General features: G+C 39.4%; 2 protein-coding genes across 3 annotated transcripts in view; both read right to left on the bottom strand.

Annotated features, from left to right (window-relative positions):
• Positions 1–11117, bottom strand: part of LOC134568654 (holocytochrome c-type synthase) — a 14253-nt gene extending 3136 nt beyond the window's left edge. The window contains exons 1-4 of one of the 2 annotated variants that reach the window (XM_063427303.1): positions 11015–11117; positions 9954–10077; positions 1974–2119; positions 265–413 (exon numbers count right to left, since the gene is read on the bottom strand). In XM_063427303.1, coding sequence (XP_063283373.1) covers positions 265–413; positions 1974–2119; positions 9954–10068 — 410 coding nt within the window. In that variant the 5' untranslated portion in view covers positions 10069–10077; positions 11015–11117. The remainder of the gene's footprint in view (positions 1–264; positions 414–1973; positions 2120–9953; positions 10078–11014) is intronic. The other variant, XM_063427304.1, reaches the window with a different exon arrangement.
• A 7336-nt stretch (positions 11118–18453) lies between these two features.
• TLCD4 (TLC domain containing 4) lies at positions 18454–63168 on the bottom strand. Its single transcript, XM_063428336.1, has 7 exons — positions 62798–63168; positions 55313–55473; positions 37377–37466; positions 34826–34884; positions 31867–31961; positions 22229–22302; positions 18454–20768 (listed from the first exon to the last, which is right to left on the bottom strand). Exons 2-7 carry the CDS (start codon positions 55465–55467, stop codon positions 20453–20455), a joined length of 789 nt encoding a protein of 262 aa, XP_063284406.1. The 5' UTR covers positions 55468–55473; positions 62798–63168; the 3' UTR covers positions 18454–20452.
• Positions 63169–72089: the final 8921 nt, after the last annotated feature.

Genomic DNA, 72089 nt, shown 5'->3' with positions numbered 1-72089 from the left:
TTTAGAAGGGTTTTCCCCAATCAATCAGAATAAGCATTACACTATACTTACAATGCTAGTGTTATGCCCTCTCTCCTTGTAGGAAGAATTAATCATATAATAAATTGGAATGATTTGAGTATCCTGACATCCACCAATAGAACATCTGACGAATAGCCTTACATACAATATGCCAGTATAGTCAATTCACTAACAAAGCAGATTATAGATCAGGATGCAGACACACAAGCCCACATACTGGTTTTACAGAACTATGGCACTTACCCCTTCCTTAGCATTGCATTCCAGAACATTTGTTCAGAAGGATAAACCCATTTTTTATCAGCGTCAGCACGCGGAATGGTGGATTCTTCACGGTTCAAACCAAGAGGGAATGGTTGATCTGGAGCTGGACACTGATTCGGAGGAGGCATCTAAAATGGAAAACATTATACAAATTGAACAAAATTCTCAGAGGAAAAAATAAATAAATGACACAGTCCAAGCACCATGACCACTTCAAGTCACTAAATGTGGTCATTGGGCTTGGAGTAGGCCTTTAATTAACCAGTAGCACACCATACCTGAAGTTTGTCGATAGCAATTCTGTTATATTTCTTTAACACTACAGCAGGCCTGCCCGACTCCCAAGTATATGCTACCAGTTGAGGACCACAGAAGGAAAATGGATATTGTGCCCCAAGTGCAGTATATTCTCCCGTGGGTAGCCAAGATGCTATCAGGATGATAAACAAGGCCCCAAGTAGGACCTCGCAATGATCTATTCTCACAGGCCTACACCCACTCTATCCACCTTCTAAATATGCTGGCCAGAATGTGGGTCTATTACAGTGTCACACAAATATCTGCTCCCTTTATGTGACTTTTTTGGCAAAATTATCAATTCTGCCTTTTTCTACTGCTACATTTACATGTTTTCCATCTTCTTTTTCTGGTGTATTATGGTTTAGATACCATTTTCCATTAATTAACATTTAACACTATTCTTGTTCACATAGAAAGTGTTCTGTTTTCTGGAGCGCTCTGATTCGACCTTTTTTTAGGTTTTAAAATAATACAAAATATTTGAATAGTGTTTGATAAAGTGGAACAGATTCTTAACGACTTCCCCAAAACTTTGATAAATGTCCCACACTGTATATTTGTGAACAGGTATGCACCAATACTTTGTTTAAACTCCTAGACTCCAAGTATACTTGTTACTAATCAATGTACTAATAATGTGAAAAATCTGCTTGGAACAGTTGTTTACACATTTACAGAGTTCATATGCAAACAATTAACCCATAGACATGAAATGTTTGTGGCATCATCTACTGCAAAACGGAAAGATAATTTAATTATAGTAAGATACGCTCTCAAAAATGTTTTATTAATTTGTATGCCCTACTGATTAGTAAAGACTTTATCATACTGCAGCAGTAGCTCATAAAATTATTAAAAAAAAAAAAAAAAAAATCTTTCATTATTAGTGATGGGAATAATCAAGTGTAATATGCAAAATTCCAAAATACTTTACAGACAAAAATTTCATTTCTACTAAAAGCATATTGTTTTTTAGAGACCAGTGTACAAATTTAAAGTAGAACGGGCACGTGTCAGATTTTTGCCAAACTGAATAGCCAAGAAAAAGCTAGCCATTTATTGTGCTACTAAGCTACCCCATTTATAAAAATAAAAGAGGTTTCTATTTTACCACTTTAAATACTGTGCCAGACACATTGGACACGATATGTAAATGTGGTAATCCCCGCTAAACCATATATATCACATGTACATGAGTTGCATCACATGTAAGTAAGCTAACCAAAAAATATACATTTGCAAGCAACTTTCACTAGTACAATTTACATTTTATTCACTGTGAAGCAATAGCAAAACATTCTAGCATCTTCCTTATTTGCTACAAATTAGTAACAAACAATAACTGTTTATGATACAAGGGAAATTATTTCACAAGGCTAACACCTTACCATATTTCTGGGATCAATGTCATCTTTGTTTTGCACTTTCATTGGACACCCGACAAATTCATACGCCCTTTCCTGATGTGCTGGACCAGAGCAGCTGGCATTGGCAACGGCAGTTTCTGGGGTTTCTTTATTCATTGGGCATCCTGCTACAATTAGGAACAGGAAAAGATATAATGGCAACGACTTGATACGTAAAACATGAACATTACAAATTCCAAAGAAAATAGTAACAGTAAGCAAAAAGACCTCGTAAGAAAAAAAATGGCTGAGAGTAATGATGAATATGCTCTTATAACTAATTTAATGCACGGTGACCCAGTTAAAATGTAAATTTGCAGCAAGTAAACGTAGAGTTTAAGAAAACTACGTTAACCCCTTCCCGCCGTTACGACGTGCTATGCCGTCACGGATTAAGTGGGCTTTAAAGCCGTTGTGACGGCATAGCACGCCGTAACGGCTTTAAGCCCTGGAGCGCCCGGGTTACTTACCTTCCCGGCGCTCCGCTTCGGGAGGACTGCCTCACAGCCCAGGCAGCCCTCCCACTGCAAATCAGGCCCCCAGGGGCCATGTGATCCCTCTCAAAGAGCGATCACATGGCCCCCTATAGCTGGCTGTGGATCTGCCAGCAGGGGGACTTTCTAAAATATTAGACAGTCCCCCTGCTGGTGGGAAGTATAAAAAAATATATATTAAACATGTTTAAAAATAAATCAAATGTATTTTTATATATATATATATATATATATATATATATATATATTATATGTATAATATATATGTATATTATATATATTTAACGTCATACATAGTGTATTTTAATACTAATATAAGTACATATATTAGTATTAAAATACACTTAGAATGACGTTACATATATATAATATACATATATATATATATATATATATATAATAGATATATACACACATATATATATATATATATATATATATATATATATATATATATAAATACGTATAATTACAATAATAAATAAATAAAATTAATAAATAAAATATTCAAACAAAATGTAATATAAATTATATATACATATGTAATTTCATTCTAACTGTATTTTGTTATTAATATATATATAGGTAACAAAATACACTTAGAATGACATTCTATATATATCTATCTATATATAAAATGCAAATATATATATATATATATATATATATATATATATATATATATATATATATATATATATATATATATATAGATAAATACATATAAATTACATAAAATATTACATTAGTATACACGTAGAATTTAAATACCTATAAATGCATATGTATTAAAATTCTACGAGTATATTTAAGTAATCTTTTAACATAATTAGGTGATTTGATTAATTAAAATTTGATTGACATGCCTGACAACACAGGGAGAAAGTGCAGAGAATTTAATTCGCAAGCACTATATTTGACCCTGTAACTCTCCAAAACAACATAAAACCTGTACATGGGGGGTACTGTTTTACTCGGGAGACTTCGCTGAACTCAAATATTAGTGTTTCAAATTGGTAAATTGTATTACAACGATGATATTTTAAGTAAAAGTGACGTTTTTTGCATTTTTTAGAAACGAACGGCACTTTTATGGACTATATTATTGTTTTAATATGTTTTACTGTTTTAAAACACTAATATTTGTGTTTAGTGAAGTCTCCCGAGAATAACAGTACCCCCCATGTACAGGTTTCATGGTGTTTTGGAAAGTTAGAGAGTCACATATATGGCTTGCATTTCATTTTTTTAACATTGAAATTTGCCAGATTGGTTATGTTGCCTTTGAGAGCGTATGGTAGCCCAGGAATGAGAATTACCCCCATGATGGCATACCATTTGCAAAAGTAGACAACCCAAGGTATTGCAAGTGGGGTATGTCCAGTCTTTCTTAGTAGCCACTTAGTCACAAACACTGGCCAAATATTAGTTTTTTGCCTTTTTAACACAAAAACAAATATGAACGCTAACTTTGGCCAGTGTTTGTGGCTAAGTGGCTACTAAAAAAGACTAAACATACCCCACTTTCAATACCTTTGGTTGTCTACTTTTTAAAATGGTATGCCATTATGGGGGTAATTCTCATTGCTGGGCTACCACACCGTCTCAAAGGTAACCAATCTGGCAAATTTCTATTTGAAAATGGAACGTTCTATATTTGACCCTGTAACTTTCCAAAACGCCCTAGAACCTGTTAATGGGGGATACTGTTGTACTCGTGAGACAGCGCTGATTAAAAATATGTGCATTTTTGTGCAGTAAAACCTAACAGTATTATGGCATTCACAGCTAAAATGTCAGACGGAAATACAAATTGTTAAAAAAATAAAATCTTATTTTCTCACATTTTTTTTAAATTTTATTCATAATGAATTATGTTCCATATATGAATAGTTAATGGTAAATTAAAGCCCTGTTTCTCCTGAACAAAATGATATATAATAAGTGTGGGTGCATATAATTTGAAAGAGGGGAACTACGGTTGAACAGACATATAGCGCAAATTCTAGTTTTTGTTTACGTTTTGTTTTGATCAGAACGTGCACTATTGACTCCGTCCTGAAGGGGTTAATTTCTTTCAGAGATTTTTGTTTCTTCTAGGAAACAAACATCGATATACTTAATCACTAAAATTATGCTATTCTACTCAGAGAATTTCTTCATTTATTTAACCTAATCAAAAAATAAAAAATGTTAAAAAACAATCACTTGTGAGTATTTAGAGGAAACACACACACACACACTCAGTCGATGGAACTTGGTATGCAAAATTAAAAGGGATACTCCAGGTACCATAACAACTTAATTGCAATTAAGTTGCTATAGTGCAAGGGGGTATCAGACATAGTCTTCTCTCCAGAAATGAACGGTTTAACCTCAAAGTCTGGACGATGGCGCCCAGTCACTCTCCCCTGAACATCCTCTCAATGCCTGAGGCTTCAATGGGGAAGCACCGGATCAAGTGCCGCTGATAAGCTAAAAGCAGTATCTCCCCAAAACAAAGTTAAAAAATGTATATATCTCATTCATTCACGGGAGGTGCAAGGGCAGACTGGGTCCTCTTCACACCATGACAACTTGCTTCTTACTTTGTGTGTTTTTGTTTCTTAATGTGTGTGTAGAGAGGGAGGGGGTGAGAGGAAAGAGGGGAGGGGAACAAACTTTTTTTCCTTTCAAATTAATATGGGCGGTGATGTGGTTTTATCCCTACTTGACTCAGTTCAAGTTGTGGCCATTTATTTTCCATGATCCCTTGTGCAGGTTTGCAGTTGGCAAGCTCTGTGTAAGGAATCACTTCTCATTTGTAATTACCATTGAAGGCCAATACAGTCTTGCCTTTGATAAATGGGGTGGGAGGAGAAGAGAGAAGAAGAAAAACCAAAAAGATAGGTATTGGGGAAATAGTTGTTAGTCATTAAGTTTTTTTTTTTTTTTCTATTATACGATTGCAATATAACATGCATGCTGAGAAAATAGTGACATCTACTGGCAAATTACATAAATACCGTATTTTTCGCTCCATAAGACGCACTTTTTCCCCCTCAAAAGTGAGGGGAAATGTCTGTGCGTCTTATGGAGCGAATGTGAAGCTTTACTTACTTGTCTTGAAGCGTGGGCCGGCTTCACAGCACGCACCGCGGTACTGGAACTTCAATTTCAGGTTCCGGTTTCCGGCGGGACTGAAAGGAAGTGCGCACTCAGTGTGCACACTTCCTTTCAGTCCCGCCGGAAACCGGAACCTGAAATTGAAGTTCCAGTACCGCGGTGCGCGCTGTGAAGCCGGCCCACGCTACAAGACAAGTAAGTAATTGGGGGACACTATGAGGGGAGGGGGCACTATGGGACGAGGGGAGGGGACACTATGGGAGGGAAAGTGCATTATGGGACACGGGGAGGGGGGGAGAACACTATGGGAAAGGGGGGAGAACACTATGGGATGAGGGGAGGGGGGAACACTATGGGATGAGAACACTATTGGACAAGGGGAGGAGGGGGTTAAAGAACACTATGGGACAGGGGAGGAGGGGTTAAAAATCACTATGAGACAGGGGAGGGGGGTTTAAAGATCACTATAGGACAGGGGAGGGGGGTTTAACCCCTTAAGGACCAAACTTCTGGAATAAAATGGAATCATGACATGTCACGTGTCCTTAAGGGGTTAAAGATCACTATGGGACAGGGGAGGGGGGTTTAAAGATCACTATGGGACAGGGGAGGGGGGTTTAAAGATCACTATGGGACAGGGGAGGGGGGTTTAAAGATCACTATGGGACAGGGGAGGGGGGTTTAAAGATCACTATGGGACAGGGGAGGGGGGTTTAAAGATCACTATGGGGACAGGGGAGGGGGGTGGGTGGTAAGGAACATTATGGGACAGGGGAGAAAAATATTCTGAACAAACTTTCCCATAGTAAGAAACACTATGGGACCGTTTGTTCAGAATATTTTTTTTTCTGGGTTTCCTCCTCTAAAAACTAGGTGCGTCTTATGGTGTGGTGTGTCTTATGGAGCGAAAACTACAGTACATCACATTTACTGCAGCCTTCTGATTATTGTAGTGTAGTACCGAATTTGCTTGAATAGTCTGCTTAGCGTGCATCTAGATGCCATTTTTAGACATTGAAATAAGCAAACTGCCCTTGCTATGCAGCATATTGCAGCAATTGCTCTACACTTACTACCTTGTTTGGGGTTGAGACAGAAATACCAAACGCGAGAACCTACTTGCTAAATGAACTATGATACGGGGTAGGGTATATCCGGGCTGTTCACGTTTTCCTATCATGGAGACTTACAAGTCTCACGGTCACACCCAGATAATTCTTGCATACATCGAACCCAATTCTGATGCTGATAATACTGTACGCAACTCCTGTGCTCATCCACACAAGGCCACTGATTGGTAAGGCCGTATAACAGAAAATGCACATTCATGCCTCCTAAAGCTGTTTACTATACACCCATGCTTGCAGACGCAATACTTAGCACACGGTGCGCAAATAGTGTTCTTAGTATAATGGCATACATGTTAGGAAGTGAAAACACTGTTTCATCACGTAATGATGTGGGTACACGCTTATGCTGTTGACTCTGGGGTAGATGGACACGTTTCTCCCCCCATGACTAATCTACTGTATGTTCTCATGCTTGTTTATGTTACTATGCGCACATCATAGAGACCTGCGCGTCTCCTCTCCTTGACAAAAGCCGTTTCAGGTCCTGCGTGACCTATACTGTCGTTATCTTGCATTGTTGAAAGGTTTCTTCAATAAAAATATATTTACAAAAAAAAAACTATGATACGGGGCACTTCATAGGAAAATTACTTTTTGGCTTTAACATCTGACACTCTCAGCCCATGAGCTTTTGTGAGCTATTTTAAAGATATACATTCTAAGGAAAAAAAAAACGAAAACAGTGATTATTTTTTCTTCCCCCCCTCCACAAATTTTAGTGTGGAGTGTTCCTTTAACCCCTTAAGGACCAAACTTCTGGAATAAAAGGGAATTTTGACATGTCACGTGTCCTTAAGGGGTTAAAGATTTAGCAAATTACATCATGACCTAGTTCAGACAAGGCAAAGCCAGGGCACACATTGCAAATCAAAAGGGGAAATAAAACCATTGCTTAATTTCTAATTTTCTCTGTATGCTTTCTCCACGTGGACTGCCAGGTGCAAAGATGAAGACAATAAAGGTGCCCAGGTGCAGGATGAAGAGGTGCAAATATTTATTTGTGAATTCTATTTTTCAATAACTCACAAATACATATACAAAAACAAAACCTGGGAACCTACAGTTCCCATTTAATACGGTCAGCTGTATTTCTCTAAAAAGGATCATTCTAATCTAAACACGTTAAAATAAATTATGCTATAATCGAAAAAAGAGCTGAATAGATGAGAGGAAATTATGCGTAGAAAACTGTGGAGAAAAAAGGGGGGGGGCGCGCGGCATTTGTACTGATACAATTTATTTTGAGTGGTTTTACATACAATGTTTTTATCTTAAATCACCATGCATTTAGATGTATAGGATTTTAACAACATGGTATATAGAAAAATGACCAAAATAAAGTTACAGAGTAAAGAATATGACCTAATAAGCCTAAAACCTGTGCTTTAACACCAACATTGGTCGCCATTTAATATTTTTGGACAATTGTTTCAAATGATTTAATATTTAGATAGTGTTTTTAACACTATAGGATCAGGAAAATATGTTTGTGTTCCTGGCCGTATAGTGTTCCTTTAAATCAGCTCGACAAATCCCAAGCGCCAGGTTGGCTAAAATGTTCGCCCTGGCGCCTGGGATTTATCAGCCCTTTAGCTAAGCCGTGCAGGAAACACTGAAGCTGGCTGGCTGCCGAGGGGAGCTTGGAGGTGCTGTTTAGTGATGCTGGGAGCCGGAATCATTACAGAGAGCATGCAGGAGAGCAGAGAGGAACTGCAGAAAGATTAGAGAGCAGCACTCTGGACCCCAGGGAAAGATCCACTCTGTTTTCCCAAAGGTAGGGAGGCTGGGTGAATTTAAATTAAAGTGTGTGTGTGTGTCTCTGTCTGTCTGTCTGTCTAGGTATCTGCCCCCTCCGATCGAATAGGAAAGGTGTTTTTACTCACTTTTTTTCCCACACCGTGACAGTTTTGCCACCTCCATGGCTGATGTAATCAATAATCTCAGTTAAAGGACCACTATAGTGCCAGGAAAACAAACTTGTTTTCCTGGCACTATAGGGTCTTTAGGACCCCCCACCCTCAGGGTCCCACTCCCGCTCCCGCTGGGCTGAATGGATTAAAACCCCTTCAGCCACTTACCTTTCTCCAGCGTCTCCAATGCATCTCTATGAGGAACATTCAGCACCTCGATGTCGAGCTTGGAGACGCTGAACGTGGGTACTGCACACTGTGCAGCTCTGACCTAGAATTTCAGTGGTCAACTAAGTGGCACTCACTAGAGAAGAGTGTTGGAGACATAACATTTATCCCAGTGCCATGCTGGTCCGCCACAGCTGGATCCATTCACCTTGGTGGAGACCAAATTTGATGATCTCCTAAAAGAAAGAATTGGGAAGCTAATGCGCATGCACGGCAAAACACTGCAGTGCACCCAATCAGCATCTCCTCATAGAGATTTATTGACCAAGGAAGTGCTGCATACTGTGCAGCACTGACCCAGGAAGCACCTCTAGTGGGCATCCGAATGACTGCCAGTAGAGGTATCCCTAGGCAGCCTAGGTGTAAACACTGCCTTTTCTCTTAACTGTACTTAAGGGACATACTATAAAAAAAACAGAATAACTACATAAAGATGTAGTTGTTCTGGTGACTATAGTGTCCCTTACAAAAAAAAAAAAAAAATTACAAATAAAAAAAGATCTTTTAACAATATTAATGGAAGAAACACTTAATTGTATAAAATTAGTCAAGCCAGATGGTTAGAAATCGGCAAAGCTCTATTTTCTTCCAAGGCAAGTTCACTTTAATGCCTTGTAATTAGATGACTCATGCAACCTAGTGTTAATTTTGTCGACTAACAATTCTAGTCAAATTTTAGTTGACTTAAATTTTTTTAATTTAGTCAACTAAAACAATACAGATGACTAAATTACGACAAACTAAAATGGCTTTTTAGTCAAAAGACTGACTAAAACTAAATTGAAATTTGCCACCAAAATTTACACTGCTAGTCAGATGTACACTAAAATTAAGATGCCCACTGATGTACAAGCAATATTAAACAAATAATTATCATTGCTGTAAAAATAAAAAATAAACAACAATTTGCATATACATTTGCATACAACACATCAAACAAAGCATTCACTCATCGCATGGTACAAGATTATTATTATTATACATATTATGTATGACTCTTTACAACAATCTGTAGTGCAGATAGAAACTAAATGATCAACCAAAACACTGAGGCTAAGGCAAATAATTTTTTATAGTTTCCAAATTAATCAGTACCTGACATATCCTTTTGATGCATGGGGCATCCTGGTGGTGGAGATAATGAAGTTTTTGTTTGTTCTGGTACTGTTGAGATCTGCGGAGTTGTTGAAGCCGATGTTGACGCACCCATATCTGTTTACTATCAAATAATAATTAAATGACAGTTATGCAACACACTTCCCTCAAAGGTCTGAAATAACTTAATACAGGAATACTAATTATATGGCTTTTAAATTGGAAATACATAAATCATTTTAAACAAAGCGCAAAGTAATGATCTTAACTTTCCTTAACAAGTCACAATTCAGACACTCTTCTTTTTGAACAACGCTTATGTTTGCTTACACTAGCACTTTCCTTTCGAGTCTTTTTTGTGTATTTGAAGTGGCCCAATAGAGTAGACCAACAAACCCACATGATTTATCAAAAGTAGCCAATAAGTAGACGCACATCTGCGGAGCCATAACTCTCACTATGTATGTAACCCGACTAGGGACCTGACGTTTGCCCAGCTCAGTTATAAATTGGTGAAAGAGTTTCAATTTCTTCACCTCCAATCATATTCACCAAGTTCAGCGTGTGTGCGTGTGTTTTAAATAAACACACATTTAATGGACTTTATATAAATTCCTGAGTCTAAGAAAGTAAATATATACATACACGAGATGTCTTAAACATAATCCACATTTCCACAACAACAAAAACAACAAGCCAAGGTCAGACAGGAAACCTACAGTTTAATTAACCATAATATAAACAAACAATGTGCAATATAACATACATGGCTGAATAATAAACATTTAATACTCAGGCTTAATGTAAAAATTATATGAAGCAGCACCTGTCACAGCAGATGAAGAGATTAATCTTGGTGACTGACAGTTAAGTGTAACTAACTTTGAGTCTATTAAATTAGTCCCTACAGTAAAAGCCATGGCCAATTCTCCCAGAGGTCACTGGCAGGGAGGTGGTTATCATACTCTCTACAATACGAAAGCTAATATCCAAACAAGATACCCCCAACACCAATACACTACCAAAAATAAAACATGTCTCCTTCACAGCCATCTACTTACATGGGACAAATCCCGACTGCCACAGGCTTCAAACCCGGCAACCTCTAAACTGGCACGAGGAGTCGCGCATCTCTGACGCCGCAAACCAGGCATGGGGGACGAGCTGCGTGTCAAGCCTCGTTCTGGACGGCAAGCCGCGCACGGTGGTGACATCACAGAGAGCAATCTGCTAGAGACACAAGTTCATTAGGTTTAGGTTCTAAACACTGGCCTCGCCAATGCGGTGTGTTTTAATAAACAGTTGCTTTTTCTAGTAGATAACAGTAAAAGCTCATGAACCAAAACATGGATTGGACCTCATGGTTTATGTGGCTGTGTAACTTATTGTTCTCATAACCAAGGTTAGGGTGATTATATCTCTATTGTTTAGCACGTTCCAAGCCTCACTTTAATGTAGGAGGTTTTTGGTTTCTTTTTTTTAACCTAAGGGTTATTCACGGAAATATGCATTGATAGGAATGCAGAGTGAATTTACACATTTATACCTATATACATATCTGAATTGGAAAACTGTGTTTCCAGTGTGGATATTTTGATCTAATATTGAAAAAAATATAAAAATTTAATTCTTGACAATTGTTATTTTATAATGACATTTACTAAACTTTGAATTAAAAATTTGAATTGCAAAGTTGAGGAAATAGAACTGATCTTGAAAATGTCTCCAACTCAGCTGTTATCATATATGGCTCAGTTTTATAATTCTGAAGTTAAATCACTACAATTTCCAACTTAATGAATAAAGCAGAGCATTTCTTTTTAGTTATTTATAAAATATATTTTACCAGGACGGATACATGGCGATTTCTTGTTTTCAATTATGTCCTGGGTTCACTAATTCTGTATAATTCTAGATCAGGGGTTCCCAAACTGTGGTATGCTTACCCCCAGGGGTACAATACAGTTTCCCTGGTGGTACGCGAAAATGTGTATCTGCGTGTGTGTCAGTGCAACTATATGTGTCAGTATTTGCATCTATGTCTGTGTATCTTCATGTGTGGCAGTGTTTGATACACATAATGACACACATGCAGTTGCACATACACACTAACACACAGGCAGGCACACAGATACACACACTGACACACAGGCACACACACATATGCACAGACACACAGATACAAACATTGCCACACATGCAGTTACATTTACACAGATGCAATCACTGAAATAAATACAGATACAGGCACACATACACTGACACACATGCAGATACATACACGGACACATGCAGATACACAGACATATTGATACACAGATACAGTGTGTCTGTGTATTTCTGTCTATGTATCTGCATGTGTGTCAGTGTGTGTATCTATGTGTCTGTGAATCTGCATGTGTGGCAGTGTTTGTATCTGTGTGTCTGTATTTGTATCAGTGATTGCATCTGTGTATATGTATCTGCATGCGTGTCAGTGTGTGTGTGTGTCTGTATCTGTGTATCTGCATGTGTTGCAATGTTTGTATATGTGTGTCTGTACATCTGTATGGGTCAGTCTGTGCATCTGTATGTCTGTACATCTGCATATGTGTCAGTGTTTGTTTCTGTGTCAGTGTTTGTATCTGTATGTCTTTGTGAGTTTGTGTCTATATATTTATTTATTTATTATTGCCATTTATATAGCGCCAACAGATTCCGTAGCGCTTTACAATATTATGAGAGGGGGATTTAACTATAAATAGGACAATTACAAATAAACTTACAGGAACAATAGGTTGAAGAGGACCCTGCTCAAACGAGCTTACATTCTATAGAAGGTGGGGTGTAAAACATTAGGACAGGAATTTACAATCAAATAAGGTGGGCTGCCCTTTAGGAGAGGGCAAGAGACAGGTATGTGAGGTAAGGGTTAGTCTTGGAGGCCATAAGCTTTCCTAAAGAGATGGGTTTTAAGGCACTTCTTAAAAGATGCAAGACTAGGGGAGAGTCTGATGGCGGTAGGCAGGCTATTCCATAGGAAGGGAGCCGCCCGTGAGAAGTCCTGCAAGCGCGAGTTGGCCGTACGAGTGCGGACAACGGACAGGAGGTGGTCATGGGCAGAACGGAGAGACCGAGAAGGGACATACCTGTGGATCTGTGAGGAGATATAAGAGGGGCTAGAGTTGTTCAGTGCTTTATAGGTGTGAGTTAGTACCTTGAATTGACTCCTATAACATACAGGAAGCCAATGTAAGGACTGGCAGAGGGGTGAGGTGTGAGAGAAACGACTAGAGAGGAAAATCAATCTAGCAGCAGCATTCATTACGGACTGTAAAGGTGCAGTACGGCTATTGGGAAGACCAATCAGGAGAGGGTTACAATAATCCATGCGGGAAATTACTAGAGCATGGACAAGCTCCTTGGTAGTATCTGGTGCAAGAAAGGGGCGGATGCGGGCTATGTTTTTAAGATGGAATCTACAGGATTTGGCAACATGCTGGATGTGAGGCTCAAAGGTGAGACCAGAGTCAAGTATGACGCCAAGACAGCGCGCTTGCAAGGATGGACTGATGTTGGTACCACAAACTTGGAGGGAGAGCGAAAGAGGAGGATCAGTATTAGGAGGAGGAAAGACAAGGAGCTCAGTTTTTGAAAGATTGAGTTTCAGAAAGCGGGATGACATCCAGTCAGAGATGGAAGAAAGGCAAGCAGTGACACGTTGCAGGACGGCAGGGGAGAGGTCCGGGGAGGAGAGATATAGCTGGGTGTCATCAGCGTACAGGTGGTAGTGAAATCCAAAAGAGGTAATAAGTTTGCCAAGAGAGGCAGTATAAAGAGAAAATAGAAGGGGACCAAGGACGGAGCCTTGGGGAACTCCAACCGAGACAGGGCAAGGGGAGGCGGTATTATTAGAAAAGGAGACACTGAATGAGCGTTGGGAGAGATAAGAGGAAAACCATGAGAGGACAGAGTCACAGAGACCAAGTGATTGAAGAGTTTGAAGAAGGAGAGCATGATCAACGGTGTCAAAGGCCGCTGAGAGGTCAAGAAGAATTAGTATGGAGTAGTGGCCTTTGTATTTAGCTGTGATTAGGTCGTTAGTAACTTTGATAAGGGCAGTCTCTGTAGAGTGGAGAGGGCGGAAGCCAGATTGAAGGGGGTCAAGGAGAGAGTTGGAATTGAGGAAATGAGACACACGGGTAAAGACAAGTCTTTCCAGAAGCTTTGAGGAAAAAGGGAGCAGGGATATGGGACGGTAGTTAGAGGGGGTGGATGGGTCGAGGGATGTTTTTTTTAGTATAGGTACTACAGTGGCATGTTTAAGGTCAGCAGGGACGATGCCAGAAGAGAGCGAGCAGTTGAAGATGTGTGTTAGAGAAGGCACGAGACAAGTGGAGAGAGATCTAATAAGGTGAGATGGGACAGGATCGAGCGGGCAAGTGGTGGGGCGAGAGGAGCAAAGAAGAGCAGCCACCTCTTGGTCAGTAGCTGGGGAGAATGTCTGAAGGGTAGGAAAGGCATGATCTATGTGTGATTGAGAAACAGAAAGGCAAGGAGGGGAGAATTCTTTCCTTAGCTGTTCAATCTTGTCAGTGAAGTAACATGCAAAGTTATCAGCAGTAAGGTTAGTTTTGGGGGTGGCCACAGCAGGGCGAAGAAGAGAATTAAAGGTGTGAAAGAGACGCCTGGGGTTGCGGGAACATGAACTAATGAGAGCGGAAAAATAGGACTGTTTGGCAAGGGCAAGGGCTTCACTGTATGAACACAATATGAATCTATAATGGAGAAAGTCTGATTGTGTACGAGACTTCCTCCAGGAGCGTTCAGCACAACGGGAGCATCTTTGCAGGTAGCGCGTTGATTTAGTATGCCATGGTTGGGGGCGGGTCCTCCTCGAGGTGCTTGCTTGGAGTGGCGCTGTAGTGTTCAAGGCAAATGTAAGAGTAGAGTTATATATGGAGATGGCCTGTGAAGGACAGGAGAGGGAAGGGATGGACAGCAGTTGTGAATCAATGTCAGCTGACAACTGTTGGAGATCAAGAGAATTAAGGTCCCTCCTGAGTTGAGGGGGGTTAGGCTGAGGTTTTTGGGTGAGGGGGTATGTGAGAGCAAATGATAAGAGGTGGTGATCAGAGAGTGGATATGGAGTGTTGCAGATATTAGATACTGTACATGCATAAGTGAAGATTAGGTCAAGGGTATTGCCAGCTACATGGGTGGGAGAATTTGCCCACTGCGATAGCCCGAGGGAGGAAGTAATTGAAAGTAGTTTAGTGGCTGCAGAGGTCAAAGGTGGGTTCATAGGAATATTGAAGTCCCCGAGAATTAGGGATGGAATGTTAGAAGAGAGGAAATAGCGTAGCCAGGCAGCAAAGTTGTCAAGGAAGAGAAGAGGGGAACCAGGGGGATGGTAAATAACAGCAATGTTAGCAGAGAAGGGTTTGAAAAGGCGAATTGAGTGTATTTCAAATGATGGGAAAGAGAGAGAAGGGGGGGTGGGAAGAGGTTTAAAAGAGCAGTGAGGGGAGAGGAGAAACCCAACACCACCACCTTTACATTCAGAGTTTCTTGGGTTGTGGGTAAGTTGGAGACCACCGAAGGACAAAGATGCAGGGGTGGCAGTGTCAGAGGGGGAGAGCCAGGTTTCTGTTATGGCTAGTAAATCTATAGAACGATAAACATAAATATATGTATTTATGTCAGTGTTTGTATCTGTCCATGTTTGTATCTGCGTGTCTGTATCTGGGTCAGTGTTTGTATCTGTCTCTGCATGTGTATATATGTACGTGTTTGTATATGCACTGAACAAAATTATAAACGCAACACTTTTGTATTTGCCCCCATTTTTCATGAGCTGAACTCAAAGATCTAAGACTTTTTCTCTCAAATATTGTTCACAAATCTGTCTAAATCTGTGTTAGTGAGCACTTCTCCTTTGCCGAGATAATCCATCCACCTCATAGGTGTGGCATATCAAGATGCTGATTAGACAGCATGATTATTGCACAGGTGTGCCTTGGGCTGGCCACAATAAAAGGCCACTCTAAAATGTGCAGTTTTAGTGTATTGGTGAGTTCGGGGGTGGGGGGAGAGGTCAGAAAACTAGTCAGTATCTGGTGAGACCACCATTTGCCTTACGCGGTACAACATATGTCACTTCTATGCATATTCTAAGCACAGTTGCATTAACTGGCTGTGATTTCTTAGCTGATGCTCTTAGCCAATGAAAGGCTGGTAGGATCAGTATCCGGCCACAGAGGGCTCTCAGTTCCTGGCAGAGTCCCAGGTAAGAGGGCACACGGTTTGCCCCATTACCAGGAGGTGAGCTTGGGCATTCCTGGCATCATAACAACAACACACGGTAATTTGAAGGGCACTGCTTTGCATGCTGGTGATACCAGCATGGTGTTTTAAAATCATTTTTTAATATAGCGTAAAAGACTAATCATTATCCTTCCATATTCAAGACTGCGGTATACCAATCTACAAACTTAAAAATAATTAGAAGCATAGTCTTAAACTCTGATTAAATTATTTGGATTTTAGTCAATTTTTCACTTTCTTCCTCTGCAGATTTCTACAGTTTTCTTTTGAAAAGGCTTGTTTTTGTTTAACAGCTTTAATTCAAACAAAGGGGACACAATCATAATTTGAACCTTTTGATCTATTTCCAATAATTGTTTAACAATACTTTTAATAAGTGCTAAAATAATGAATTTCAAAGTGAAAACACTGCACATACATACTCTAGGCATGACAAACCACTTCAAATCACTGAAGTGGTCACAGTGCTTAGAGAAACTCTTTAATTTGAAATTCACTTTGGTTCACTTTGAATTCTCACTTTAATAAATAAGTATGACTAATTGTATATTGGATTTATGTTGGCAAAGGCATAATAGTAAAAATAGAAATCCAGCGCACTCACTTATCAACTAAACAGCTACTTTAATTCTGACAGATTTGACTAATTTTACACTATATGATCATACATTGCATAAGCCTGCCACAAACGTTAATGTACCCCATCTTTGGCAGGTCCTACTCTCACTGCCAACTGTCTACTAAATGAGCTACTCACTTGGGGAAATCCTTCCATCTCGAGTTCTCTGCAGTACAAGGCTTAAATAGGGTCCTGAGATGAGACACCTGTGACAGGGGGCGGTGCAAAACCAAGGAGCTGGCTAGACTCCTAAATATATATGGGAAAACAAGGGGCTGGCTGCACTCACCTAAACATGCTTAAATGCAAAGGCATAATAAACACTATATCCATTAGTCACATGGCTGCAAAAGACAGTCGACCTAAAAATAAACCCAAACACAACTTAAAGGAATACATTTGCCCAATATAGGCGTTTGGCTTTGAATACATACTGCACTTTTTAATTTCCCTACATATATTAAAGTTTAATAATTCTTATCCAACATCCATATTAGAAACAGTTCAAAACTTAGCATACATAAGGGGTACTTTAGGTTTTGTATTATAGACTGTATACCACTAGGTGTCACTCTAACAATGAAAAAAAGCATTAGGAAGTATGGTATATGGAACTCTCAATAAGAAATCCACAGATGTTTAAGATTTAGGAATGTAATCTTCACTTGCTTCATACTTTTTTCTTTCATATTTTTTAAAAACTTGTGCTACAAAAAAAATATATATATAATCAAAGTTATGTTTTACTAGAGAACTAAAACCCTGCAGCATTGCTAGGGAGTTTCCTAAGCAACTACAGCGCACATGCTGTGGTTGCAATACATGGAGTGCAGAAGGACCACTTGTGGGAGGTCTCTTTTGTTATCCCTGTCAATCAATTATTCGACATTGAGTTTTTGCCCAAGAATTCATTGAAAGGAGAAAGACCAGTTTTTAAATATATATTTTTTTCTCCAAATCTATACATTTCCTATCAAAACAGATGGGGATGAAATATGATGGGATTTTTAAAAAAAATTAGTAAAACTAGTTTGAGCCATGACAGGTGCCCTTTAAAAAAATTAGTAAAACTAGTTTGAGCCATGACAGGTGCCTTTTAAATGTTTCCTCTTGTGATAATATCACAAGGAGATATATTTGTACATCAAATGACAAGAAAAAAAGATTATCATGGATTTATTTTTTTCACCTGTAAACCTATATTTGTTTTATATCTCCTTAGATATTATTGTGCGAAGATGCATGTTGGATAGACAATAGAGAAATAGAGAAAGTCAGGTACCATTTCTCTGTACACAAGTCCATAATCCAAAGGATATATACGCATTCCTCATAGCTCTTACACATTTGCAGCAATGAAGGATTTGTTACGGACATGTCCGAATTTTGGGTCTGCTCCCTCTTGTGCCATGCCTTGCAAATCCAGGAGCAATTGATCTTGAAATCAAGTGAGAGTAGACCTGTTATACATATCGCAGAGTCAATATTTTAGAGCTAATCACATACCGTAATTACCTGGAAATAAATAAAAGCTCAGGATATTACAATTTCAGCAGAATACAAGTGAGGCCAGTCAAGAGTTCAACTTTTATTGCATTTCTTATTCAAAATAGCATAGTAAACTTGTAATGGGCGAAACTCAAATACAGACCTTGGAGCTGCCCAGATGTGGTACACCAACACACAGATAAAAAAAATAACAATTAATCCTTTAAATGCCATGTTGCATTTCCTTCAATAAACGGTTATTGGACATTAAGAGATTTACGAAAATAAAACTTTTTTTTTTAGTTAGTTATTGCCCTCCTATAGTAAGGAAACAAATCATGAATAACTCCATTTTTGTTTACAAACATTTCTGTTTTTGTCAAAGTGCAACGCAATGGAAAAAAAATACAATATAGAGGTTTATTCACCCAACACGCAGCTGTGGTAGTTCTTCAAAAGAGTTGTATGCTTGTGATCCAAATATTTGTGTTGGACATAAATCTCAGGCTCATTTATTTTTACCTACGTATTAGTTCCACATTGGTCAAGTCACATCACATCCCAGTTGGATGTATCCACCTAATTAATGGTGAAATGCAAATTTTAGGCTGAACTGGAAAAAAAACAGTTGCAACGGACACTTTTCCTAATCTATTTTTGTCTACATTTTGCAATGCCTTTGCCAATTCTCCACAATTCCTACCTAAGGGAATAAACCTCAAAGTTTACGGAATGTCATTTGATGACATAATAAAACTAAATTCCTAAAGTACTTGGCTCATGCATGAAGAAATTTAAATACTACAAATAAAGTAACGAAAAAAATATATGACTCACTCACATAATCGAACTAAAAGTTCAATTGAAAAAGTAAACCAATATTTTTTTAGTTGATCGAAATAATGACTAAGCATGCCAAGATTGGTTGTTTTTTTTTGTTTTTTTTTAACACCAACAAAACATTTTAAACAATACAGATTCCCAAAGCATACATAGATTTATAAAATTAGCACTATAAAAAAATCCTGAGTGAAGAATATACTATCTACCTGCTAGTAACACACAGGTATGGAACTTGCTCATTGAAGGTGCCTTTTTTATTCATTTATTTCCATTTATTCCCAGAGAATGTAATAGTGACAAATGAATTCATAACAATTAGTAATTAACGTTGCTTCCTAGCAGTTTACCACCAACTTCCCTTCCCTTGCAACTTTAAATATTCAGGAGTAACAAAATCCCCTTGGAGGTATATGTACTTTGATGCGAAGGTATATACGCGGAGATTTATAGGATTCTCTAAAATAAAAGATCCATCATTGCTAATTTCCTTTGGAGTGGATCATGCATTTTTGGCGATGAGAATAGTATTTTTACTGGCCCACGTTGACAGTCATCGGCGATTTTTCCAGTCTCATGTTTCGTCTACAGATCAATTCAAGGCAATATAAATTTGTTATCCAAGAAGACATGGAAATGTAAAGGTTTCTTATCGAACCTAAGTGTATGACAACAAAAAAACAAAACCACAATATATCACAGTTAAATACCTGCAGTTATTGCCCGTCACATCCTGAAGCTGAACAGTGATTGACCTATTTCACATATAACCTGAATAAAGTGATCATTGATAACAGCCCTCCTCCTTTAAAACCAGGCCCTTAAAACGGTCATCAGAAGGACCTCACCATTTATCATATGTGTCTATGACAGGGGTAATCAACAGGCATCAGCTGCTGGATTCACACTTCCAGACTCTTTACACCTCTCTTATACAATGGGAATATTGCTTTCATCATGCCTTATATAGACCGTTTTATTAAAACCCCAATTATAATTTATTTGTGAGAAAAATGATAATTAGGTCTTTGGAATTTAGTGCATCTGTGGTTAGTGTGCAGGCGGTTATAAACATACAAACATATTATAATGGACATATTTTATTCTTTGAGAACCATACCAATTGTTTGCCCCCGCTATTCAAATCTCTAAGAATGCATCTGATGGAAGGTGGAAAATAAGACATGCAGATTACGGGTCAGTCCCCAACAGTTGCTGGTTGGAAGACATTATAAATATGTTCCTTCTATTCAAGTTTTCCATTTTTCTGAGTTTTGTTCAATATCCCATCACTGTGGTAGAGAACTTTGATGCACCCCTTGGTAATTCTGATCATCCACATGACATTCATAATGTCCAGAGAAACACTTGAAATGATCCAGGCGCACTGTGCCCCAAGTCCTAGTCTGTGAAAAGCTTCCGTGCCAAAAGTGGAAAAGACGCGGCTGTAGTAGATGGGTATAACGGCTATTCTTACTATAAAGAAGACGATTGTCATCATGATACCATTAAGCATGTTAGGTAGCGTGTGCTTGGGGTATCCTAGAACCTCTAAGAACCACCTGAAAATTTCAAAATACATTGAGTTTAAACGATAAACTTTAATAATAATGGAAATCAACTTCACATAAAAGGTAGAGGGCACCTAGACATGTGTCAAGATTTGTCAAGACTGGGTTCCTGACCTGTAATGAATAAGCTTTGGCACATAATTTTTTGTAGATTACTTTACCGCATGTATACATTTTAAAATACCATTCTCAACCTACAATATATACATAACATACCCACATAGCACTGTATTTTCAGACTTATTTAATAGGTAACTTCAAAATTTAGAACCCTTGCTTAATTCCTTTTTTTGACCGTTCTATCCTATGGAATTCATTGTACATAATCCAAAAGCAATTAGTAGTACTCTGTATCTTTAGATCTATGTGAAACATAAGGTGTTAGGGAGCCATGTCTTAAGCGGTATAGCTACTAGATTCTTACATCACAGAAAGTGTATTGAACACCAGAAATTACCATCCAGTTTAATTATAAAGGCTTAACACAGTAAAGCTATTCAAGAAAGCTAGAGATGCATACTTGCTGGACAGAAAGACGGTCTGAAATTCCCTAACAGACATACTAGATTGGACAAACCACCATTCATATAATGAAAAGAAAATGGAATCATAAACTCTAACACATTACTAAACACATTACTTTAATAATTCTGCCATTTAGAAATGTCTACTTACATAAAAAGATCAGGAGAAGTATTCATATTAATTTAGTTATGAGTTATATGGGGTCGGTCCATGGCTCCAAACTCCAATCAAGCAGTAAAAGCACGTGCAAAGACTAAAAGGGATCTTGCAAATCCACAAAGCTCACCATCAAGGTGCTAATAAATTAACATGTCTAAAAGAACCACTGATATAACTATATGACAGACATAATAAACACAGGGCTAAATAGCAGACCAGCAGAAAAAAATTAAGCCATGCTTTACGTAAGTAACCAACACAGTGCTTATCGATATGGATGCTTTCAAATATTAGCTGCTTCCATGTGAATCTGCGTGCTTTATCTTCCTCTTTACTTCATATGTCTTTTACCAGATTTATATACATATTTTAAGTTACTGTATACATGATCTTGATAGAAATACCAGTTAAGGATTCAAAGGCTGTTCAAACCAAGAGAGAACTGGCTAACTCAATAAGACCTCTGGGTGTCCCATCATTATTTTAACTGTGGTTTGCCAAGAAAGCACACAGGAGGGCTCAGGACCACTGACAGCAAGGTTTGAAACCACTGTAACAAATATATATTTCACTTATTCCTTGTATTCTTAGCATACATTTTGTTAAACAATTTTCCTACATGATACATACAATAAAATCGTGCATTTATCTTATGAATTTGTGTAATTACCTTTCATTCACAAAGACAATGGACAATTTAGCAAGAACACATTTACTACACATGCACAACAAAATCATGCATTTGTCTTATGAATACGTATAACTACCTTTGATTAACAAAAGGAGTGGAGAATTCAGCAAGAAGTCGAAAATTACCAAAATATGGTAACATTCCTTCACCCTGTGACGAGAAGCAAGGATTGCAAGAAACATCACTTATGAATATAAATATAAAACACAGAGTTAAGTGCATTTTTCTCAACAGTCTAAAATGATAAAGTATAAATTAAAGTTAAACGTTTAAAGATGCCTAGACATCAACAAATGTTCCAAGATAAAATGAGCATTAAAGTGCAAATCTAATTAAAAGAAAGTTAGTTAGTTTATCTACTAAAAAGAAAATGTTATGCTACTTAGTTTGCATATCATGTGTGTGCCATCTTTGTTCACCTTCTAAGTAGAGTTTTTTTTTTCTTTTCTTCTTTTAAAAGCCTCCTCCTAACCTTGTGATATCACTCATTTGGCTTCAACAATGGCTCAGCTTTTTTTTTTTTCTTTCTATTTTTCACCTAAACAGTGCGGCTTGTATTAAGCAACATTTCAAAGTGATCTAAAATAGAAGGTTGTCTCCATCCTTTCAATTTAAAGGGGACCTGCCATGTCCATTAGATTAAACCTAGGGTTTTATCTATACATTTTGCCAACAGTTTAGAAAATGTATAGATTAGGATAAATTTTTTTTTTTTAAATTTGGATTTTCTCCGAGCTGTCAGTCAATGTCTCAGGCATCGAGGCAATGACTAAGAAGGTAGAAAAGAAAAGACCTCCCACAGGAGGTGCCTCTGCTCTCCACCCATAGCAACCCTAGCACATGCCCTAGCCAGCGCTTTTATTGCTGGCAATGGAGTATAGGAACAGAGTGATGTGACGTCACTCTGGTCTGACACCAGCACACTGGCAACAAAGCCGGCTTGCCGACATCATTGACGAGATTTGCCCTGTTTGGGGATGTGTCCCAAGCAGGACAAATTAAAGAAGAGTCCTGGAGTGGTGGAGGACAGCCCAGAAGTGAGTAAATCTTTATATTTTTCATTGAATACACGATGTATCTTTAAGATATATGGGGTTTTAAATATATATATTGGAATTATTTAGGGTAAGTTAAATTTTTCACTACAGGTTCACTTTAAGGATGATGATGTGGGCACAAATGTAAAACAATGTAAAAGTGGGCAGGAGGGAAATTTAATAAACAGATTAAAAAAAATGTAATTAAAGGGACTCTCCAGTGCCAGGAAAACAATCCGTTTTCCTGGCACTGCAGGTCCCCTCTCCCTCCCCCCTCCCAATCCCCAGTTGCTGAAGGGGTGAAAACCCCTTCAGTGACTTACCTGAGACCCCCGCCGATGTCCCTCCGCAGTGGTTTCGGGTCGCCGCCGCCGCTCCTCCTCTTCATTACGTCGGCCGGTGGGCGAGACTGATCCCGCCCACCGGCCGAAGAGACCTAATGCGCGTGCGCGGAAATGGCGCGCATGCGCATTAGAGCTCTCCATAGGAAAGCATTTAAAATGCTTTTCAATGCTTTCCTATGGGGAATTGAGCGACGCTGGAGGTCCTCACGTGGCGTGAGGACGTCCAGCGACGCTCTAGCACAGAAAATCTGTGCTATAGACACGAAAGTGCTCTCTAGTGGCTGTCTAGTAGACAGCCACTAGAGGTGGAGTTAACCCTGCAAGGCAATTATTGCATAACCCTGCAAGGCAATTATTATGAAAAACTGCAATAATTACACTTGCAGGGTTAAAGGTAGTGAGAGTTGGCACCCAGACCACTCCAATGGGCAGAAGTGGTCTGGATGCCTGGAGTGTCCCTTTAATAATAAAATACAAAAATTAAAAAAAAACTTTGTTTCCCCCCCACTTATCCTTGAATGAGCTCGTTGGGAAATTAGTACGATAATGATAAACGATATAATGAAGCATGGAATGATGTCTGCTGTGGTGTACACATAATATTAATTGAAATAAACAAGTTCAATGAATACGATGCAATATTAAATATTAATTCACAGTGATTCTCTGTTTAAACCTTTTTTTTAACAATCAAATTACAAAGGTATTCTTGCCTAAATTTTGTAACTTGGTTATCATTTTACTACAAGTGTAAAGCTTTGCAGTTTATTTAAAGGAACCCTGTGAGATTCACAAGTTTTTCACAGAACAGCAGTTTGACATTGGAACTGCTTAGTTGGCTTCACATCAGTTGACCTCCAGGATGTACGTCTCACTATCTCTTTTTTTGACCTGGGAAAACAAATATTTTGTCTCTGATATATCTGTCAATAGTATTGGGTATATATTTGATAAATGTTATTGGAGAACAAAACAAAAATCTAAGAACATTGTGTTCAGCCATTGAAAGCATTGTAAAATCTGTGTTTTTTTTTTTACTCAATTTGGGAAATTCATGGACATAATAAAATAATAATTATAGTGGTTGTAATCATTTCAACAAGTCAAGAATATATACCGTTAGTAATATTTACTAGCTTTTTTTTGTCTTATCCATAACTATACACATTGCGTTTAATTGGTATTCTCCGTCTTACCCTTTCATTTTTCCCCCAAACAAAAGACGAGCCACTTCCTATACAATATAATAAATATTACCCATCCAAACCACGTCCTAGTGTATTAGGTGAAACCACAACAGACTCCCAAACAATGATTTAGGCGCATTCACAGCTGAATAAAGCTTTTCAATTCTAGAAGGGACAACAATACATTATTAGACAACTGATCTTCCATTTTCTACACTTAGAAGGACATTCACGACCATTGTTATTACTAGAACCCCTTTGTGTCAGAAGGTTCTGCTGGAAAGATGACCCTTGGCATGCTTTAGATCACATGAATGGTTCATGAAACTCCTGAAAGAACCAACTACGAAAACATGCAGAACTGTAACCCATGTTGGAATTAAAACCTAAGAAATATGGCTCCCTCATCAAAGATGATCGAAGATCAAAACTACAGGATGAAGGGAGCAGAGAATAAAAGAACTGGAGCATATATAAATAGACAACAGGAGGGCAACGAGAAAGGAGCCAGAGATAGAAAGCTGAACAGCTTATCATCAACTTGAAAAGGACAAACCTTGAAAAAGTTTATAAGTAAAGAAAAGAAGATCAGAAATTAGGGAGGTATATGTAGAGACAGAAGGTCTGCTACAGACCAATAAATGGTTTAATATAACAAGCTCATCATGTTATAAGTTAATCCTATGGTAATACATACTTACAGCTCCAAGAATGAACAAATACCTAAAATGTAAGGGGTAACTACAACTTAACAATTAATAGTCCTTTATACTCATACTCTTACATACTGGTAAATCCATAGGTACAAGCAAGGTAACTGCTTAAATTACATATTTAGTATTACACACAGACAAAACAACAATTGGCTTGTTTAATGTTTGTGGAAGCTGAACAAAAGATTAAAAGACAACTGTTTGGTTTTTAGTATATTAGTTGAAATGACACACAAAAATAAATATCATGCTTGCAAAACAATTGGGGCTATATTCTAATATCAAACTGCATTGTAGATATAGAGGTTGAGTTTGTTCCCACTATGAAATCTTCAATGGGATGTGACAACCTGTTAATTAACAGCATTATATAAAGGGTGAGATATCATCTAATGGAAATAGAGGGAAGGAGATTTAACCAAAAGAAGCTAAATTAGTGGGAATATAAAATTATTCTACATCACAGACTTTTTGTACAACTTAAATTACTATGTTATTATGTATTATCATCATCAGTGGAAGTCACTGGATTTTAGAAGGCGAACTAGAGACTTGAAAAAGCAACCATGGGAAATTGAGAGGAGTGCCTGCAAGTTCTACCAAGTCATCAGTGAAATAGCAACTGCCTGGTGATAGTTGGTAGGTGAGACAGGAAGTGTTATTCCCAGCTCTCTGACTGATAGTGCTTGTAGGCGGAGCTACAAGCTCTGCTTCAAAACACTGCTGTGAAGGGATTTACAGTAAATTAAAGGGTTATTCACTGCACTCCGAATTTTAACAAATAATGGCCTAGATTTAACATTTTTAAATAGCCTTTTCAACTGACTTACTATTTTGAAAAATATTTGTATTAGTTCGATATATTTATATATAGTTTTGATGTTTTAATGTTTAAAAAAGAAAAAAAGCAGAAGAATTTTAAGTTTATTCAAAAATATCAAATCATTTTAAAATCTTATTCAACAACATTAAAGGACCACTATAGGCACCCAGACCACTTCAGCTCAATGAAGTGGTCTGGGTGCCAGGTCCCCCTAGTTTTATTCCTGCAGCTGTAAACATTTCAGAGAAACTGCTATGTTTACATTGAGGGTTAATCCAGCCTCTAGTGGCTGTCTCCCTGACAGCCACTAGAGGCAGCTTCCGCAATCCTTAATGCGAAAATCGTATTGAGGAAACGCTGGACGTCCATAAGAAAGCATTGAGTAGTGCTTTCCTATTGGCGGTTGAATGCAAGTGTAGCTCTGGCCGCACATGCGCATTCGGAGCTGACATCGGCAGGGGGAGGCAAGGTCACCAGCGCCGAGGGAGCCCGGCGCTGGATTAAGGTAAGTGGTGCTGGATTAAGGGAGGGGGGGACCTAATAACCCTATAGTGCCTAATAACCCTATAGTGCCAGGAAAATTAGTTTGTTTTCGTGGCACTATAGTGCTCCTTTAACCCCTTAAGGACCAAACTTCTGGAATAAAAGGGAATCATGACATGTCACACATGTCATGTGTCCTTAAGTGGTTAAATAAAGGCCTATGTGTGAAATATACAGTTTAAAATAGTAGATGACTGACTCCTTATTGAGCAGCATTTGGACGTCTGTGATTGGACAGACACAGAAGGTCTGTGTTGGATTAGAAGGGGAAGGCTTGCAAGTTTTGCAATCTGTTTTTAGATATACCCCTATCAAAAAAAGTAATTGTTTTCATAGATGGTATATCTACTAAACATTTGTTTTTATTTACGCAGTGTCCCTCTAATAACAGTAAAACAACTTCTTGTTGACATTAGCACCTAAGCATGTCTGATTTTTACATACACATTTTAAGTGGTGTTACATGCAATGGGTTAGATAAGGGAACCAACTGAATTTATACGGAACCAATCTATCACAGGAAGCATGGATAGATCAAAAAGATAAGTGCAAATGGAAACATGGAAATGTTGCCTAAAATATCTAGTTAGTGAAGCAAATCAGAGTATATGCAAACACATAACAAATATATCTATCAAATAATAAACCATTACAGTAGAGAACTGTTGATTGGCACAAGAGCTATTTCACATCTAATCTGTTTCTAAATAAATGTTTATTTTGCTCCAACTCTGTTGCATGTTTATTTGCTTATCGTCAGCTAGAAATTGTAGAAGCCTATGATTATAATATGTTTGGGAATCTTTGGAAGCTTTTCAAAAACCTACTTGTACTACCAGTTAATTTAGGAAAAACTATTTCAAACGAATATTTATATATAAAATACCATTTCTATTTCTTTCTATTTGACTCCAGAAACAAACACCAAAACACAATCATAAAATATACTATATTCTATTCAAATGTAGCACAATCCAAATTATTTTTAAAAGAGTTTAATACCCTTTATCCTTTTAACATATATAAACATGTATATTACCATTTGCTGTAACCTCTGTTTAAACTAACAATTCTGTATACAATATAGTATACAATATTATAAAATGATCACATTGTTTATTTGTACTGCAAAAACTAAACTATACAACTTCAACAAATCCTGCCTGGCTTTAAAATACAGCCAGGGAAGCCATCAGGGCATGATAACCATGACGGTTCTGGGGGCCCCGAACTGCCCTGGGAGTTCTGGGCCCCACATTACCTATGTACGTATATATATATATATATATATAGCGGTTTTCGGTATATATGTGTACCTGTGTAAAATAGAGGGGGGGGAGGATTTTTTTTTTTTTTTTTTTTTTAAATATTGAATTTTTTTACATTTTATTTTACTTCCCCCTCCCTGCTTCCTACCTGGCCAGGGAAGAGGGGAGATCACATTCCCTGGTGGTCTGGTGACCTGGTGCTCTGAGCCAGCGGCTCTGCAGTGGTGGCCCGCAGCACACTCACTTCACTTCCCAGCAGCTCCCCTGTCTAAATCTTGCGAGTCCCACGGCCGTCAGAGCATTGCCACGGGTAACCATGGCAACAATTCACGTGGCACGCAGGCCACAAGAGTGCAGGGGAGGGAGGGGGATAGAGGATCTGTGCAGGGGGAGGGAGAGGATCTGTGCAGGGGAGGCATGGGGAGAAGAGTGTGTACAGTGGAGAGAGGGGGACTGTCAGGTCGCAGGGGAGGCAGGGAGAGAGGGGATCTGTGCAGGAGAGAGATAGAGGGGATCTGTGCAGGGGAGGGAGTGGGAGAGGGGATCTGTGCAGGGGAGGGAGATAGAGAGGGGATCTGTGCAGACGAGGGAGGTAGAGAGGGGATTTGTGCAGGGAAGGGAGGTATAGAGGGGATCTGTGCAGGGGAGGTAGGTGGAGTGGGGAAGCAGGGGGACTGTCAGGGAGGGAGGGGGAGAGGGCATGTATGCAGGGAGAGGGACTGTCATGGAGGCAGGGGGAGAGGGGATCTGTCATGGAGGCAGGGGGAGAGGGGATCTGTGCAGAAGGGGAGGGAGGGGGACTGTCAGGGAGGCACGGGAAGAGTGAATCTATGCAGGAAGAGGGACTGTCAGGGAGGGGGAGAGGGAATCTGTGCAGAGGAGGCAGGAGGAGAGGGGATATGTGCAGGGAAGGAGGTGGACTGTCAGAGAGGCAGGGGGAGAGGGGATCTATGCAGGGGAGGGAGGTGGACTGTCAGGGTGGCAGAGGGAGAGGGGATCTATGCAGGGGAGGGAGGTGGACTGTCAGGGAGGCAGGAGGAGAGGGGATCTGTGCAAGGGGAGAGGGACTGTCAGGGATGGCAAGGGGAGAGGGGATCTGTGCAAGGGAGGGAGGGGGACTGTCAGGAAGCCAGGGGGAGAGTTGATCTATGCAGGGGAGGCAAGGGGACTGTCAGGGAGGGAGGGGGCTGTGCAGGGAGGGGTACTGTGCAGGGGAGGCAGGGGGAGAGGGGATCTGTGAGGGTGCAGGGAGGAGGGGGCTGTACAGGGAAGAGCCTACCTAGTGTTTCTGTCAAGCTGCTCTCCTCCTCACATGCAGGACAGGAGGCACAGGAAGTGACCTCTTTGGCGCTCTTTGGACTGTGGATAGCTGAAGGATTGAGCTACTTGAGGGTTGTGGGGGTCCTCTGTTGGGAAATGGGGTTTTAGGGCTCTGTTTCCTGGCACCCTGGCTGGATGTGGCTCAGCAAGTGGGAGACTATGAGCCTCAGACTTGGTGGCACTTGGGAGGGAACTTTCTAGTTTCATGCTGATCACCGCCTGGAGGTACACATTTGTAAATGCATTAATACTGTGTGTTGGTGCTAACAAAGAATACATGGTTCTCAGCCTTCATCAAGCCTAGCTGATGTTTGGGAAAACTGCAATGTGTGCCATGATCAATCTGGAAGTCTATTCTATATGAGGGAAAGAGACTAACGGATATACTCTGGCTGAATACTCTGGCTCAATTACACCCTGCTCCTTTTTCCCACATTTTATCTATGTTTTTACTGAAAGAGAATTACAAAATCTAAATTAATAATGGTATTTACTAACGTAAGAATTCAGAGTGAAATCAAAATAAATTTCAAGTTTTAGGCCGAACTCAAAGCAAAGCTGACTTAGAGAACATTTTGGCTCAGTTATTCTAAACCTTACATTTAAAATTCACTTGAATTCTCACATTAGTTAAGAACACATCCATTTTCCATATATTACCTGTAGCAAATGCTTACAGTAAGTGTACATTACAATATCAATAGAGGTCCATCAGAAAGAAAAATATATATATATATATATTTTTATCATATATGTATGTTTTCTAACTTATCCTTAAAATAGCACCGGAAGCTAAATCAAAGATGTTTTCAACAAAAACATAATTGGCCTGTTCGCCATCTAGTTTCTAATAAGTAATTCATTTCATAGCAGGGAGGCTGGCATTTAGAATTAACAATATTTCAACACTGCGATTCTTTAACACATAAAGAATACAGTAGGGCGCACATGTATAAACAGAAAAAATAAATTGTATTTTAATGCACAGTCAATGATGGTGTTCCATTTTATTTTAAATTCTAGCAGGGGGATGTGTATATTTATGTTATCAAATACATTGGGAAGAAAAATGTAAGGTAAGCAGCGAACAAAGACAAATTTTGTGCTGTAATTGGCATTTACTTTGTAATGGTGTTTGTTGGCTTTTTTATATTGTATTGTTTGTGTCTGATTTTTTTTTTGTTTTTGCTAGAACAACCAAGGAAAATAGCAGATTTAATGTTTTACTGGTTAATGCAAAAATTGGCTATAGTTCACACTTTTTTTTTTTTATGTATTCTATATTGTATAGCATGCTGCTCTAGAACAGGAATGGCTAAACTTTAGCACTCCAGCAGTCGTGCGTTCTAGTTTCATTATGCTTACCAAACATCACACTGGAAACATAGCTAACGAATAGCTGAGCTACATTTAGCCATCACTGTTCTTGATATACACTGAGATTAATCACGTTAAGATGCATCTTTTTTTAAAGATAAACCATCCACAAGGGCACAATGCATTCCAAAGAACACAGCATGCAACCTTTAGAATCTCTATATTGTTATAATGATGAAAAGTAACATAGCAACGTGCATCATCCGATCTACACTACTAAGACAGAAACAGAAATTCAGCATTCCATGCAAACACAATTAACTACTTTGATGTCACTGGAACTCACACAGTCATACAACGTATAACAGGTTTGTGACAACAAACTAGCTAAAACAACTAAAGCCACTTAATATGAATCACCATGTATGAACTTCTGTATTTAAATGAAGACGATCATAATATTAAAACTTAATTCTGTATAGACTATAAACTTGATGGCTTTTATAAACAAGGGTCCATAAAAAAGAACTGATTATTATGGGGGGAAAAGTTTGTAACTTTTATATTACATGATATATTTACGTGCGTATTAGGGTAATGTCAAAGTTTGCGTGTATTGTAAAGTGCCAGGGCACTATAGGAGTTAAGGACGGACTTTCCTGGGAGATAAGTGTTCTAGCGCTACTTGTGATTAGCAGGACAACAGCCCTGGGCAACAGTTATGTCAGCTGCTGTTACTAAAATGGAAGCAGGTACTGCTGTAACCCCCACTTTTTTTCCGGCAGACCAGGTATGTACCCTAGACTTCTCAATCCATGCATTTATTATCTGTTAGTCACTGGGAATAATTGTATGGATGATGTCACAATCTGTGCAGTAGAGGGTTCTAAAACATGATCTGCATGTTAAAATAACAGGCAGATTATACACACACATTAAGCAATCAATAAGCAATCAAGTAGTAAAACCAGCCAAACAAGGCTTATTAGACTGAATCTTCTAAATCTCATTACGATTTAAGGTATTAGCAGGGGTAATACGTCTCTAAGAAGTCTTTATCTCACGTAATGCTGGACTGAAATGTCTACGAAGTTCATTCATGGCCATTCACTTTAATCTTATCTGTCTGTATTACTAATATGTAAATTATTATGGCACTCACCAGTACATAGTAGTAAGCATACAGGGCTGCTACGTGGTGTGTCACAAAATATTTGTCACCAATCGCCTTCCAGTAATAAATAATTAGCATCAAGTCTGTAAAAAATTAAATAAAAATAAAAATTAATTAAAAAAGCATTATGCATTTTAATATATATATATATATATATATATAAAGAGAATGAAAGTGGTGGTGGTGGTTATGTTAAATTTGTAAAAAGTTCAGTAAGGAAAATGTAAACATTCTAAGAATGTAATTTTACTTCATGTACAAGTTGTTCTGCCTAGTTGAACTGTATACTAATTAATTCCACTCATCTTGAAACATTCCCAGCTAAGGTGGAATACGGACATTATTTCTATACATACTGTAACTATTCATGTTTTATATTAGTTTGAAACAGAACTGCTAACAGCTTTAAACCAAAATGCTGTAGTGGTTATAGTGCCAGGAGTGCCCTGGCGTCTTCCCACTGTGAGGAGTCAAACCAATTTTAGAACAGTTTGACTTAACCAAAACATCTTTAGCTTAATGACGTTTTGGTGTATAGTGCATGCCCCTGCAGTCTCACTTTCAAATCTCTGCCATTTAGGAGTTAAATTACTTTGTTTATTGCAGCCCTAGTCACACCTCCCTGCATGTGAATTGTGACTCCCTGCATGAGACTTAACACTTCCTGTAAAGTGAGATCTAATGTTTAGACTTCCCTTCAGTCTGTTTAATTTAGAATTTCTTATCTTCTGCACTGTTAATATCCTGCTACACCTTGCAGGAGCCTCTTGTGTATAAGTAAAGTTCAATTTGCAGAGCAGGAGATAAAATCTTCTAAAGTAAGTTACATGTGATTGAAAATTAAACCATTTTTTTCTTGCAGGCTGTGTGAGTCACAGCCAGGGAAGATGTGGCTAAGGCTGCATAATCTGAAATAAAAGTGATTTAACTCCTAAATGGTAGATAATTGAGAAGTGAGGCATAACCTATACACCAAAACTGCTTTATTAAGCTAAAGTTGCTTTGGTGATTATAGTATCCCTTTAAATTGCACACACATCAAAGTACAGCAGCACACGCACACACTGACATTGCCCATATACATTAACACGGCACACAAACAAATATACATTGGCATCATACCCATTATTATACTGAGAGATATTCACATATACTCACAATAGTTGTACAAAGAAACCCGCTCATGCACACATTTTACATGTTTACGCTTTTAAAAAGAAAGTTATGACATTAACAGTCACACACAGATAGGTATTATTATATGTGTGTATCTGGAAGAGTGACTTTTTAATGTATAATCAGTAAAAAAAAATAAAAAAATAATCCACTTCCAGGCATGGGCAGTGCCCCTTTAATGTTTGGATGGTACCACAAGATGAAAATCTAAAACCAACTCTGGGCCAAGTGAATATGCTATGTAAACAAAAAGTAGTCAGAAAAACATACAGATTGACTTTATAATGTATATTGTACAGACTCCAATCATGATACTGCTTGAACTGAATTTAGGAAGAATGGGAAAATGAATTAAAATAAGGCAGCAGCAGATGCTTTAAATGTCTGTTGAAAAATGTAAACGTGAGCTGTTGTGGCTACGTTTACGACGATGTTAACTATTTGCACACAAAAATAAAGAATAAAAAAAAAAATAAGGCAGCAGTGACAGGAAAATAAATCGAAACTAAAGACAAAGAATTAAAGCTATAGAACTAGCATAAAATTCTGCAACAGGTAAAATCTAAATATAAAATGCTTTTTTTTTTTTTTTTATGCACCATTTAGAATAAACAATCTGTTAATTTGAATATAATGCTATGCAAACAGTCACAAATAGTTCCATTGTGTAACCAAGGCCATTTTCACTAAAGCTGTCTTCTTTGATTTGTCCATCTTGGGGATGAATCCCGAAGCAGGGCAAACTTCCTCAGTGACGTCGGCAAGCTTGCTTATTTGCCAACATTCTAGCGTCAGGATAGAGTGACGTCACATCACTCTGTTTCCATACTCCCGAGCCAGTGCAAGAAGCGTCGGCTAAGGAGTTTCCATATCAACCACATGCTCATGTGCTGTGGTTGCTATGCTTAAGAAGGCTGTAGGACCTTCTGTGGGAGGTCTATTCTGTCCTCCCTTGTCAGTCAATGGTGGGAGAAAAGCTTATTTTTAAATATATATTTTTTCCTCCTAATCTATACATTTGCTAGCAAAACTGCAAGCACAATGTATAATAATTTTTATTCTAATCAATTGATGGGGATTTTGTCCCTGGTTTGAAGATAATTATTTTATCCAAACTATGATGAAACAGGTTAATTCCTTGATGCAAGGAGAAACATAATTTTACAGGTTTAACCCCTTAAGGAGGTCTATATACTTTACATGATAAGTATCCTAACAGAAAGGAATTGGCATCAGTAATTTGTCAGTAACTAGTGCTACCCTTATTTGGTCATCGGGTAATCATTGTGTATGTGGATCTGTTCTGGAGGGGATGAAGAGCGCTGGTCTGAATTTTTTGAAGAGGAATATGAAGATGTAGACGCTCAACTAGAGCACTTTCGTTAGCTCAGGGGAGCTAGCAAAAGGAGGAAGGAAAGCTCCCTGGCTGATTAAGAGTCAGGAGCCAGGAAGATGTTATATAAGTTTATAAATGGGCATTTAAAAAAACAACAACATACTCCTCACCCATAAAGCACTGCAGCAAGCTGAGCCGCTTTGTAGGTGTGGAGTGGTCCTTTAACCTGTCTCCATTCCTTCAGCTTAATCTGATCTATGTAATGCCTATAATTTATCACACTTCTTAATTCCATTCTCCCAATATTGTATAATTTTCTTGTCATTCCATGACTCCCATTTAAGCCATCTTCACTGGACTCGACAGTAAGGACAGTAACATTGACTTATTGGCACATAAGTGGTTAATGACTATGGAAGCACGAAGAATGATCACCTGAGATGAGGTATCCTGAGGTTATTGCAACATTCAGCTTGACCATGTAGGCATCACCCCTGCAAACAGATATTAGGAGGACAACATTACACATTTGAACTTGTTTTTCTTTCAAATTATTTGCCCAATACAATATTTCAAAATTGCAGAAATCTGATCATTTATAGGACATTACAATGATTTATATGCCAATATACAAATCACTGGGATATTTCTTTGTGACCGTTGAGTGATTCTATACTTTATAATTTGTAGTTTATTAGGTTTTGTACACATAGCATGCAACTGTGCCATTATATATCATAAAGGAATAAACAGGTCAAGATTATTTCAAGACTTTAAGCAATGCAACAATTTCAACTCCAATCAAATAATATAAGATAAACCATATTATAAGTATAATGAAATCTCAAGGAATATTTGCAATTTAAACTTTAGCCCATAAACCAGGCAGCATGATTATGTGACAAAAGGGACTGGATAGGGTTTCAGAGCATTGGTATATCACCATATAAGCCAGTGCGTCCATATGTTATGAGTGAAAATACTTTTATGAGTTAGTTGAACCACAGATCTCAACATCACACATTTATTTTAGGGTGGCCAGTCAGACTTTTGTTTAAAAAGGGATTTTAATGCATATAATACATTTATCACCATGCACAAATAATTTAAAAAATAAGTTTCTGTTCCTACTGCAAATATAATATTCATAGTTTTCATATCTTCATGTTTTGGAGGCTTTTTGTTTTCATAGGGAAACTGAAAACTTGTAATATTTTAATACATTTTTCGTATATAGGTTATTGTTGTTGTAGTTTATTTCTTTAACTTATTTTCTTCTGATTCTCCCCCAAAAATGTGAATAGATCTAGATTTCAGAAAAGAGATAAACATTGTATGCCATTAAAGGGACGCCACACATATGAAGCACTGCCTGGGGAATGTCACATTTGTGAAAGTTTTTAAAAGTGTCAAGTTCAATAGAAATTATTTGGGGTCAGTGACACCTCCCTAGGTTTTCTTCCTCTTCAGTTATATCCATGGAAGTAACGGATGTAACAAACATGCACGCCTGTATTCCCCATCCTGTATTACAGATCATTGAGAAGCATTAGCAAGCCTTGCTCCAGCACAGAGGCTTCTCAATTGAGTATTGCCAAACAGACTGAAAGTTCCTTTGATTACGCTTGCAGAGTGTTTGTGAGTTAGATAAAAAACATTGTGTAGTTCACGTTCACTCAACATCCATCCATTAACCACCTACACTCAGGTTCTTAAAGGAACTCCTCAAAACTCACTACTATCAGGGTTTGTCACTTAAGTGAGAATGGTTAGGAATTCAAAGTGACTTTCTAAATGTATGGTCAAAGTAGCTGAATTGGAACCATAGCTGACTTGGAGAATTGTTCCTGCTTGTGCATATGTGCCTTAAATTTGAAATGCAATTTGAATTCCAGACAATTCTCAATTTAGTGAAAAAAAATAATGTAGGAGGTTTTTGTTTGTTCATACACACAGTAATACATTTACACAACTCAGAAAACACAGGTAGCATGCAGTTTTAAAATTTTTACCACTCAAAAGGGAAAAAAAAATGTCCCAAATTAACACTCAGTAATGATATAAATGATGAATAAGGGATGATCATGAACTTGACAAAGACCTCTGTGAAGGTCGAAACGTTGCTGCTTTCCTTGTTCCATTAAAATCTGCCTGTGGCTTTAACACTTGAGATCCAGGATATTTCCTTTTTGGCTTTACGTGTTGGGATTGCTGGTCCTGTTCCAGAGCACCGCTGGCTGCTGGGATTGAGTGCGGTTCCTACAATAATCTTTGGTACCAGTGTTATGACCAATTGTATATGAAGTTCATGATCATCCCTTATTCATTATTTATATCATTACTGAGTGTTAATTTGGGATATTATTTTTTTCCTTTTGAGTGGTAAAGCTTGACAAAGACCTCTGTGAAGGTCGAAACGTTGCTGCTTTCCTTGTTCCATTAAAATCTGCCTGCGGCTTTAACACTTGAGTGCCTGGATATTTCCCTTTTGGCATAACACTGGTACCAACTTTATTACTATTTCTTTTTTTGGGGGGAGGGGGTTTGCAGCAATTTATTCATATTAAATATAGATACCATGGCTAGGCTATTAGTCTCAAATATAGATACCATGGCTAGGTTATTAGTCTCAAATATAGATACCATGGCTTTTAAAAGCACTAAGTTTTATATTAAAACTCTATTCAATTCATATATATTGAGCCAACATAATTAAAAGAAAACCAATTCTCAATGCCATGTCTAATATTATTTCTAGAAAAGACAAGATATATTAAAGATTTACTTATGGTTCAATATGTCACAAGTGTTGATAAAGCATTTTTAAGCCAGACGACTTGATTTATTTTGGGAAGCCTGCTGCTGCCAATATTATTTGCTGATGAATAAGAGTTATAACATCATATTCCTTGTGAGAAGGTTAAATAGAACATACCTCCTGTATCTTGTTCTACAATGAAGGTGACAGGGAGACAGCACCACTTACCAAACAGGGTCAGCATTAACTGCATCATCATACACTAAAATATAGAGGCAGAAGCATCCAACCAGCAAGGCATGGAAAGTGGACACGGTCCTAAGGAAGTAAAGGTAATATCGGTTAAACTTGTAGTCAACATTTCACACTATATGGGTAACAGCTGCTAATACAAGAGTAGCCACAAATCGTGAAAGGTTCAATGTAACAAAGTGCTCATGATGTGTTTGGCATACTTGCGAACTGTCCTGGGTTTAAAGGGAGTGCCCTGAAATCACAATCCTATCTCATCATTCAGAGTTAGTTCTCTGGTATACTGAATCTGAGGATACCAAGGATTTTTTCCCAATCAGCAAAGTGCCGGCTATTGAGCTGTTAGGTGCCGCTGCACCAGGGCCCAGAGGTTCGGGATCTCAAGAATTTCATGGGGCCTTCCTGCCTCATTAGTACCTCCGGTAGTTGAAACACCGAAAAATAGCGTGGGAGATAGGGCTGCAGCCTGCACAGACACTCATTAGCCAAGCTCACCATGACCCAGGGGAGACAAGTGTGTACCGAAGGATGGAAAACTGGACTCAGAGAGAGTGTGTGTGTCTGTGTGCGTAGGTCTGTGCATGTGTGTCAATCTCTCTGTGTGTGGATCTGTGCATGTGTGTCAGTGTGAGTGTGGTTCTGGCTGTGGGTCTTCAATACACTGCATTTCACTCCTGAATTTGCTAACAGTTTAAAGGAACACTCTAATGTTAGTAACATAAAACACATATTTCTAATGTTAGAATAAATTAGGAGACATTTGGATGTACCACCCCAAAAGGAATTTAAAAACTGGCTCTACTTACATTTATTATCCCAGCACGCCAGTTTCGCTGCTGCTGCCACTACTTTTCGGTTGAGATCATCAATACAGATGATCTCAGCCAATCAAAACCTTTCCCATAGGGAAGCATTAGAGAGCTAATGCGCATGCATGGCAATCACCACAATGTACCAATCAGCATCTCTTCATAGAGATGCACTAACTCAAGGCATCTCTATAGGAAGTGTTAAACATCTCCATGCTGAGTGTGGAGACGTCAAATGGCCAATCTGCAAAGACTGCCTCTAGTGGTTGTCCGAATGACAACTAATAGAGGTGACATTAGGGATAAGTGTAAAGAGCCATTTCTCATAAACACTTTATTTGCTTCAGAACCACTAGATTAATTAAGTTGATGTGGTTTTGATGTATAGAGTGTCCCTCTAAATGTTTAACGCAAACCCTGCAATTGTTTCAGGACCCAGGGGGGTGAGGGGGTAGGAGAAGTAAGAAATAAAAGCAAGCTGACTACTAAATAATTTTGCCAAGCACCTAAAAAGCTTTTACAAATACTTGTTAACCTCTGCTGCATTCTTCCTACCAAGACATGACTACAGTTCTGTTTTTGGTGATAAAGTCAGTGTTTACAAGGCAGTCAAATAAATAAGAAGCCAGATCCATCTTGAATTGGTAGGAAATGGTTAGACAGTCTCCAAGAGTACTTCATCCCCTAAGGAATAAAAGGCAGAAATATAGCAATTCCCAATATGGGAAACATGAATGTTTTAACGCAGCCACGCACTGTGTTTTATTTTTAGACCATGAAGTATAACAGACAATCAGTTTTCACCACAATCAAAGTTATTATGACAAAACAAAAAACAAAAGCTAAGTGAGAATTCAACCAATAGTTATTTATAAAGCGACTCAAATTGGAGCTGATCTAATTCTCCTGAATATTTTTTTTATTTTTTTTAGATTTACCCATAAAATGTGACTCTTAGCTATAAAATTCCAGTGTGTACAGGAAGTGTTTAGGGAACACTTCCTGTACACACAGAGGTGTGGGTTCTGCTCCTCTCCTCTGTGGAATATGGGGCTCAGCAATTGTCAGTACTTTCAATCACAAAATAATAAGAATGAATGAATGAATGAATGAAACTAGTCACTTTTGAAGCTGGACATGTTATGGGATTTATGGGACATCTTATGGGAGGTTCTGTATCCTAATGCAGGTAGTTTAAGCCATGATTCAATGTTTAGCAAGAAAGCCTGCCAGTTGTTGTAGTACAAAAATGGCAATATTGATGGTTACAGTTTTAATATTGAATGAGCAATTAGTCCAAACTAATTTTTCATTATTTGCAGAAAAATCAGCAGACATTGAAGAAGGTCTGTTTTAAGACTGTTTATATAAACAAATGTTTTTTTTTTTTCAATTTTGAAGTCTTATTGTTGAGTAACACACTCAAAATAAAATTGTTCGTCGTGGATGACAGAACACAATCCAAACTTGCTTAGTTACAGAGAGCGGGGTAAATGCAACTTCAAATTCCCAAAAGGATGTATCAGATTTCACCAAGAAACACCAGTCAGTGAAATTGAAAGCTTAAAAAGCATTTAAGTGCTGGAGAGAAGCTTGGCCAAGAAATGTCTAATTACAAAGATCAGGAAGCCCAAAGATAAGTCACCATCCCCGCCTGTTTAGAAAACAGTGATATTACCTCAATTTCTATAAAATCTCTAACCTCGGCCACATCTGTGGGTTGCAGCATAAGCTCCAAGCAGGGCCGGCCTTAGGGGTGTGCGAGCTGTGCGGCCGCACAGGGCGCCATGGCAACAGGGGCGCCGGGCGGCCGACACAGCTCGCACTCAGTCACTCACAGGCCGGCCCGAGTCATGTGAGCAAGTCAAGTGCATTGTGCTGTGCACTTGACTTGCAAATTATGAAGAGAACAGCGGCCGGGAGAGAGAGAGGAGGTCAGGAGCATGGAGGAAGAGCATGCTCCGCCTCCACAGTCATTCGCGGAAGGATCCGCACAGTGTGAGGGAGGAGGTCAGTGCTGGTATCAAGGTCGGCAGACTGGGACACTGTCAGGAGGGTCCAGGGAGCAGCAAGATTTAATGTGAGTCTGATTATTCTTGTTGTAACTATTGTTTTTCTTTTATTAAATAGATTGTTGTTTTTGTGTGTGGGGGGTTTGCAGAACAGGAGCAGAGGTTTTCAGGCTGGGATTTTGGGGAAGGGGTTTTGTAGAAGGGGAGGGGTTTTGGTTTAGGGAGGAGCAGAGGTTTTATAGAAGGGGTTAGGGTTTTCGTGTAGGGAAGGGGTTTTGTAGAAGAGGGGGCAGGCATTTTTTGGTGAAGTGGCAGGGGAAAGGATTTTGTGGAGGGGGCATGGGTTTTGTTGAAGGGGGAGCAGGGGGTTTGTAGAGGGAACAGGAGCTTAGTATAAGGGGAGCAGGGGCTTAGTATAAGGGGGCAGGGGTTTAGTATAAGGGGGCAGGGGTTTAGTATAAGGGGACAGGGGTTTAGTATAAGGGGGGCAGGGGTTTAGTAGAAAAGGAGCAGGGGTTTAGTATAAGGGAGCAGGGGTTTAGTATAAGGGAGCAGGGGTTTAGTATAAGGGGGCAGGGGTTTAGTATAAGGTGGGCAGGGGTTTAGTATAAGGGGGTCAGGGGTTTAGTAGAAGGGGAGCAGGGGTTTAGTAGAAGGGGAGCAGGGGTTTAGTAGAAGGGGAGCAGGGGTTTAGTAGAAGGGGAGCAGGGGTTTAGTATAAGGGGGCAGGGGTTTAGTATAAGGGGGCAGGGGTTTAGTATAAGGGGGCAGGGGTTTAGTATAAGGGGGCAGGGGTTTAGTATAAGGGGGCAGGGGTTTAGTATAAGGGGGCAGGGGTTTAGTATAAGGGGCAGGGGTTTAGTATAAGGGGAGCAGGGGTTTAGTAGAAGGGGAGCAGAGGTTTATGTAGAATGAGTACAGGGCTTTTGTAGAGGGTGGCAGTGGTTTTGGTGGAGGGGGAAGGTTTTAGTGGTATTATGTGTACATTGCTGTATAGTTGATATATATAATGATAGCATGTGTTTTGTTAAGGGGGAGAAAAAACTTTGTAGAAGGGTGGGCAGGGGTTGTATTAAAGGGAGAGCAGGGGTTTTGTAGACGGGGCAGGTGTTTTGTAAAAAGGAGGGCAGGGTTTTTGTAGAAAGGGAGGCGGGGGTTTTGTGGAAGGGTTTTGTAGTAGGCGGAACAGGGCTATTGTAGAAGGGGCAGAGGTTTTGCTGAAGGGGGGGGGGGGGGGCGCCATATGTTGGGTTCGCACAGGGCGTCTGATCACCTAAGGCCGGCCCTGGCTCCAAGCTTCCTTTAAAGCAGCTTTTTCAAAGCTGGCAGGTGAAATCAAGACAGACATATGAGCTATGGTAGAGCATACTGCACACCTTGAAGAAGAGACTGAAACTCACAACTCCCTAACGGACACGTATAACACTATGGAAAAAACAAACAAACCTACAAGCCTTAGAAGAGAAAATGTCAGACCATGAGGTCCACGATCACCGCAGTAATAAAGGAATCAGAGGTATACTGGAGAAGACAATGCCACAAGAGCTTCCCGAAATAGATTATACAGTATTTTAACATTCTAGTGCCAGACCAGGAAGAGAAAGACATATTTACTAGATCACAAACACGGATTACCCAAACCCAAACATCTCCCTGCTTTACTCCAAGGGATATAATCCAAAAGGTTAATTATTATGCCTCTAGATCTACCAAAGTTCTGACAGGATACCTAGATGACACCCAACTATACTTTGATCTCTCTCCATACACCATGGCAAAGAGGAAAGACTTTGCACACACAACCAAAGCACTGCTTCAATCACAGTTTCTCCAGTAGGGCTTCCTAATCAGGATTACGGTCAAGAGAAATGGAGTGGACAAAGTTATCCTCACTCCACAAGTAGGAAGTAAATTACTCCCAACAATGGAACACAGCAGTAGACCCTAAGGCTCCTAATAGCATTTCCTCAAAAAGATCTCCTGTACCTACTGGCTGGCCGAAGCAGCTGCTTAAAAGTGGTTGCCATACCGTAATGATAAGGGCATCAATATGTTGGGTAAATTGAATGGAAATCAGGCACTACAGGTTAGGGCATCATACCCGTTGCGTGAACAGGGATAAACATGGCATAGATTTGCCTACAAATGCCGACAATTCTCATTTAACTCATTAAATATCTACCTAATTTCCCACTCGATTTGGTGCACCGCCAACACCAGGGCTGCAGGCTATGGCGAAGCACCAACTATGTTCCTGGCAATAATAATTTTAAGACCATGAGTCATTTCCCTGCTTAAGGCTATATGGGCCTTCTAGTTCTCGTAAATCTTTATGCTGAAGATATTTGGCAAGTTTAAACGATATCCTCTACATAGTTATTTATTGTTTTTTGTTTGGAATTATTTTTCACAAATTCCAACTTTACAAACCTGTTACATGCAACTGGGAATAAGGATTGAACAAATAAGGCATTACAAATTGATAATGTCATATGGCATTACAAATTGATAATATGGGCCTGGCATTATGTATCGCTGGGGACTGGGAAGGCAGGTTGTACAATTGTTATTATGATAAATGTGTTAAAATATCTGATGATATTTCGAGAGAGAAAAGCGAATTACATTCAAGGTGTCAGTAAAGAGGGGAAGAAATGTACAGGAGAAGGACCGGGCATATGGGATGGAACCCCATTGTATGAAACCACACTACAAGCTAGGGATGCACCGAAATTACGGCTGCCAAAATTTAGGCCGAAAATGGGCCTAGCCCATTTCGGCCAAAAATTGGTTAAATCTGCCGAAAATTACATCCCACCCCACATTACCCTTAAAAGACAAAATGACAGCACTGTTATTTAGACTGCACCTTCACAAACTGTCAGAGACATGCAAGGGAGGGTTGTTGCTGTAAATGTATCTGCCATTCCTTTGAGAGTCAGCGCTCTTGCAAATAAATCCTGCCCCCCCTGGCACAAAGCACTTCACCAGCACAGAACACCCAGCCAATGCCCCGCACACCGAGTACAAGTCACCTAGTTCAAACCGTGCGGGGCGCCCCTTGTTGAAGCCACGTCCATCACCACAGGCCCGCCAGCCGCTCCCTATCCTCGAGCTGTCAGAAGCTGAACCATGGCGCATCAGACCGGGATCCATGGTACAACCCGCTCTCTGTATCCTCTGTGTCCCCCCCTCCCCGACTGCCGACCATAGCTAGCTCAACATAGGGATAGGGATAAATTGCTGTACTGAGACAAGCACTGCTCTTCCAACAGACACCTAGAGCTATATACAAAGTGCTGTCCATGTATAGACAGTGTCTATAGCTATATATACAGCTAGCTCTCTATCAATAGCTATAGATATATATACAGTTCTCCATCTATAGACCATGCCTATAGCTATATACAGATTCCTATATATCCAGCTACAGACTGCACCATATACATGATCATCTACAGAGAGCTGTCTGTATATAGATTTCTACTGACTGAGCCCCTCTCCCAGAGCCTGCTCACTGTATACCTACAGGTAGGTGTATATAGAGAGCTGTCTGTACATGGAAATCTATAGGTAGCTGTCCATATATAGGAAGTTATCTCTCTCTCTCTCTCTCTACACATATACATCTACAGACACCCTCTGCCAGACTGCTCAGTGTACAGCTGTAAGTTGCAGTCCCTATATAGACAGCTCTCTCTATATTTATCTACTGACCCTCAGCTGTCTAAATATGTACAATGTTTTTCTCTCTACACACACACACACTGTATTTTTCATATATATGCATCTACAGAGACTCATTGTACACTTGTAGGAAACTATATGAAGTTTTCTATACATATGAAGGTGTCTTAGAGCCTCACTTTCACCGCAAGATCACAGGATCCTCCATAGACGATGTTTTTTTCTATTCAGCCGGCAGGAATGGCAAAACTTGACAGAGGTAGGTCTGCCTTTTGTCAGGCGTAGATAACATACTAATGCATAGTCCCTTTTTTGTCTAAGTATATCTGTTGACTGTGTACAGTCTACGTAAGTAATTGATAAATATTTTATTTTTATGAAATCATAATTTTGCAGGGGGAGGGTGTTACAGATCAGTTTTAAATAGGTGCCATAGCTATATTAGCATATTTCTAGGTAAAATTATAGAAAAAAAAACTATTTTAAAATCATTTGGGGGGAAAAAGTCATTTTCGGTCTCGGTTTTCGGCCAAGGGCATCCTAAATTTTCATTTCGGTGCATCCCTACTACAAGCCATGATTACTGTTCAGTGGCATACGAACAACACCTGGTTTCATTGGGATTAAATATATTTTTTAATATATTTTCTATGAATGTCAAATGGCTTAATTGTCCTCACAAAAGGAGAATGGTGCTAGCTAAAGCCAAAAGTCATCAGGGCTCATACCACGTTTTACCCAAGCTTCAGAACCAAAAAACAAAGAGGGTTCCATCCTGATCAGTAAACAGATAGAATATTTGTTAGTGCACAAAATAGGGGCTAAGGAATGTAGATATCTAATTGTACAATGTTATCTCAATAAAATGCCTTACACTCTTGTTAACATTTATGGTCAACATGAGTAACAACCTCAATTTGTAACTCAAATATTTTCTTTAGTGCCCAAGTTTCAGTTTAGGGAGGTAATAATTGGAGGGGACACTAATTTTCTCATAGACCACAAACTAGACTCCTTCTTCTCTAACACAGTTACTCATCATACCACCAGCTCTAGACAGAAAGTCATCACACAAATTGGTAATAATCGTAATAAAAATGTATTGACCCATGGAGAAAATATCATACATTCATGGACTATTCATGCTTCTCTTCAGTTTAGATAACCTACAGCATTCAAGAATAGATCAACTTTTCATACATACCTTCCTGCTACCAAAAATTCAAGCTGTATCGATTCTAATTATATCATGGTAAGACCATGCACCTATCGTGCTGACGATAACTGAAGCATTTAACAGAAAGGGGTCAGGGTCATGGAGACTATTGTGCAACTTTGTTTACACTATATACTACACCTGGTAGTATTTAGTGTATAACATTGATTAACACAATGTGGCTTGCACATAAAGTCTATATCAGAAAGGTATTCATAAAAGATGCTATGCTAAAAAAAAACAACGCTTGAAACAATGTACTACAATATTGAAAAACTACTAATTTAATCCATAGTAAACATAACCCGCCCCAGAATACTCAATTAGTTTTGCTCCAATAAATACTATTAGATCTAGAGCTATCCAAGACGGCCTACTTATTGACACTATATAAACAAATACTTTGCCAATGAAAACAAAATAGGGGCTATACTAGTCTCTAAACTTGAGGAAAGGGATTTCACATCGAAAATCGCTTAGCTGATGACCTCGAACAACACAAAAAAATTCATATATACAAACAATAGTGGATAAATACGCAGAATATTAAAGTTCATTATATAATTAAAACAAAGTCCCTAACTGCACACATCCAGACAATCCATTAAGGTCTTTTTAGATACATTACGGTTACCTACCCTTACTCTAGAGAATATAGACCAGTGGGACTCAACCTTTTTCTACCTACTGCCCACTAATGAATCTTTCTTGATGGAAAAAATTTCCTTACCGCCCACCAGTTTTCATGCAAGTGCAAAATATTTTTAAGAAAGGAGGGTGTTTTAAAAAAAAAATAAATGTACGTACAATTATCTTTTTATTTCTACTTTATGCATGTTTATAATGTTTTTCTAAAGTTTAATGAGAAAAAAATAAAGTAAATTGAAATTACCTTTACTAGTGGTTGATGTTGCGAGACTAAATATTTGATATCTGGTTCTATTTTCGTAAGGAACAAACGAAGGTCTCCTCTTTCGGTGATATTCAGACGACTTCTTTGTTTGCTCATAATATGATTTCTCATCTGTGCATCAGTTCCCCTCCTCAATTCCCCTCCCCACCTTTTTTCCCCCTTTTTTCCATTTTTTAACCTACCTTATAGCAATGCCCAGTAGGAAGGCTGAGCTAGGTAGCCCACTTACTATTACTTTCTATAGCCCACTATAACAGACAGGCACACATACATACAGACACACATACATACACACATACATACAAACAGACAGGCACACATGCATACAAACACACACAGACATGCACACTGCACACATACATACAAAGACACAAGACACACATACATAATACACACATACAACACATTCAAAGACAAGACACACATACATACACACACACATATATATATATATATATATACAGACAGACACACACACACACACACACACAAAAGACATACAAACAAAGACACATACATAAGACACATACACACACATACAGACACACACAAAACATGCATACAAAGACACATACATACAAAGACACACACACAAGACATACCCACTATGACTCCCTCCTCCTTCCTCCCACGCAGTCTGTGTGTGTTAGCTGGGAGGAGTGACGTGCAGGGGTGCAAGGGACATTGCACCCAAACCACTTCCATTAGCTGAAATAGTATGGGTGCCTTCAGTGTCCCTTTAATAACATCAAGATTCTATTAATACAAGCAAAAATTATATATATTTTGACTTCTACTCATAGCTATACTAGCCTCATAATGTAAAGCTCTACAAACATTTTGCTTAGAGTACATCTGGGAAGGCCATAAAGGATGATTACCAGTTTTGTTTTTTCAAAAAAAATGTTTTTACTCTATATCACAAGGCATCAATCTTGCAGGCTGTAGTCTCATTCCATGTCCCTAGAGACATGACTGGGAGGACAACCAACTCCAACCAGATTCATTGCAAGACACTCTTTGAATCCCAAAACAAAGGAGACAAGCAAATGCAATGTTATTTTCCACCACAGGGGGTGGGACCTATTAAAGGGACTCTCCAGGCAGCCGTTTTTACTCACTTGGTTCCAGCGTTGGGAGCCTCGTGAAGCCGCGCCCCCTATTTCATCAAAATGACGAAATAGGCGGGTGCGAGCAGGAAACAATCAGACGCTTCCATTCGGAAGCGCCATTGCTCCCTTGTGCGCATGCGCGGATTCGCTGCACATGCGCACATACTTCATAGGGCGGCATTCATGCCGCCCTATGAAGTCCTGAGTAGTGATGTCCCGAACAGTTCGCCGGCGAACATAGCGTGTTCGGTCCGCCCCCTATTCGTAATCATTGAGTAAACTTTGACCCTGTACCTCACAGTCAGCAGACACATTTCAGCCAATCAGCAGCAGACCCTCCCTCCTCCATGACGAATAGGGGGCGGACCGAACATCGCGCGTGTTCGCAACCGCGAACACGCTATGTTCGCAGGCGAACGGTTCCCGGCTAACTGTTCAAGACATCACTAGTCTTGAGCGCACTAGCGCGCATGCGCGCGGTGTGTGCGGCCGCGAGCTGAGCTGACTGACAGCTCAGCTCACGGTCTTTGCCCACCCCCTCTCCTCTGCTGACAGGAAGGAGAGAGAAGGCGCGCACACAGTGCCTTCTCTCTCCTGCACACGTCAGACGTATTTTAATATGTCTGACGTGTACATGGCCTTTTTAGGGCCATACATGATAGGAAGTCCCTCTGGTGGCCGTCTGAGTGACGACCACTGGAGGTATTCCTATCAATCAATGTAAACACTGTATTTTCTCTAAAAATACAGTGTTTACATTAGATTGCCTGCAGGGAGCTATAGATCTCACCCGAACAACTACATTAAGCTGTAGTTGTTCAGGGGACTATAGTGTCCCTTTAAGGTATGGGACCAGTTCCTCCACTCGATAGAATTAAATAAACAATACCTACCAGAACCCCCTATAACAGCATTAATGACAAAATGTGCATGTCTATCCCTACAGAAATGGAAGGGAGCAGGTTGTAGCGGTACTTACCTTATCCGGGGGGTGGCAGAGGTCCTCTATTCCCGCGCGCGGCTCGTTCAATGTTCTGACGAAGGTGGGCATTGACCGCAAGATGCGGTCACGTGTCCCGCCTAGCTCTAAGAGCGCGCCGTATGTCTCGGGCACGCTCATAAAGGGACAGTGGGAGCCGAAATTTAAAACGGTCTCCCATTGGCCCCTGTCATCCCACATTCCCCATACACTCACCATTTGGGGGCGTGGATATGACAGGGGCCAATCAAATTAAATACTAGGGTATTTATACTTACCTCTCCCTTAACTCCCTGCCCTATCGTGTTTTCTGTTTCAGTTCCCTTTAGCGCTTGTTATGTTCAGTTGTGATTTTTTCGTACTTGACCTTGGCTTTGTATCTTACTCCGTTTATCTCTTTATCCCTGTTTGTACTGTTTGCCGGCTTACTGATTCCTGTGTACCAGATCTTGGCTCGTTCTTGTTTTCGCTGTCTCTTTGTACTCTTGACCTCGGATCGTTCCTGACTCTGTATATCTCTCCTCTACGTCTAGTCCGGCCATTCTAAGGTCCGGTAAGACGTATCTCTGCTCTATTTTGTCAATTGTTGGATTAAATCTTGCGAGTTGGGGTAAACTACCGTGACACAGGTATTACTTCGAGCAAACAACTCATCTCTCGGGGGATGTGATCCCATTTTAACAAGTGCAACTACAATATAAATTGCATTCTAGTTACATATTCCCATATCTACAAATGAAAAGCATAGTGACATCTATGGTTAACACATCAACTGGGGAGGTAGCATAATTCAAACCTAATTTTAAATAGTCATAGATAGATGTGAAAATGACCCACAGAAAGCAAAAACATCTTTTATTTTAAACCTCTTTTATAAAGCTCTAGAGGACGGAATACGAGACAAGACTTTATGGACAAATGAAATGCAGAGTGTGAGATAAACGTATCCAATAGAGAATTAATAGAATCCTTAAACATTCTTATGGGGATAACACATTGTTACCATCATATAGAAGCACATCATTTGCACAAAATCTACCCGTTGGCTTCTCCCTTTTGTTGAAGATGTGGCACATAGGTGGGAACGATATTACACATATGGTGGAACGCACTAATATTACTTCATTCTAGAAAATGGTGCAGGACCTGCTTAAAGCGGTTTCTATCCAATGATTGCCCGTTAGTCCTTCTACTTACCTCCTGCTTCTATTGCCAGACTCCCTGACGTTTCAATCTAGAGCCCTGGCCTCTCATGTTCTCTTAGCAGCACAAAGAGAAATAACTCTCAGCCTCAACATATTTCAACTAAACATTTGAATGTACTTGATTAGAGTCTATTCATCAGAGTCAAATTAGAAAGGGCCTGGAAGTCATGGCGGCAATTTTGGAACAGGAGCCAGAAAACACTGGAGACCTCCTAACATAGCTAGAATACTACAGTATTACAGACTATTTATGAAATGGGACACAAGATAATTAAACCACGAGATATGTATTTAAGTTCCACACTCTTTTGTTCGTTTGTTTATTTTTGTTGATTTGTTCATTTACGTTAACTTCTGTCCAGTTTTGTTTTCCAAATGGACTGTAATATTGCATTGACATGCATGTTGACAAAATCTCAATAAAGTACAAATACAAATATTTTTTAAAAAGTCATATCTCTGACTGGCCAATAAAAAGATATGATTAAGCTGGTCAAAGGAACACAGACAGTGGGCAGAGGAAGATTGGATTGAATTGTTCAGATCACAAAAATGAACATCCTTGAGACGCAAAACAAATGAAAATATGCTGGTGGAGTGGTTGTTGCCATCCGTCAAGCCTGCTGGAGGCAATGTGATGTTCTGGGGGTTCTTTGGTAGTGGCAAAGTGGGAGATTAGTACAGGGTAAAAAGGATCTTAAAAAAAGGAAGGCTATCACTCCATTTTGCAATGTTATGCCATATCCTGTGGATGGTGCTTGCTTGGTGACGATTTCCTCCTGCACACGGAGGATTCTTTGACGAAAGCAAAATTTGAAGGATACAATTATTATTTCACTATACAGTATATTGTGGGCCACATGCACGCACAATTGTACCCTCTCACAATGGCAAGTGTTGGCATCCAAAATGCCCATGTTTTTAATGTACTGTACAAATGAAAATAGTTCCCTCGCCTAATATGGTTTATAGCACACCTGTCATGGGTGGAGTTTTTATAAAATAAAAATCTTGTAGTGCTTTCTATGAATTTTGTGTGCTATAAAGTTACAATTAAAAGGTCACTCAAATCACCAATATAACTCTGTATAATGGCAACATTTACAGCACATAGAGTATCCTGCTTCATTTCATTTCTAGGATTGACTTATAAAATGTAGCAATTTGTAAACATTGATCAAGCTATAAACTATTCCTCCAGAACTGCTAACAAAGGCAGTAAGAATTCTCTTTTAGGCTGTTTGCATCAATGCTTTCCAAGTTGTTTGTGTTGTGTGAATTAACCCATGTACAAAACTAACAAAAGACGAATATGATTGCTATCAATATATTGAACAGTTCCACTCATAACATGTCAGACTTTAGTATTTTAGAGGAATACTTTGGGCACTATAACAACTTCATTATTATGGTGTCTATTTCCTCCCTGGCACTGGCTTATCATGCAACCATTCACCATATGCACAGGACAGAAACACATTATAAGACAAACAGAGTATAGGCGCTCACTATAGTAGTATGAGTGATGTAGAATGGGCAGCAGTGACCAACACAAGGATTCCCCACCTTATGATAAACAATAGTGAAAAAAGAAAGAAGGAAACCGCGCCCTTATTTTGATACGAACATACGTACTCAAATCCTTATGGTCGTATAATGGTATACTCAAATCCTTATGGTCATATAATAATATACCTCAAAAAAAGAGAGAAATATACAAAATAATAGTGTAACCCTGTAAATATTTAGAAAGCAATAGAAAAAATATAAGGTAGTACACTCACATATAGCAGAGCTAAATACAGAGCTCTGCTGTTTTGGCGCGTAGACGGAATGATCCCCGTCCTAGGATAAATATGAGGTAGTCCACGTCTTGATGGTCTCAAACAGAGAAAACAGACAGGAAGATCCACATAGTGTAGTAGATACTAATATAAATATGGGTGATAAATGAATAGAAAATATCGTACTCACATTTACTAGAGCGTACCTCGCTCTAGTTAATAGCGCATAGGTGGTATAATCCCCACCAAGGAATAAAGATGTAAACCAGGAGCAAAATATAGTGGAAATCTCAGAGTAAAAAAGTTAAAATTATAACTATTTATTATACATATAAATCAGTAAAAACCAATATATATAAAATACTCAATGAGAAAGTCCATAAAAAAATCCACTTTACGCGTTTCACCTATAGAGGCTTCTTCAGAAGTTCACACTTCTGAAGAAGCCTCTATAGGTGAAACGCGTAAAGTGGATTTTTTTATGGACTTTCTCATTGAGTATTTTATATATATTGGTTTTTACTGATTTATATGTATAATAAATAGTTATAATTTTAACTTTTTTACTCTGAGATTTCCACTATATTTTGCTCCTGGTTTACATCTTTATTCCTTGGTGGGGATTATACCACCTATGCGCTATTAACTAGAGCGAGGTACGCTCTAGTAAATGTGAGTACGATATTTTCTATTCATTTATCACCCATATTTATATTAGTATCTACTACACTATGTGGATCTTCCTGTCTGTTTTCTCTGTTTGAGACCATCAAGACGTGGACTACCTCATATTTATCCTAGGACGGGGATCATTCCGTCTACGCGCCAAAACAGCAGAGCTCTGTATTTAGCTCTGCTATATATGAGTGTACTACCTTATATTTTTTCTATTGCTTTCTAAATATTTACAGGGTTACACTATTATTTTGTATATTTCTCTCTTTTTTTTGAGGTATATTATTATATGACCATAAGGATTTGAGTATACCATTATACGACCATAAGGATTTGAGTACGTATGTTCGTATCAGAAACACATTATAAACACTTTCTCTGGTAAGGAGGAGGGAAACAAGCTTAAAAGAGAACTTAAAGGGACACTATGGTCACCAGAACAACTACAGCTTATTGTATTTGTTCTTGTGAGTATAATCATTGCCTTCAGGCTTTTTTAAGTAAACACTGTTTTTTTTCAGAGAAAAGGCAGTGTTTGTATTTCAGCCTTGGAATGCCTCCACTGGCCACTCCTCATATGGTGTTCAAACGTGTTTTTAACACTATAGTGTCAGGAATACATGTTTGTGTTCCTGATCCGTATAGTGTTCCTTTAATTTCTCTGCCTGGCGAGGGCCTGCATAGGAGCAATGGGGAAATTGAAGTTGGGCATTTATGAAAATAAGAAAAATACAAAGTTTTACATTGCTACACAAAACAAAACCTGTTTACAAATAAGGCTGCTTGCGAATCTTTTTGTCACCTTTTAAACTTGAGTCTTGCTAAGTTTAATTAACCTTCAGGAGCTGACTATGCTTTGTATTTTGTTGTAGAGGCTGACTCACTATACCTTTTCAGCCAGTTGTTGCAAATTCTGCATTATTATTAAGTCCCCTTTCCCAAGTTCACATTCCTACTTCACACTCCATCTGAATCTGCCAGAATATATCATTTTTCATTGGGAGAATGAAGGACTGGAATTGAAATCAGCAATGGCAGTTCAAAGAAAGTTAGCATCTGAGAAGGTAACATGGACAGGACAATAAGTTACTGATTTTTTTAAAGTGCCATGGGTGCTATATAAAGAAATTTAAGAACTATAAGGGAATGTGTACTGGGTTTCTCAAAGGGATAAAAATAGCTTTGGTGGTAATTTGGACATATCCTGGAATAGAATATCAAGATAGTCCTGTAGATATGGGGTCCATTAGATGCCAATAATCATAATTAAACCCTTTAACATCCACACAGGAATAACGGGAAAGACAATCAGGTAGATCCTCCCTCCAGGAATAAGGAGGTCCTCTGGACCCTCAAATAATTATTTGTATTCCCACCACAAAGGGTATAAGAAGCTTCCTACTTGTTCTGTTATCAACCCTGCACCTGTAAAACATCAGGAGAGGAGTTAATAATTAACATATCAACATGACATCGCGCAGGGGATGGAGAGGTAGCAAGTTGGAAGTGTGGCCAAGCACTTTATTAAGTCTCACTCCACCACCCGTGGTGTGAGGAAATATACTGTAGGTACTATATTGTCGGATCCCTCACAGTTAATTGGGGATCAAGGGGACCTTGGCTTCAATTAATTTATTTTTCAATTACTGCTTGCTCATCAGGCAGCCAAATATTGCAGATTACTGTTGCCAATTAACAGAAATATCCAAATCTGCCTCAAACTGTGGCAGTACTGAAGCAATTAGGTAAATAATCCATTCAGATAAATGTCTATATGCTATACTTTGTATGAAATTGAATCCATTACTTTGAAGAGAAGGAAAATGGGGAGAAGAATGGATGCTTTTATTATGGATGTTAAAATAAAGGGGGGAAAAAAACCAATAAATTATATACATCCAAACAAATAATAAAATAATGTATAAGGTCTTTGTAGTGGACCATGGGTAACCCGACCGGGTTCCTTCACTAATTTCTTCACTCAGCCACTCTAGAACCATTAAAACATGCAGACATCCATTCCCCCAGTAACCAGACAAAACATAGTCCTGGGAGTCAGCTGAGTTTATTCATGCCACATACGGCTTTTATTCACAGATCTCTACATGGGGTCTCCAATACAATAACACAGGGATTTCTAGCCCAAGATCCTCTGTGCCTGAGAGATAATTGCGTGAGAAAAACCTATAATTCAATTATCTATCAGGTACAGAAATCCATACAAAATATACAGTACCCCAAAAGTGTCCTCACCATAACCAGGAACCCCACAAAAGTCATATACCGGATAGCCCTAATCTGAGTGTATACCATATTCAAATATCACTCAGATCGGTTTGGTGAAACTGGAATGCCACCGGGGGAAAGTTTTGACCAACCGGACACTAGATATAGCCCAAAACAGTTCCAGGGAAATAGGTGTCCCGGCCGGTCTCTGTTCAGGGTTTTTTGTGCGAACACCATGCAAGGGAATCTCTTAGTTTCATGATGCAAATGCTCCCCCTGTTCGGTAGTTCATATCTCCCGAACATAGTTCGCATAGGTGGTCGAAAAGTAAAACAGGCAGCGGTCTAAGTTTTACCCGTGTTGGTGCGAGTGCCTAGTCGAAAAGAGTTCCAGGCACTCGACGACCAAGTACCGTTCAGTTATATGAAATGGCCACCCAGGGGAAACATTCCTTAATTACTTCCATTGCGGCTTTGCACTTAAGTTGCTGGTGTGAACGTTCTAATGGGGTACAGGAGTGGTCCTCGTTCGGGAGAAAAATGGGTGTCGTTTGTATGCAGTACTCCCGAACAGAAAAAGGGTAAAACATGCGAAATGAGGGAAAAACATTAAATTGGTGGTAAGTTCCGCCACAGTTTGCCTTTCAACAATTGGCTTTTAAGAGCTGGCTGGTTGAACCACTGACACAACTTGCAAATATATCTCTCCCACCAAAAAAAAAAAAAACTTTTTAAAAATAATTGAACTAAGATTATGGCTTTTAGAAAACAGCAGTGGCCTCCTGATGAACCGAAATAGAAGTTCATAAACCAAAGTTGAACTTCTGTTACATAATATTTATAGAAAGATACTGATAACCTGAACCAAATTCATTGGATTGCTGCTATATAAATAACATCATAATATTTGCTTGAAGAAAACAAAGACAAATGATTTTATGAATGAATGGGCAGCACATGTTTACACAAGAAGTATGTTTTATAGAAAGAGGAACGACATGATTCTAAAGCGAACCAAAATAATAATATTGTTTTGCATTAACAAGGGGTAGCCTGGCATCTAATGCAAATTAATTATCTTCCCATGATGCCTAGTGTGCTCATACTGAGCAATTTAGAAAGACAGCACTACCAACTGCCCAGAAGTGTAGTGGAGGGTTATACGTTTGTGTTATAATTGTTACCCCTGCAGACATCATGCCAAAATATATATTCAATGGGGTGAGGTTAGAAACAACTGTTCCTTTTAAAATTAGAATGTAAGTTATGATAAATTAGAGTTGTTAGATGCGTACCTGGAATTCCATTCAATCTTCTGTTTTGGATTAAGTTTGCTGAAACCACAAGTTAAAAGAGTGGAAAACCAAGCACTTCCCACGTGAAACAGAAGCTGGGATATGACAAAGCTTGTTGCAGAAATACCAATTGTCAAGGTGCTGAAGTGAGGCATGGTAACCTGCAAAAAGACCAACAAAACAGCTTAATCAAGCACTCTTTAAACTGAAAAAATTACATATTTATATTGCTGTGCTATGCTGCACTGTAACAGAGCTGAACAATGTATTTTGCTGGTAATCTTCCAAACCACAACTTTGTTTATCCTTCTTGAAACATTAACCAAAATTCCTTGACCATTACTATAATAGGGAAGTAAAGGATTCTACCTACATTACAACATATTTTCTGATTGATTATTTCTAAGTAATAGAGAGGGAGAAAAAAATAATCTAATTTGCTAAATGTAACCATCAGTTGGAAGAATTATCCAGCTCAGGATTATTATTACCGTATATACTCGAGTATAAGCCGACCCGAATATAAGCCGAGGCCCCTAATTTTACCCCAAAAAACTGGGAAAACTTATTGACTCGAGTATAAGACTAGGGTGGGAAATGCAGCAGCTACTGGTAAATTTCTAAATAAAATTAGATCCTAAAAAAATTATATTAATTGAATATTTATTTACAGTGTGTGTGTATATAATGAATGCAGTGTGTGTGTAAGAGTGCAGTGTGTGTGTAAGAGTGCAGTGTGTGTGTAAGAGTGCAGTGTGTGTGTATGAGTGCAGTGTGTGTGTGTATGCGTGCAGTGTGTGTGTGTGTGTATGAGTGCAGTGTGTGTGTGTATGAGTGCAGTGTGAGTGTGTGTATGGATGCAGTGTTTGTGTGTGTGTGTGTGTATGAGTGCAGTGTGTGTGTGTGTGTGTATGAGTGCAGTGTGTGTGTGTGTGTATGAGTGCAGTGTGTATGTGTGTATGAGTGCAGTGTGAGTGTGTGTATGGATGCAGTGTGTGTGTGTGTGATGCAGTGTGTGTGTGTATGAATGCAGTGTGTATGAGTGCAGTGTGAGTGTGTGTATGAGTGCAGTGTGTGTGTGTGTGTGTGTGTGTGTGTTTGTGTTGCAGAGCCTTGGTGTGGGTTGGGTATTTTTATTATTTTTTTAAAATTATTATTTTAAATTTTTTTGTTATAATCTAATTTTTTATTATTATTATTATTTAATATTATTTTATTTATTATTTTATTTTATTATTATTTTTTTCATCCCCCCTCCCTGCTTGATACATGGCAGGGAGGGGGGCTCTCACTCCCTGGTGGTTCAGTGGCATTGGCAGTTCAGTGTGGGGGGGAGAGGGGCTGTCAGAGAGCACTTACCTCTCCTGCAGCTCCTGTCAGCTCCCTTCTCCTCCACGCCGGTCCGTGCAACTCCTCTGTCAGCTCACACTGTAAATCTCGCGAGAGCCGCACTATGACCCCGCGGCTCTCGCGAGACTTAAATTGGGAGCTGACCGAGGTGCTGAAAGGACCGCCGCGGAGGAGGAGAGAGCTGACAGATGCTGCAGGAGAGGTAAGTAAACGCTCTGCAGCCCCCACAGCCCCCTGTCTGTATAATGGCAATGCAAATTACCATAATACAGACAATTGACTCGAGTATAAGCCGAGTTGGGCTTTTTCAGCACAAATAATGTGCTGAAAAACTCGGCTTATACTCGAGTATATACGGTACTTGTTTTTTTTGTCCTACATTTAGCAAAAATTGGTTTTCAATGCAACAAAAACTCACTGTTAAAAGGGGGAGCGGAGCAAATGAATAAAACATTGAAAATTACCAGTAGCATACATTTTTTTCAGGTGATGCTCTTATTTCTTTTAAATTCATATTACAACATAGAAAAATGCATCAAAATCCAGTACAGTCCACAGCACACACTGCAAATTGCAAGCATGGTTTCATTGATTCCCTTTAATGTATGCTACATTGATAGTTAGGTGCAAAGGACAAAGTGTATAATAATAATTGACAGTGAGTCAAGGTGGAGGCACCCTGTTAACAGATAATAATGTATGGATTTATACTTTCTATTTTGCTTTTCATGTATAATAAATACATATACACTTATCAGCCACAATATTAAAACGTATCGGCCAAAACATTGGGGTTCAGCGTCAGTTGGTATCTTTTGCATCCCTTGCCTCTCACATTTTCTCATTGTATAATTTGCTTCAGGTGTGTTTCATTATTTTTTTTATTTATTGAAGTTGTATTAGCTTTCCATTTATGTATTTTGGTTTGATATATATGGGGTGATCATAATATTTGTGACTATCTAGCAGCGTTTGTGCTTCTGAGGACAGTGTTCTAGTGCTGAATTTGTGATTTGTCTCTATACTGTATTAATAAAATAAAAAAAAACATTTTACATATGATGGGTTGTGCTCCTACTTAATTAATTTGTAAAGATGTAGTCCACAGCATCTGAAATGCCAAAGATTGTCTACCCCTGGTCTATACATTTAAAATGTAAAGAGCATAATAACATGGGTTGGCAAAGAAAGAATGAACATACTGAGTGTTTTGGGTTACAGATTATGACAGAGGTGATTTCAAACAGACAGCAAATCACGCTCTAACATAAAGCATCGGTGGGTTGGTGTGATTATAGGACAGGTTTCAGATACAGAATACTGAAGTAGTGTACCCTCACAGACTAATTCCTGTTTCCAGGATATAGCTTGGATGCAATAAAATTTAGATTTTGGGAGCATCATATGAAAATGTATACCTACAGAAAGAGATAGAAGCTGTTTCAAATCATTCTGAATCTTGTGTTAAAAGTAGTGTGTTTATATATTTTCCCAGATTTGGCATTTATTAAATTTTATATTTTTTTTTTATATAAATGCATGCACAAACAGAAGCAATTTGGACACCTAAAAATAGAAACCCCAGCTATTCAGATATTTTATTTCTAAGAGACTAAATTGAGTTAGCAAGATGTCATTACATGTTGGCAGTGTGCTATTAGCATCAAGCCATGCTGACCACTATCCACTTACGATTTGGAAAGTGGTGAAACAAAGTTTTCACAACAATAAACCCTCTTAAAGGGCCAGGCGTTTACAGACTGGTTAATGATGGGAGGTCTGACAACCTCTGTTGAGGTACAATACGTGAACGTGCAGACTGCTGGATTGGGCGGTCATAACACCAGGCAACATTGCAAAAGAGTAAAAGAAGAATGTTTATATTTTACCTTGCTGCACGTTAAGTTATCTTTAAATTGCAGTAAGGAGTTTCATTATAACTCCTTTAAATTACACCGCTTTGAATCAGATCATTGTTAGATATCCTATCGCATATCATATAACAATTACTGGGCTTTCACCCATTTTAACTGTGAAAGCTTGCAGCCTTGAAAGAATAGACTGTGCTTATATGTTTGAGAAGAAAAGTTAAGCCAACCCTCATAATCAGTAATGTCACTGAACTTGTCAGGGTTTTACAAAGTAAAGAGCAAAAATGAAAAAAAAAAAAAACTTGTTCTGTGAGATTCCAGTTTGTTCCAACAAATGCAATGCTCAAACATTCCACTTTAGTTTGTTGAATCCTTCTCAGAAGTTCAGCCATGGTCAGAGGGAAAATATATATATATATATATATATATATATATATATATATATATATACCATGTGCAGTGGCTATAAAACCATTCTGCGATCTACCATTAATGGCAATAAATACAATTAAAGACTTGTGTGGTGATACAAGCCTTTGGGACAGATACAGACAGCTATCACTTCTGAGGTTCAACAGGTTGTACTGAAATGAACTCATTTAATTGCATTAATTTAAGAAAATCTCTCTCCTCTACTCTACCCTAATTTTATGTTTAGTATGACCCCCAGCATTAAAAAAGTTGAACAACTTTTCTCTAAGTGATACAAAGCTCTTTAAGAAGGAAATCACAATTGTATTGGCCGAAGGGTGACTTTGGTGTCAACCCTGACAATTGGATGTTGAATTCCTCCAATGCAGGATAGGAAGACTGCCACAGCTCCAAAATTTAATCTCTGCTTCCTTAAAGGACACCTCTAGGCACCCAGACCACTTCAGCTTAATGAGGTGGTCTGGGTGCCAGGTCCTTCTAGGGTTAACCCATTTTTTCATAAACATAGCAGTTTCAGAGAAACTGCTATGTTTATGAATGGGTTAAGCCTTCCCCCTATGTCCTCTAGTGGCTGTCTCATTGACAGCCGCTAGAGGCGCTTGCGTGATTCTCACTGTGAAAATCACAGTGAGAGCACGCAAGCGTCCATAGGAAAGCATTATGAATGCTTTCCTATGTGACCGGCTGAATGCGCGCGCAGCTCTTGCCGCACGTGCGCATTCAGCTGACGGGGAGGAGAAGAGGAGGATCGGAGGAGGAGAGCAGGAGGAGATCTCTCTGCCCAGCGCTGGAAAAAGGTAAGATTTAACCCCTTTCCCCTTTCCAGAGCCGGGCGGGAGGGGGTCCCTGAGGGTGGGGGCACCCTCAGGGCACTCTAGTGCCAGGAAAACGAGTATGTTTTCCTGGCACTAGAGTGGTCCTTTAAACACATCTACTCCCAGAAGTAAGTGGGATATCATCTCATACTAAACTGTTAAAACCCTCTTTAAAAAACTATTTTTTAAGTATAATAATATACGAAACAAGACACCTATTCACCTATGCACTAGTTTGAACACTAGTATTACAATACAGATCTGCGGTATAACTGCAGTTGCAATATGAAGCCAGAAGTTGTACAAAAAGTAAACAAGATAAACGACAATTTGAGAGATTAAGGAAAGCACATGTTACCGTTTGCCACCCTCGTAGGGGGGTGGGGTGTCTACTCACTAAATAGTGAGTTGTGGTAAGGAGACACGTGACCTGCAAAATTCAAGTCACTATAGATGAGTTTAAAAACAATGTAGAGGAGTTGTTTTTCTTTATACATTGACACAATGTTGGTCTATATAATGCTGCTACTAGTAACGAGGTTACTAGGATTTAGAAGTCAAGCAAATCATATTAGGGGATATCTTTATTGAGAAGTAGATTTCAGAATAGGATGTAACAGCATAACAAATACCAGAAAAGGTTCCAGGCACACCAAGATCTTTCTCCAAATCAGACTATATTGGATAAACATATACAGCAATGTTTTGGCTCAATTTCTGGAAGCAGGGGTGCCCAAAAGGTAGATCCCCAGATGTTTTAGAACTACAGCTCCCATGATGCTTTGTCATTCTATAGGCATGCAACGCATCATGGGTGTTGTAGTTTTACAACATCTGGGAATCTAAGTTTTGGACACCCCTGCTGTTAACGCTCATCCAATAAACTCTACTGTGGGGTAAGACCTCTGTGTGTGAGTGGTGCAGCGCCACTCTTGTCTGTGAAGGCTCAGTTGGCTGTTTACTTGAAATACTAATATAAATTTGGCAGGTAGATCTTGTTTAGCTGGTCATTTAAAGAGTAGATAATGACACAAAAAAGTGTGGGCATCCCAGATATAATATATATAATAAAAATATAATGAGTTTAAGGAAATTCTTCTTAGTTAGCATTTATTACTATAGCAATGCAAAATTGCACACTTAATGGACAATTATAGCGTTAGGAATACAGAACTGTATACCCAATGTTATAGTGTCCCTCTGCCCTAAAGCTATTGTCCGGCTCCTTCACCTAATGAAACTATTTTATCACTAAACTTATTTCAGCACCGAGGTCTCTCGGCGGGCGCTGGCTCCATCTCCGCCGATGTTGGCAATGGGGAGAACCTAATGCACATGCACGGTAAGCATCATGCGTACATTAGGCTTTCCCATGGGGATTTTGAAGACGCTGGATGACCTCATGCAAAGCGTGAGAATGTCCAGCGTTGTGTCAGCGTTGTTTCATGGAGTTAAACTCCATGAAAATGCAGGAAGTATGGTAGACAGCCACCAGAGGCAGTCATAACCCTGTGATGTTGCAGTTTTAGAGGGCAGGGCTAAGGGGACGGGGACACTGCACTTGAGATGAAGTGATCTGGGTGCCTATAGTGTCCCTTTTAAGGCAAGGGAGACCTACTCATTAAGCAGTGAGTTTTGGTGAACTGAAGGCCAACTTGCAAAATTAATCAGACACTGCAAGCACCATAACTATTACAATCAAAGTGTGGGAGGCTATAATTCAAAGCCTTGGTATTTGTGAGAGCATCCCCAAATAGTTTTACATAAAACAAAGGATCCCCCAGAGCTCAAAGTCCACCCACATTTTCCCTTCCTCGTCATATGTCCATGTGTACAAACAGCGGGAACATTAAGTGCATGCTTTTTTAAGTACTGAGTAGCTCTAATACTGGCTATAGGACATATTGGTTGTTGACCATTTGTGGAGGCACTGACTAATTCAAGTATCCATGTATTCATTTGGTTGGGCCAGAAGGGTCAATGGGGACCTGATACAGTTGTTTCATAGACCAGTACAATGAGTCTCTCATTGCAGAGAGTGATCATGGTCACTCTGTAAAACACTAGGACTAAAAATGAAGAACCGAAATTCTCTCATTAATACATCAGAATATTGGAGGTGGGTGTTTAGAAGCCAATGTAAGATCGGGTTTTTTTTTTCGTTTTTGTTTTTGTAAAACCGGGAACTACATCCATAGCCTCTTAGTACCATAACCACTAAAATAAACTGTAGTGGTCATGATGCTTTACTATACATGCTCTAAATGGTCACTTTTCGACTGAATTACTTTGCAAGTTTACTGTCAAGTCACCAAGTAATATTTAGACACCTTTTTTGTTTGCCTTAAAATCCAGGGTAACGTTTTTAAAATGTCCTTATTTTTACTCTTAATTGTATCTTATTTCTATTACCTCTATTCCTTTACCACTTTTAAAAATAGTTTTGTGATGACAACACACTACAGTTGTGCTGTTACAAGGCCCAAGGGAAAGAAACCCCCCACTGTATGTGTTACAAATTAACCACTTCATGTATTTTAGATGCCACAGAATAGGAAAAACAAAAGACAAAAAAATATATACATAAACAACATCAATTTAATTGGCACTTGCTCTGAGTACATACTTTATTGTAAACTACCAAAATGTATCTCCATCCAAAGTCTTGCATATATGCGTTTTACTACATAATTAGTTCATTGAATACTATTATATGTCAAATTATGATTTTAACAGCCAATAACAAATAGCACAATTGTTTTCTTTATAAAGAGAATATTGTTTAGACTTGGTTGTGCATGCATGTGTATTATATAATATTATATCCCAATCTGCATATATAAAAATGCACACGTATGAAATATTCACAAGGATACCAATGTGAAAATGTCATACCAGTCTGCATAAAAGGCTTACCATGTAAAATGGTTGATAATGACAATAACACATGCCTCATGACGAAACACAGAGCAAAGGGGGCTAAGGGCCTACACACAGTAGAAGCACATGCACATTACCTGCAGGAAGGAAAGGTTCCTATATACAGACCACGGTTCGGCTCATCCCCCAGGCTCTGGTGGGCTCCTAGGGGCAGATCATGGTGGATGATGCAGTCAGTCCTGACTCTGAAAGGGATGAAGCCTTTCCCAGTGAAGAATGAGAGGCGATGCGTGGATGTGAGCTGGTTGCTGTGAGCCCCCTCCCAGGCCTGGCAGAGGAGGCGGCGATCTGTGCAGTGCTGGGGATGCTATGTGCAGCCTGCACTGGGCTATAGTGCATTATAGCTGCCGGATCATATTACTGCTGCTGCTGGGTTAACCCTTAGTGTGCCAGGGGGAGCTTGTACTGCATAGGCAAGGCACTGATGAGATGCTAGGATGACACAAGCTGGATGGAGGATGATGAGGAGGAGAGACACCTAGGGGAAAAAATATAATTATTATTTGAATTCTCAGTGGATACATGAATCAAGCTTGGAAATCACCAGCAGCTTGCTGGGATAGTTTATGTAGAGCTCTATTGAGCATTTATATCTGGCATGGCTCTTATATACATTGAATACCATGTCTGCTTATCTTCTAGGATCCACAGATATTTAAAATGTAGCTGTCAAAACAGAGATGTTTAATGGTTGAGTGTCATTTCAGCATAAATGAATTTGGGATGCAGTTACAAACGATGTGGTTATGGTTAAGGCTATCAATGGACTCACAGCTAGGTTAGATCTGCCTTCTAGATGTTGTGGAATGTGACTCTCAACCCAATAAATACCACTTGGACTTTAAGTGAATAAAATGGTTCTGAACACTAAAGATTATCTTCATCTGTTTAAACTGATATAAATTGTAAGCTTCAATCGCTGTTCCCATAAATCATGCAAATTTTGTTAGAATTAAATGCTTGTCTTGTTTACCGGTTATACAGCGCTGCATAATATGTTGGTGCTATATAAATAATTTTAGTAAATAGACACTGCAAGCAGAGAGACTCACAGTGGCCTGGGTCCTTGGCCAAAATAAAAACCCCAAGTCCACTGAAGGTCACTTAATGCTGTATGTGGCAAAACCATGAAAATGACAAATACAAATGACAAATATGTGTGTAGGGTTTGGTGTGTTTTAAAGGGTTACCATATATACTCATGTATAAGTCGTGACATTTTAGTCCTAAACTTCATTTTAAAATGCAGAGTCGACTTATCCATGGCTCAGTGCTAGTTTTGATAGAATTTTGTACATTGAATGTGGGGCAATATTGACTCCCGAACACCGTTCTCCTAGCTAGTCGGGAAGTCGAACAGGCAGGGGTACAAGTTTCAACGGGGTTCACAGGCTTGCAGAGCCGACTCAGAGATCCATGCCGTTGACGATCATGTACCGCTGCCTGCGTTTGGGAGATGAACACGTGCGTTCGTATATACGAATTGTGGCCACTCAAGTGAATGCCTATGTGCAGTTAATAGCCAGGGGTCATCGGTGATTACGAGGTGTTAACACGGGGGGGCCACACAGAGTCTGTTCGGTAACCGAACAGAAGGGGAACAATTCCATTCGAAAGTTGTACTAATCCACGAGTCATAGCATATTTCACAATTGTTGGTCAAAATACTGCACTCGACTTATACACAAGATCGACTAGACGAGTATATACAGTACTCCAAACACCCTTGGTGATTTGAAGTGGGCACAGTGCCCAAAGTCTGTATGGGCAGTGTTTCACTTTGAAACGATGTACATACTGAGTTTAACCCCTTTGCTGCTGGGGATGTAACTCCACCAACGGCAGGGTCATTAGCCAGCCAGAGAACTAGAGTTCCTGAACTGTCAGCTATTGACTAAGAGCATTAAGCTGACACTCTCAGCCAATGAATGGTGATGGGTGTAGCTTCTGGCTTTCCCAGGCTCTGCAGAAGCATGTCACAGAACCACTAGCGGACACCAGAATACACATTAAATATTCAACCAGGTTTAATAAACCAATAAACCAATATCAAAGTTAAGGTACAAATATATATACAGTGATACAAAATAGGCAAAAATACACAATGGATTTACCACACTTCTCACGAGCCTATCTGGGCAGAAACTGGAATCACAAATAACCCCCCAACGTTTCGGCACCACCTGGTTGCCTTTATCAAGGGCGTTTATCAAAACTCACCAACAATCCCTTTAAATACCCTTCCCACATCTGATGGCCATCAGACTGATAAAAAAACGAAACCGGAAGTGACATCGTCACCTCCCCCTTCGGTTTCATACATATAATTATAACCTCCTTTCACACAAATACATTAATCTCTAGCATATTATATGCATACCTTCACATAATGCTATAATGCATAGTCAATTAAGTTCAAATTAGTTCAAAAAAAGGTTCGGGAAAACGCCAGCAGTCTCGCGCATGCGCAATGCAGATAACACTGCCAAGCTTACTAATGGAAGCCGCCCTTATTGAGCTTAAGTCCGCGCAGGCGCAATGATATATACTCACCAGACGCGTGCGCATACAAAGCGCGAAAAGCGCCATCTTACTTGATGGCGATTAGTACTAATGTAAATGCCAAGAAGAGGGCAAGTTTTCATAGTGTTAAAAGGAAAAAGTACAAACACATCCCTCTATACAATATATAAAACCAAGACAAAAAGGAATAGTTGTGATATATAGATAGGGCTACTAATTATACACCCAAATATTATTATTATTATTGGTCAAAATACACCAACGCCAAATTTAAAAATACAACACCAATATAGTGTAGAAAATAATAATAAGTGCATCAAGTGTTTATTAACTATCTCCAAATGCAAACCAGATACTAATCATTCACAGAATTTTATTAATGAAATCGCAAGGACATAATCCACTGTATCATTGAACTATCAAATTGCACTATAGCATAACGTAAATATATCAAAATACATCAAGTATACATATCCCCTTTTACAAGTATATCTATGGTATAATAATTCACTTATACAATCGATCATCAGCAAAATTATTATTAATAGTTCTTCTAACAATACTCTACCACTAAATCAATGTAATCACACAGATATACAAAATGGACAGAAAAATAATGTATATAACGTCGTCCAATATCCTCATAATTCACGTATATCCAACACCATAACAATTATACAATGAGATCATGTCCACTTCTCCTTAAATTATCCAAAAAGTTTTTTCCAGGGAATATAACGTCGGATCCAGCGATTATCTATCAGGTCCACAGACTTCTCACAATCCATCTTCGAAGATTTCAAAATATTCTACCAGATCCAAACTCCCAATGACATAACATCCACCAAGTATTGCATGGATATCTAAGTAAACAAATAAAAATAAAAACAATCAATAATGATAAAAAAAACTACACACAAGTCAGGTAGAGGTCCATAACCATATCCAACGGATCACAAAAATGGGGAGAGATCCTGCTCTTCATTAAGACCCTTAGGGTATAGAGTTTGTAATTTGTATATCCAGCGTAGTTCACGCTGTTTCAATAACATTTCTCTGGATCCACCCCTCACCAGGGGTTTCACTGTTTCCAAAATCGTGTAACGCAACTGTGACACAGTATGTCGTCTTTCAGAAAAATGCCGAGCCACTGGATATTGAACTTTACCAGTCCTAATACTACTCTTGTGTTCTCTTAATCTCGCTGTAAATTTTTGCGAAAATTTAGTGGAAAATGCCCTTATTAAACCCTCGGCACGTACATCATAGTTGTCACTTTTCGACACAATGCGTCTTGCTCTCACAAATTGTCCGTATGGTAAATGCTGTATAAAATGCGGTGGATGAAAAGAACCAGCATGTAAATAGGAAGGATATAGTGTCCAATCTGACATTGTTGTGCACAATGGACATCAATAGTTTGTACACATCTATACCGCATGATGAGGGGATTGAGGCAGTATTTGGAGCTATGCAGTCACTGGATATTAGTGCGGCATATGCAATTTCTCTTAGATTTGTTGTCCATGGTATTGAATAATAATTATTTTGTCTTTGGAGATAAATTTTACCTACAGATACAGGGTACTGCGATGGGGTCCAATGTGGCCCCCACGTATGCCAATTTATTTATGGCAGCATTTGAGGAGGCTTTTATATACCCTGATCCTTTGTTTCAACGTTTTGTTGCTAATTGACTACGTTACATAGATGACATCTTTTTTCTTTGGACAGGTAATACTAAAGACTTACTTCTTTTTAAGGAGAAATTGGATACCAGATTGGACACTATATCATTCACTATTGAGTATGATGCCCATAAGATGCATTTTTTGGATGTTGCTATGGAGGTGAGTGATGGGCACTTAGTGTTTGATCTTTACCAGAAACCGACTGACCGTGCTTCCTTTTTACATGCTGGTTCTTTTCATCCACCGCATTTTATACAGCATTTACCATACGGACAATTTGTGAGAGCAAGACGCATTGTGTCGGACAGTGACAACTACGATGTACGTGCCGAGGGTTTAATAAGGGCATTTTCCACTAGGGGATATGAGAAGGAAACCTTGATTGACTGCAAGAATAGGGCAAAGTTGTTGCCCAGGGAAGAATTGCTGGTTAAAAAGGTGAGAAGTAAAAATATTGGTATCCCGTGTGTGACCACTTACTCAACTCATTCTCACGAAATCAAGCACATTGTTAATAGGCATTGGAAAATTTTACAATCTGATCCAAAGTTAAAGTTTTGTTTTAACGAGAAACCTTTATTTTCGTTTGAAAGGCACAGGAATCTTTGGGACCGACTTTGGGAACTGGTTGAACTCTGGAGATTGCTAAGACCTATTTGCATGCAGAGTGCTTGACCTGGGAGATATCCTGAGAGTTTTTTAGCACTGTTCTGTGACCTGGTGAATCTTTGAGAGGGTGTCGCTAGGTCCCCCGGCTACCAGTCAAAGTGCTCTTCAGGGAGTCTGCCAGTGAGGTCAGGAGTCATGAGCACTAACTTCCTGGGGACTGCTTGAACGCCTCAAGTCCTGATCAGCAACATCCAGAAAACAGCCTGTAACGCTGTGCCAGATCAGAGGATGGCTGTGACCCGGAGAACTTTTGATTTGCTGTTGCTTGTGCTGGGTATCTCCTATCCGGACGCTCTTTGAGCAGTGGATAGCTGAGTGGGCAAACTCCCCAAGGATGTATAGGATGTGAAAGTACTGTTTTGGGGAAAGGAGATTTGGAAATCCGTTTCCCTGGCACCCTGTCTGGATAGGAAACAGCAGAGGGGTGGATGTCATTAACTGTGAACTGGCCTGATTAACTCTTATCTAACATTGCATAGAAGTACACCACTGCATTACAATGACGATACATACAAATACACCCCTACATTAACACACACATACTACATACAAAAACATGCTTACATTCAAACACTGCAAGGATTGGCAAATGGTAGATCCCCAGCTGGCAAAGCAACGTGTGAGTTGTACGCCAGATGGGGATTTACCATATGGTCACCCTTACGCTTGAGGCGGGTCCGCTCTACATTAGTTCTGCAACTGGCTATAATGACTGGAGACCAAACTCTGATCCAGATCTCCGTAGCATATGCTTCCTTGCAAACTATTTTCCAATAGGGTTTTTCAGTAAAATGACAATTTGAAGTGAATTTAGTATTATTTGTTAAATTAGGTCAACAAAAAAAGCCAAACTGGGGAAAAAAATAAACTATGCTTTCAGTCTGGCTGCTCTGGCCTTAAATGTGAAATTCACTTTAGTGAATATCCCAATAGTTTCACACACATTCACTTATAAAAAAATTTCCATCAACAATCTAGTTTACGTGAAGGAATTGTAAGTCATCAAATTCACGCACAAAAAAATGCTTGTATGACTTACTTTATTTAAAGGGACTCTCCAGTGCCAGGAAAACTGCAGAATCCTGCAGTGCCCCTCTCCCTCCCACCCAAGGGGTTAAAACCCCATTCGGTGACTTACCTGAATCCAGCACCGATGTCTCTCGGCGCTGGGTCAGGCTCCTCCCCTGCCGTCAGCCAGCAGTGGAGACCTAATTCGCATGCGCGGCAATGGCCGCGTGCGCGCATTAGACCTCCCCATAGGAAAGCATTATTCAATGCTTTCCTATGGGGATTCCGGCGACGCTGGAGGTCCTCATGCATAGTGTGAGGACATCCAGCGTCGTTTAAATTTTTGTGTTTTAAGAACCTGGAACTTAACCCTGCAAAAAAAACTGCAATAATTACACTTGCAGGGTTAAGGGTGATGGGAGTTGGCACCCAGACCACTCCAATGGGCAGAAGTGGTCTGGGTGCCTGGCGTGTCCCTTTAAGCTCTGTGAGGGAGATTTATCACGTAAAAACAGGTGCTACTCTGGGGCAAAGTGTTAAATCATAGAATGTCCCTCAGCACTTAGAACTTTGCACCCAGAATAGCACCTGTTTTTGCTTGACAAATATTCCTGTGTATAGGTTATCTTCAGTCGATGTGCAACACAGCACACTACCACACACATGATGTTGTTCATGTGACATGGAAAGTTATTTGAAGAGACAAGATCAAAATGTGACCAGCTTGTGGCATGCAAATAAAGGACCTGCTTACTCAATATGTAGTAGGTGTTCTCTATTACATTGTCTTAGAAATATAGACTAAACTTAGACTAAGAAAGGCTCAAGGAAGTGGGCATGCTTGGAAATATTACCTTCATATGGCTTTGATTTAATATTTTTTTGATAAGCTGTACAAATGATTTAATAGTTTTAGAATGTGTTTAAAAATTATTTTAATAATCGGAAAATATTTTGATACATATTTATATATTTTCATTATATTTGCACCACTTCCTGTCATACATTCTGTGATCTGTGAAACTGCAGTTTAGAGAATGATGAGAGTGTTGGATCTTTTATGTCATATTTGTGGTCCGGGACAATAGTGGAGTATGACATATTGATACCGGATAAACTGACGGAAGCCAAGCACAGAGAGATGGACACAGGTTTCTTCAGGAAGGAAGAGATTCTTTATTGGATCACCGATCGGGACTCAGAATATCACCAAAATACAGCAAGTTCTGAGCCCCGGACAATAGTGCAGGCTCCTTATATTGTGGTGGAATCTCGGTAAAAATAAATTTAGTAGGCCGAGATTACCACGTGGCATGTGTACGTGCATATGCTGACGTATCGATCAGTTGGTTGCACGAGGCAAGATACGATCAGTAGTGTACGGAGCATGTGCAAGAATACAGGATATAGTATTCCCCTCCTCCATTGTGCTGGACAAGCCATGCGGTCAAACAGGAAGTTAATTCTTATTTGTGTTGATTGGTTAAGAGAATGTGCGGGTGGAGCTTAATATGGGAGGAGTTATATGCCTATATAAGGAGCCTGCACTATTGTCCGGGGCTCAGAACTTGTGGTATTTTGGTGACGCTAGTCCCTCTGAGTCCCGATCGGTGATCCAATAAAGAATCTCTTCCTTCCTGAAGAAACCTGTGTCCATCTCTCTGTGCTTGGCTTCCGTCAGTTTCTCCGGTATCATTTGGTGCATTGGCCGGGAAGCTCATCGTTCAACGGTAGCTGAGAGGCAGAGGCGTGAGACGGTCTATCTTTGCCCACGTTCTCTACGGCTGCACCCCTGAACTTCTGCGTGGACCTCCCTTCGTCTCGGCGCCACTGGTCTGTTGTCCAGGAGATCATCGGCCTCTACGTGAGAAGTGCTGGGGTGTCCCCGTCGATGAGTGTGAACTCAGGTTCAGGAACGAGGAGGTAAGACAACTGCTGTTTTAGACGGCAGGACCCACTAGGGGTATACCGATTGTGCGGTAGGCCCAAAGGGGTTTTGAATCTGTGTATCTGCCCCCTCTGTCGGAGGGAAGGAGCGAAGGCGCACCGCTCGATCGAACGCTCTTTAGTCAGACCGTTTGATTTGGTTAGTCAGGCGGGTCCTGGTGTAAATAGCCCTAGCCGGACACCGGTGTCTTGTCTAGACTAGCGTTCTAGGGTGTATATTACGTTCGCTAGGTCGGAGGGACCGGGAGACTAAGCGGCGCCTGTGTAAATTCGGTTCGCTAGTTCTCATCCTATCTGGGCTAAGTGGGAAGGCGTGTAAATTTGGAACCCACTAGACTTTTGATAGTGCGACTAAGAGGCGCCTGTGTAAATTCGGTTCTCTAGCTCGCTATATATGTGGTGATTGGGCAGTGTGGCTAACCAAAACGGGTGTATATAGTTTTAGGTAGTCCATTCAAGGTACTGGCCAATAGTTTAGTTGGGAATTGTAAATGTGTTAACGATTGTTTTAGTAAAGTGTATATCTTGTTAGATAGCGCGAGCTCAGCCGTCTAGCGAGAGTGTTAATAGTGTGTTGCTGTATTATAGTGCACGGTACCATAACCCTGTATATTTACTGACACTGTATATAAGTACTAATCATTGTTGTCCATTGCATGTTTAACACCATAACCACTAATAATTGTATTGTGACCTTAACTTGTGCTTTGACCTATGCTAACCGTACTGTAACCGCTATTTGTAAAAGACGATGTTACTGGGGTGTGTTATAGACGGGTAATTCGTATATAGAGAATTATAGCGTGGGTGACTGTATAGTTACGCCAAAGGGCATAATATTGATTATATAGTGACTGGTGTAACAGCTGTGTGTGTACGGGAATTCCCTGAGTGTTTATTGTTATTGTGTACGTTTCACTTGGTAACCGTACCACGTGGTGCTGTTGCCAGAGGAAACGGGTGTGACTGTTGAATAGTACGCGTGTATAGTATTCGTTGTCGACGACGTTCCATTGTTAAGTATGGGTGCGTCGCAGTCAACGATTCCGGATCCCTTAGGTTGTATGGTGAAGAATTTTAAAAAGGGATTCAAAACTTGTGATTTTGGGGTTAAGATGTCTCCTGTGCGTTTAGTTACTTTGTGCACTAGGGAGTGGCCTACTTTGGTTGCGGCATGGCCGCCACGTGGCAGTTTGGATCTAACTCTGGTACAGCGCTTACACGTGGCTGTATCAGGTAGGCCTGAACTTTACGGCCAGTTTCCTTATATTGACTGTTGGAGACAGGCCGTAAATGACTCGCCAAAATGGCTCCAGACATGCCACGAGGAGCAGTGTCGCCTCATGGTAGCTAGGACTTGTTCGTCCACTAGGACTGGTGTTAGGCCCATTTTGGACACGCCCCCTGAGTCCGAGATCCCTTTGCCGCCCCCTTACTTTCCGTTAAGAAGAAGTGACGCAAACGCAGGAAGTCCTGCAGCCCTCCCCTCATTACCCCCATCCACTTCCGCTTCCTCCTCCAGTACAGGATC

This window comes from Pelobates fuscus, chromosome 7 (assembly GCF_036172605.1).
Source record: "Pelobates fuscus isolate aPelFus1 chromosome 7, aPelFus1.pri, whole genome shotgun sequence".
Lineage (NCBI taxonomy): Eukaryota > Metazoa > Chordata > Amphibia > Anura > Pelobatidae > Pelobates > Pelobates fuscus.
Note: the sequence above shows the minus strand (reverse complement) of the source record. Positions and strands in the feature narration are given on the sequence as shown.

Coding starts and splice junctions, on each gene's coding strand:
- TLCD4 (XM_063428336.1), bottom strand. CDS start 55,467: ATGCCTCACTTCAGCACCTTGACAATTGGTATTTCTGCAACAAGCTTT. Junction 22,303..31,866: donor ATGCTTACTACTATGTACTG/GTGAGTGCCATA, acceptor TTCTCGTCACAG/GGTGAAGGAATGTTACCATA. Junction 20,769..22,228: donor ACTCCTTTTGTTAATCAAAG/GTAGTTATACGT, acceptor TGAAATTTTCAG/GTGGTTCTTAGAGGTTCTAG.